Genomic DNA, 72,089 nt, shown 5'->3' on the forward strand with positions numbered 1-72,089 from the left:
GGAGATATTTTGTAATAATGAAATATTTCCACCCGCACCAGCCATTTGAACCCAAGAACAAATTGGCAACCTTTGCCAAGAAAGAAATGTAAAGCAATCTGGAAACAAACAGATGACTAATCAAAAAAAATAACACTTAACAAATAAATAGAGTCAAGGTAATCTATGCAGTAAACCACAATCACTGCACCATTAACTCTGGCTGTTAAGCTCCAAAGTAGCGAATACATCAGGTAATAACTGAACATCAGAAAGAATTTGTGCAGCCATTTTTCATAGCAATGTATGATTATGTGAACCAATCAACTCCTATTGGCGAATATTTTTTTAAAGCTGTCAAAAAGCAATCACCCGTAATAATTGTATTTGCCAAAAAAAGTCATGTTAAACCTTGTTGCTTTTTTTTTAAAGACAAATCTCAGCCAATATCGAACTGTATTCGACACATTCATTCTCTTTTTAGGAATCTGTGAAATGTAAAAAGAACTGTGAGTCATTCTGACATTAACTGTACAGATAAATGTGCCTCTTCATTGAACTCAAAGATGTAATCATATTTTTAATCTTCACACCGTAGGGATTGAATGGGGAAATACTGAATTTGCAGCTCATTTTATCTGATGGAAAAAGCCACCTTTGACAATGTGCTGTTCCTCAAGTACATTTAAGGACCTTATTAGGCTAATAGATTACTACACTGTAGTAAATTTCAACAAATAATATTCACAAGCCCTTGCCCAAACGCAACTCATAGCTTACCCCTGTCATTCTCATGGCCTCAGGCCAGCCCTCCATAGAGCTGTGACTCCAGTTGCCGAGCTCACTCTGCATTGCTTTCCAATTCTGCCTGACAGGTGTGACTTATGGGATCCCAATGTCAGGAGGAAGCAGCAATTAGTGCTTCTTTGATTTAATGTAGATGGGCCTCCTCTCAAAGTAGTAGCTTCTTCTTATAGCCTCCTGCACCCCCGCCCCGCCCACCCCCACACACACACACACACACACTACAGAGCAGGAATGCAACAATTATTTCCGTGCATGCTTGGAGCAGCATCGCTGACTCAGTTAGGAAGCTGCAATGAGACATAATTTGGTTTTCTAACAGCTGTGACAGCTCAGGGGACACATACCGAGGGATTCAATGGTGACATCATCTCACCTTGGAACAGAAAGAAATAACAAATTAAGTTCTTTGGGAAAAAGATCTCTTTCGTCCTTGCTTGCTAGCTTCCAATTTATTTATTTATTTATTCATTCATTCATTCATGGGATGTGGGCATCGCTGGCAAGGTCAGCATTTATTGCACATCCCTAACTGCCCTTGAGAAGGTGGTGGTGAGCCGCCTTCTTGAACCGCTGCAGTCCGTGTGGTGAAGGTTCTCTCACAGTGCTGTTAGGTAGGGAGTTCCAGGATTTTGACCCAGCGACGATGAAGGAACAGTTATATATTTCCAAGTCGGGATGGTGTGTGACTTGGAGGGAACGTGCTGGTGGTGGTGTTCTCATGAGCCTGTTGCTCTTGTCCTGCCTATTATTCATACAATAATGGATAGTAACGCATGAACTGCAGCCATGGGGGGTTCATGCGTATTCAGTCCTGAGTTGGTTTTGGTCAGTATTCATGCACATGCAGAGGGGATTTACCAGAATGGTACATGGGTTGAGGGACTTCAGTTCTGTGGAGAGACTAGAGAAGCTGGGTTTGTTTTCCTTAGAGCAGAGAAGGTTAAGGTAAGGTTTGATAGAGGTGTTCAAATTATGAGTGATTTTGATTGAGTAGATAGAGAGAAATTGTTTCCACTAAAAGGAATGCCGGTAACCAGAGGACACAGATTTAAGGTAATTTGCAAAAAATCCCGAGGGGAAATGAGGAGACATTTTTTTACGCAGCGAGTTGTTATGATTCGGAATGCACTGCCTGAAAGGATGATGGAAGCAGATTCATTAGTGACTTTCAAAAGGGAATTAGATATATACTTGAAAAAGAGAAATTTGCAGGTCTATGGGCAAAGAGCAGAGGTGTTGGACTAATTAGATAGCTCTTTCAAAGAGCCGGCAGAGACAAGATGGGCATGAGTGGCCTCCTTTTGTGCTGTATGATTCTGTGATTCTATGAATCTATGTTTAAAGCCCGAATGAGGGACCTGCATACACTTCTGTAATTCATCCTCTTGATTGTCCATGCAAATATCGCTTGTGTTGTTTTCCTCCTTGAAAAATGCATGACCGCATCTCATGGTGAGTTGAGAATGTTTTCTTTTTGCTTTTTTGGGGCAATTTGGTGAGATCTTCGACGTTCACCTGAACAGGCAAAAAGGCCCCTCAGTTTAGCATCTCATCGAAAAGGCGATGCCTCCCTCAATGGAATACCCCCTCAGCACTGGAGTGTCGACCTTACATTCTGGAGCAGAGCTTGAGCCAACTACCTTCTCATTCTTTGGTGCTCCCAACTGAAGCCAAAGAGGACTTCCTTTATTACTTTGACTTGACTTTTTTTATTTTATCGATATATTTTTACTGTAGCTTTGGTGGCAGCTGTTCCTTCATCTCTACTAGCATCACATCACACTGTTCTACAGTGGGCCACATTGTTTTCATTTGGAATAGCCATCACGTTGAATTCGGAGGTGCCTATCCCTTTAATGCACATTTGTTGGTGATGCAAACAACATTTCTTTCTCATTATGGCTAGTGAGGTCCCTTTACCGTGTTTTAAAATTTTTAAGTCTCATCCCAGATAGTATGCTGGAGAGATAGAGGCCTGGAAAGTCCTGGGGTGACGATCCACCACAGAGTGGAACGGGACATAGATCATTGAAGTGTCATGAACAGGTGCAGAAAATAATCAATAAGGCTAATGGAATGCTGGCCTTTATATCTAGAGGACTAGAGTACAAGGGGGCAGAAGTTATGCTGCAGCTATACAAAACCCTGGTTAGACCGCACCTGGAGTACTGTGAGCAGTTCTGGGCACCGCACCTTCGGAAGGACATATTGGCCTTGGAGGGAATGCAGCGTAGGTTTACTAGAATGATACCCGGACTTCAAGGATTAAGTTACGAGGAGAGATTACACAAATTGGGGTTGTATTCTCGAGAGTTTCGAAGATTAAGGGGTGATCTGATCGAAGTTTATAAGATATAAAAGGAAACGGATAGGGTGGATAGAGAGAAACTATTTCCGTTGGTTGGGGATTTTAGGAGTAGGGGGCACAGTCTAAAAATTAGAGCCAGACCTTTCAGGAGCGAGATTAGAAAACATTTCTACACACAAAGGGTGGTAGATGTTTGGAACTCTCTTCCGCAAACGGCAATTGATACTAGCTCAATTGCTAAATTTAAATCTGAGATAGATAGCTTTTAGGCAACCAAAGGTATTAAGGGATATGGGCCAAAGGCAGGTATATGGAGTTAGATCACAGATCAGCCATGATCTTATCAAATGGCGGAGTAGGTACAAGGGGCTGAACGGCCTACTCCTGTTTCTATGTTCCTATGTTCCTATGACTCTTGCTTACCCTTCCCAAATCCTGGAAGCAGGGTTATTTGTATAGCAAGAGTGTCAGCAATAACCACCTCTACCCAAGTTGATCTGCACTTCTAAGGTGGTCTGAAGTCATCAGCTCCCACTGGAGCAACTCCAACTTGAGAAGGTAACTGACCCTGGAGGGATTCATTACCTTCTTCTAAGAAAAGGTTTGGAGCATTCAAAAGGCCTCAAAGAGACTCACACCAGGCATCAACTGGCTGAGGCCTTTCAATGGAAGGAACTTTCCTAGAAAGCCTATAAACTCCTCCCAACACACCACTATGACATGGCGGGGGGAATGGGGGGTGGGGGCAGTCAGAACGTCTGCTCATGGGCTCCATTGCAAATTATTAAAGTCCTATACAGGCTGAATTTTCATAGTTTAGCCTGCAATTTCTTTGATTGTGTTTATTGTCCAAGGGTAATGTAACAGAGTTGATTTAACACCACAAAACACAATAGTTACTCCCTGGCAATCTTGTTGTTTCAGCTAGGTATTTAAATATTGCTCCATCACTCTGTCAAGCTCAATAACATCTTCCAGCTGGTTCCCCCTAATGGTGCCATCAGCGCTGATTGTTAAAGCAGAAATAAAAAAATATTAATTGTAATTGTTATGAAGTGTTTGATTTTTAAAAGGGTTATTGATAGCTTCCCTTCGGAGCTTGTGGGCAAAGACATGACCTCATGGAACACTATACCCCACTTGCGACAGGTTCAACTGAAATCCTTTGTTGGGTTAGTCGATTGAACTATTACTTTATTCTTTCCTCCCAGCCCCTTTTCCCTGGTTCTGCACTTACTTAAAAACAGTTAAATCTCTAACTTCTTCCCGTTCCGATGAAAGGTCATCGACCTGAAACGTGGGGGGTGATTTTAAACCCCAACAATGGGTGGGTTGTGGGCGGGTGGGAGTTGAAAATAGTTGGTTTTTTTGGGTCACAACAGCAAAATTTTCGGACTTCGCATTGCCAGTGGGAAGCCTGTACTTTTCCGCACTGACGTTAAACCCAGAAATGAAGCCGGGTTGCGGTCGCGACCCAAAAAACAATTATTTTCAACTCCCACCCGCCCCTAACCCACCCGTTCTTGGGGTTTAAAATCACCCCCGTTAACTCTGTTTCTTTCTCCACAGATGCTGCCTGACCTGCTGAGTTTTTCCAACATTTTCTGTTTTTATTTCAGATTTCCAGCATCCACAGTATTTTGCTTTTGTTGAACTATTATATATAAATTGTAGTAAAATCCTTGGGTGCCATAAAATATCATTACATTATGATTCACACTTTATCAGGAGTTAAGGGATCACAGTTCATGCGCAGGAGAAAAGGATGAATATTCAGGCCTTGAAGTAATTCCTTAGAAATGCTGGATTTAAAAAAAATGATTTCTGCTATGTTACTTTATTCAGTATTGGTTGGTTTGTGGCCCCTCATGTTTTTATGGATGGTAATAAGATTTCAGAGTATATTGTGTGAACAAAGGAGACAGGAAAGTTTGCACTCGTTAAGGATTGGGCATTTGGCCCTCGAAATGACAATCGGTGATCTTGGACTAATGTCCAAGATGTTCCTTTGTCCACTATTTTAGCATCTGTAATCTTACTCTTCCTCAAACAAAAATTAAATCTAAGCGTCAAAACAAAAATTAAATCTAAGCCTCGAACAAAAATTAAATCGAAGGCTGTTGCTAAAAGCAGTGGTTGAACACATAGCACATTCTTAGGACATTCTCTTGTCCACCATTTAACGCAGGCATTGATCAGTTCATCTTAAATGGGTCGATGCCTACGTTAAGATAATGGGTGTAGGAATGCCATATCAATGTGCTAAGTATTCATCCACAGGCTTTATTGTGCAATCAACAGCACAATTTTTTCTGTCTTCTTTCATTCTACACGACAAACGTATTGTTTAAAATCCACAGAAATATTGGGAGACTGCAGGCAACCTGTCATGAAAAATAACAACACGAGGCAAGTACACATTAAAATAAAAACTCTTTCATTTCTAGGCAGTTAATTTTGGTCCTGTCTGTTTGTCTTTTTCTGCCAGAGTTACAAGAAGCAGATTTTGCTGCCTCAGGGTGCAGTACTCCTTAGGTGACTGGTAGAATGCTGGGTTTGACATAGAAAGAGCCAAGTCAATCCCATGGAGAGTGTTGGCTGCCAGTTTCCCTCAGAGTCGCAAGCATGCCTCTATAAATTCAGCTCTAACTACTTCATTTCTGTGTATTAACTTGACTCAGTTCATAGCACTCACAGCTTTAAGCTCGAAGATGTGATGTTAAGCCTCACTCTGCACCTTGACCTACAATCATAGAATCATACAGCACAGAAGGAGGACATTTGGCCCATCGTGCCTGTACCAGCTCTTTGAAAGAGCTGTCCAATTAGTCCCCCGCCCCTGCTCTTTCCCCATAGCCCTGCAAATCCTTTTCAAGTATATATTCAATTCTCTTTTGAAAGTTACCATTGCATCTGCTCCCACCAGCCTTTCAGGCAGTGCGTTCCAGATCATAATAACTTGCTTCGTAAAAAAAAATTCCCCTCATCTCCCCTCTGGTTCTTTTGCCAATTATTTTAAACCTGTAATCCTTTGGTTACTGACCCTCCTTTTAGTGGAAAATGTTTCGCCTATCTACTCTATCAAAACCCTTCAAAATTTTGAACACTTCTATTATATCTCCCCTTAACTTTCTCTGCTCTGAGGAGAACAATCCCAGCTTCTCCAGTCTCTCCAACATAACTGAAGTCCCTCATGCCTGGTATCATTGCAGTAAATCTCCCCTGGGCCCTCTCCAAGGCCTTGACATCCTTCCTGAAGTGTGGTGCCCAAAATTGGATTAACTGAGGACTAACCAGGGATTTATAATGGCTTAGCACAACTGCCTTACTTTTGTATTCTAAGGGCTCAACTTTAAAAGTAAAAAATTGTGGGTTGGGGGCATTGAAAATTGCCACCATTTCAGAACCGCCCCAACCCGCCTCAAACCCACCCATTTCCGGTGTTCACGGGGGCGGAACGAGGGGCGGGCGGCCAACCCGCACCCATGAGGCAGGTCAGCCTTAAAACCTTTCAAGGAGGCTTCAGACCTCCATTATTAACTAATTCCCCATTTCAAACCCGGAGGGCCGAGCTTCCTGGGCCTTCTGTATTACGCATCGTGAAAGGAGGCGAGAAGGCCGGAGACTGCAGGTAGGTGCCTAGAAAGGCACGGCTTGTGGGCCCGGAGGAACAGGAGTGCTTCTCCCAGGCCCATCAAGCTTACCTGCACCAACCCTCCACTGATCGCAAACGCCCCCAATCGCGGACCACCGACCCCGACCCTGATCCTCCCCCTCCGATCCCGACCCCGACCCTGAACGATTGCGGACCCCCGCAATGACCCCCGATCCCGTCACCCCCTATGACTGACCCCCCGATCCCATCCCCCATGACTCAAGACCCCTGTGCCCATCCGTTCCCCTTGCCCACCCATGCTCCCGTGCCTGCCCATGCCGCCCCCCCCACCCCATCCATGCAAACAAAGAGTTACCTGCAGACTTACCTGCAGACGTCCTCTCCCTGGCTGGTCCCCTGTCCGACTGAGACCAGCCTGTCAATCAGCCGGTCAGTTGGACGGAAAACCAACAAAAAAAAATAAGACCTCCTTACATCAAAATCGTAAGGACGTCCGGGAAACCCATACTAATGGGTTTGAAAATTGAGCTCTATGCCGATATTTATAAAGCCAAGGATCATGTATGCTTTTTTTTAAAACAGCCTTATCAACTTATCCTGCCATCTTCAAAGATTTGTGTATGTGCACACCCAGGTCTCTCTGTTCCTGCACTCCCTTTAAAATGATACCAAGGTGAGGTAGCCAATTGGATACAAAATTGGATTGACGACAGAAGACAGAGGGTGGTTGTAGAGGGTTGTTTTTCAAACTGGAGGCCTGTGACCAGCGGTGTGCCTCAGGGATCGGTGCTGGGTCCGCTGTTATTTGTTATTTATATTAATGATTTGGATGAGAATTTAGGAGGCATGGTTAGTAAGTTTGCAGATGACACCAAGATTGGTGGCATTGTGGACAGTGAAGAAGGTTATCTAGGATTGCAACAGGATCTTGATAAATTGGGCCAGTGGGCCGATGAATGGCAGATGGAGTTTAATTTAGATAAATGTGAGGTGATGCATTTTGGTAGATCGAATCGGGCCAGGACCTACTCCGTTAATGGTAGGGCGTTGGGGAGAGTTATAGAACAAAGAGATCTAGGAGTACAGGTTCATAGCTCCTTGAAAGTGGAGTCACAGGTGGGGTAGGGTGGTGAAGAAGGCATTCAGCATGTTTGGTTTCATTGGTCAGAACATTGAATACAGGAGTTGGGATGTCTTATTGAAGTTGTACAAGACATTAGTAAGGCCACACTTGGAATACTGTGTACAGTTCTGGTCACCCTATTATAGAAAGGATATTATTAAACTAGAAAGAGTGCAGAAAAGATTTACTGGGATGCTACCGGGACTTGATGGTTTGACTTATAGGGAGAGGTTGGATAGACTGAGACTTTTTTCCCTGGAGAGTAGGAGGTTTAGGGGTGATCTTATAGAAGTCTATAAAATAATGAGGGGCATAGATAAGGTAGATAGTCAAAATCTTTTCCCAAAGGTAGGGGAGTCTATAACGAGGGGGCATAGATTTAAGGTGAGAGGGGAGAGATACAAAAGGGTCCAGAGGGGCAATTTTTTCACTCAAAGGGTGGTGAGTGTCTGGAACGAGCTGCCAGAGGCAGTAGTAGAGGCGGGTACAATTTTGTCTTTTAAAAAGCATTTGGACAGTTACATGGGTAAGATGGGTATAGAGGGATATGGGCCAAGTGCAGGCAATTGGGACTAGATTAGTGGTATAAACTGGGCGACATGGACATGTTGGGCCGAAGGACCTGTTTCCATGTTGTAACTTCTATGATTCTATGATTCTGTTATATTGCCTCTCCTCTTTCTTCCATCTAAAATGCGTAACTTCACGCTTCTCTGCATTAAATTTCATCTGCCATGTTTCTTGCCATCATTTCACCAGTCTGCCTATGTCCTCCTGAAGTGTGCTACTATCCTCCTCACTGTTTACTACATTTCCAAGTTATCCAAGACTTTTTCCTTGTTTACAATTTTCACCAAAGTCTTGCCCTCTGCAGCCTGGTCTAGCCACTATGTCCTGAAATGTGCCATCTGATGTAGTGACACTGGCCTCCTATGTAAACTCTACTCCACCATCACTGGCTGAGCCTTGTCTTGTCGCCTCTCTATCTACCCCACCCAAACAGCTTATCTATCCAACATGTCTTCAGTCACCTCTTTTCAGTCTTTTGCTTACTGTACCATTCTCCTTTGTGATGACAAAATGAAAATCTTGTGTTTGTATCTACAGGTTGTAAGATTTTTTTGGATTATTTTGCAAATAGTGAATTTGTGCTGTTGTCTCATCAGGACAGGCTGCTGAGAAATACCTAAAAGGAAATTGTTTTCAGATCAACGTAGAATTCTGGGCATAAGTTTTACTAACTATAAGTCAGATCCGCTTGTCTTCCCATGACGCATGGGATGAATAAAATTCCATAACCTTACGCTTACATAATTCGTACAAACTATACTGTTTCTGCTGAGGAACGACATAGCTTACTTTCTTTCCGAGAAGTAATATTTCATCCCAAGTTCTGTAAGAATTCAACTGGTTCATCTGCTTAACCACTTGTGAACTATTTTCAAATTTATAATTCTGTCTTGAGCTGTTCAGTATCTGGCCTATACTATTTAAGCAGCAGGGCTCTGGAGAAAGAGCTCGACTAATTGGATAGCTCTTTCAATGACCCAGCACAGGCATGATGGGCTGAATGGCCTCCTTCTGTTGCTGTAAGATTCTATGATACTGCTCCCCTGTGGGCTGATGGCTTCTGTAAATATTGCTCTTCATAAATAAACTTGTTTAATAGTTTAGCCTGTTGCAAAACCTTTCTGGTATGGCTCATTTTATCTGCTTTCCGAAAAGAGATGAGATATAGTGAAATCTGGGTACTAGGAAATAGATTTTCAACTTATGGTCTGGGTGTGAAACTGGGGTTGCGGATCGAATGCCCATTATAGAAATTGACAGATATTAATTTCCAAGGAAATCAATGGAAATGAAGATTGGACATTTCTGCTGATCTGCATCGCCAGTTTTATGATTGAGTGGTAAGTTGAAAATATACCCCACTAACTGCCAGCTTGTTTCAGTTTCTAGCACTCTTGTCTTGAAGTCAAAAGCTCAGGATTAAGGTGCCATTATGCCACTTGAACACATAATCCCGGCAGTACTGAGAAAGTACAGCTTTGTTGGAGATGCTGGTCTAGAAAGTCAATGCGCCACACCCATTTTTTGGGCGCTAAATGAGTGCCTAAACTTCCAATATGGCGGGCAGGGAGTGAATGCTCATTACGATCTGGAGGTGCGCTACCTGCTATGTTCGTATAGGCAAAAAAAGTAGGCTTGAAGGATGTTAAGTACTTTGCATACATAGCACAAAGGAAGATGGCAGTGGTTGTTAGAGGCCAATCATCTCAGCCCCAGGACATTGCTGCAGGAGTTCCTCAGGGCAGTGTCCTAGGCCCAACCATCTTCAGCTGCTTCATCAAAGACCTTCCCTCCATCATAAGGTCAGAAATGGGGATGTTCGCTGAAGATTGCAAAGTGTTCAGTTCTATTCGCAACCCCCAGATAATTGATCAGTCCGTGCCTGTATGCGGCAAGACCTGGACAACATCCAGGCTTGGGCTAAGTGGCAAGTAACATTCGCACCAGACAAGGACCACCTCCAACAAGAGAGAGTCTAACCACATCTCCTTGACATTCAACGGCATTACCATCTCCGAATCCCCCACCATCAACATCCTGGGGGTCACCATTGAACAGAAACTTAACTGGACCAGCTACATAAATACTGTGGCTGCAAGAGCAGGTCAGAGGCTGGGTATTCTGCGGTGAGTGACTCATCTCCTGACTCCCCAAAGCCTTTCCACCATCTACAAGGCACAAGTCAGGAGTGTGATGGAATACTTTCCACTTGCCTGGATAAGTGCAGCTCCAACACCACTCAAGAAGCACAACACCATCCAGGACAAAGCAGGCTGCTTGATTGGCACCCCATCCACCACCCTAAACATTCACTCCCTTCAACACCGGCACACAGTGGCTGCAGTGTGTACCATCTACAGGATGCACTCCAGCAACTCGCCAAGGCTTATTCCACAGCATCTCCCAAACCCGCGACCTCTACCACCTAGAAGGACAAGGGCAGCAGGCACGATGGAAGCCACCTGCACGTTCCCCTCCAAGTCACACACCATCCCAACTTGGAAATATATCGCTGTTCCTTCATCGTCGCTGGGTCAAAATCCTGGAACTCCGTACCCAACAGCACTGTGGGAGAACCTTCACCACACGGACTGCAGCGGTTCAAGAAGGCGGCTCACCACCACCTTCTCAAGGGCAATTCGAAATGGGCAATAAATGCTGGCCTTGCCAGCGACGCCCACATCCCATGAACAAATTTTAAAAACACACAAAAAAAGGGCCTTACACCTTATTGAGGCCCCCTTTTGCAAAATTGGTCTGTTCTGAATTCAGCCGCCGCCAGGCCGATTTGTTCAAGTAAATGTGGTCAACATGTGGCCTAACCACTGGATCCTAAAGGGACTGCCAAAAAAGTAAGTTTGTTAAAAATAATTACCTGAATGTGGAGCCAGGAGTTGCTGGAGTACACCTCCTGGCTGCTGCTGGCACCCATTCGCACCCCCACCCCCCCCCCCATCGTCCCCCATCCCTATTTCCCGATGGTCCCCCATCCCTCTATCCCAATCATGATTTTTCTGATCCACCCGTCTCCTGGTCACCTGATCAACCCCCAACTGGATCGATCCCCATCTCGGCCGCTTGATTTACCCTCTCTTAGTTCACGACCCCCGCCCGCGGAGGGCTGGTGAACCATCTCTCCGTTCACCCTCTCCTTCCCAGTCGGCCCATTCCCTCCTGATTGCTACCCCCCCCCCCCCCCCCCTTTAAGACCTATCTTAATTCCAGAGGTCTTTGCCGGAAAGCTGCCTGAGGTCGCCCAGCAAGTGCGTGCAGCTCGCCGGTGTGAAGTTAATCAGGGCCGAGGCCCAATATCGGGTGGGCTTTGGGCCTAGCCGTTCCAGTGCAGGGATCATTCCCCTCGAATGCATTTCTAGGCCGCTATCTTTTGGTTGAGATGCAAAACTAAAGCCTGTCTGCCTGCCCAGGTGAATGTTAAAGATTCTACGTCACCATTTGAAGAAGAGTAGGGGAACGTCCTTGTTGACATTTTTCCCTCAGCCACACACATTTTATCTAATTATTCATTTGCTGGTTGTAGGACCTTACTATATGCAAATTTTCTGCCGTGTTTGCCTAAAGAACAACAGTGACCACACTTCAAAAGTAATTCATTGGCTGTGAAGTGCTTTGGAACATCCTATGGAGGTGATAATGTACTGTACATGTGCCTTCTTCCACCCAATGATTCCTAATTTATTTTGCCTTCTTTTTTATTCTTTTCAACCTGGTGGTTTCGTGGACTATAGGCCTTGAACCTTCAGCCTTGGCTTCTCAATAAATGAAAAAAAGGTTTGTCCTTCCCTTGCTCTGCTCTGTTGATTGTAATGGGATTCGGCACTTTAGATATTCCCCCCCCTGCCTTTGCCTCCTCCTTGGAAGGCCTTCTACCAGCTAAGTACAGCTAATGCTCTGGACATCAATGGTCTGACCCATAACTTATGTTACCGCTATGTGAACTTCTCTGGAGGGAAGCAAAGGCATGAAATATTGGCCTCCACAAGGATACAACAGGCTAGGATATTTAGAACAAGATAATCTTTTATGCCTACTGAGGGAAGAGCTGGCCAGAGTGCTTTGAACTGAAAATACTCTCCACAGATTTTCTCTATCCCTTAAGTGGCTAGAACCTTTCTGCCTTTCTTTTCTCATTAATGTTGCCTCCCTAATGGCTTTCCCAAATGAACATCTGATGCAGCCATATCAGGCCAGGTGTTTCCTTTTGCTGCTGGCCCAGGTTTTTCTCTCAAAGGCATTCACACAACTAGATTTGTTGGGGCCGAGCTGAAATGCAGATGGGAGAGGAGTTAGGATCATCATCTGAGGATCAGGGTCGTCTGAGGGCTGTCATCTCTTTGATGAGACAGTGAGGGATCAATTTGTCTCCCCTGGCTCTTTGGGATCTGAGACGGCTCCTGGCTGTCAGAGTGCTGCAAGTTGGCATCTGCGGATGAGAATGTGAAAGGGTATGGAAACTTATCAACTATCATAAAAAATAATGAACTTTTATTGGAAAGAAAATTACTTATGTTGTCTGAAAAATGTATTCTCTTGCCTTTGTATCTGGAGGAAAAACAACATTAGTGGTGGTGATTTCAGCAATGCATTCCTCACAGTTACACACACTTAGGAGTGGCCTATTGGGAGTGAGGGATTGACCCATACAGAACAAAGGATCCAAGCTCTCATATCTGCTTTGTGCTGAATCTCAGCCATGCGATGCAGGTGCTTAATGACCACCCCCAATTGGTCTGCCAGCTTCATTAGCAATCACTGGCAAGCTGCGAGAACAGAAAGATGGCACCTCTGACAGTGCAGCACTCCTTCAGTACTGCACTGGAGTGTCAGCCTAAATTACATGGTCAAATCTCTGGCGTAGGACTTGAACCCACAACCTTCTAACTCAGAGGCAATGCAGGCTACCAATTGAACCACAGCTACTCCTATGCTGCACTCATTTCTTTTTGCGATTGTACGTTTGCAACAGGTTTCCTTTTAAGCGGAGACTAGTTTATTGTAACTATGGTCTGCTGTCCTTGATGGCTCTTAAAGCCTCTCAATGAAATGAGCTTGGGCGGTTTCGATCCAGCTTGCTGTATCAGCCAATAATACATAAGCACTTCAAATTTTGCACTAATTGGAAAAGGCTTAGCAATCTTATTCAGAGAACTCAGAAGGATTTGGAAGCAAATCAATATCACAACGGTGTGGTAAAAAAAATGACTTTGTGATGTCTGTGTTGAGGTATAATGTCAGGTAGCTGTGCAGAAACTCTGGGTTTTCATACTTGACATGAGAACGCTTGATGTTAGGTTTGATACCGGGGCTTCGAGGTTTATATTATGAGGACAAGTTGTATAAACTTGGCTTGTACTCCCTTCAGTATAGGAGATTGAGGGGTGATATGGTCGAGGTATTTAAAATGTTAGAAGTATTCGATAGGGTAGACATGGAGAAACTATTTCCTCTGGTGGGGGAATCAAGAACAAGAGGACATGACCTTAAAATTAGAGCTAGGTCATTCAGGAGCGAAATCAGGAAATGCTTTCTCACACAAAGAGTAGTAGAAATTTGGAACTATCTCCCAAAAGGCTGTGGATGCTGGGGGTCAATTGGAGCTTTCAAGACTGAGATCAATACATTTTTGTTAGGTAAGGCTAAGAAGAGATATGGAGCACAGACGGGTAAATGGAGATGAGGTACAGATCAGCCAAGATCTAATTGAACGGCAGAGCAGGTCCGAGGGGCTGAATGGCCTACTCCTGTTCCTATGTTCCTATGTTTAACTATAGAAATACTTATGTCCACACCACTGATATCCCTCACTTTTGTGGTCAGACCCAGTCAGTTCATCTTATAACGGCTTAAAATGGGCCACGTAAGCATTTTCTGAGGCGCATCAAAGATACAGTGTTTTTAAAGTAAATTCAACCCATCCACTATAGGTGGCTGCTGATACCTTGGTTTATCTCGTCGTCGTCCCCTCCCCAAAATCCAACACTTCTGCTTGGTGATCACCTTTCCCTCTCATCAAACGCTCTGAGATGTTCTTTCATGCGAGCAGTGCGATATAAATGTATATTGTTGCTGTTGTGGTAATGACATATGGACTGGATTTTATTGTTGCCCAGGTAACCCCAATGCAAAGTTGCTGCCAGCAGTTTTGTAACTTTGCAACTAGTTGCAGTGGTGAAATCAAATGATCGTGAATCCCCTAAACCGAACCTTAATTACCGGCCAAAATGAAGGAGGAACGCCGGCAGATAATGGACATTGGCAGATAAGCAATAGTCCCTCCTATAATTAATCTAAGACTGAGTTTCAAAAAAAAAATTCTGATTGGTTTATTTAGATTATCCAATGAATTTAGAGCCATTATACCATGCAGTTCGTGGCAACGTGAAGTGGTTTTGAATTTGCAGTGGTGTTAGCTGTGGAGTGAGACTGGGATGAAAAGTCACCTGAAGTGCATTTAAACACGAAATGCAGGGTCACCTCCGGGGTATTTTTAACCAGTTAAGTTTTGCACCCAACACAGTATAACTGTAGCTCAATGAGATGCTCAGTTTAAAAACAAAAGTCTCATTTAGGGATTCTTTAAACTTCATTTTACGTGGAATTACATAGAATGTACAGCGCAGAAACAAGCCATTCGGCCCGACTGGTCTATGCCGGTGTTTACGCTCCACATGAACCACCTCCCACCCTTCTTCATCTAACCCTATCAACTTAACCTTCTATTTCTTTCTCCCTGACGGGTGATTTTAAACACCAAGAACGGGTGGGTTGGGGGTGGGTGGGAGTTGAAAATAGTTGTTTTTAGGGTCGCGACCGTAACCCGGCTTTATTTCCGGATTTAACGTCGGCGCGGGAAATACAGGCTTCCCATTAGGAATGCCGAATCCAAAAATTTTGCGGTTGCGACCCAAAAAACCAACTATTTTCAACTCCCACCTGCCCTCAACCCAGCCGTTTTTGAGGTTTAAAATCACCCCCCTTGTGTTTATCTAGCTTCCCCTTAAATTCATCTACGCTAGTCGCCTCAACTACTCCCTGCGGTAATATTAGCTGGGTATCTCAGACTGATAGCCAGTTCAGGCTGATGGGATGAAAATCTCTTCTGTCTCTTAGTTGTTAGGGTCCTGTGGACAGTTTGAACTCAGCTCATAGAGGGCATGAACCTGCAGGACAAAACTGCTCGCAATTCTTTTTTTTAATTCATTCTCAGGATATGGGCATCGCTGACAAGGCTGGCTTTTATTACCCTTAAAAGGTGATGGTGGGCCTTCTTCTTGAACCGTTGCAATACAACTGAGTGGTTTGCTAGGCCACTTCAGAGGGCATTCAAGAGTCAGACACAATGGTGTGGGACTGGAGTCACGTATAGGCCAGACTAGATAAGGATGGCAGGTTTCCTTCCCTGGGTTCTGACAACATCAAGGTCATTTTTACTGATACTAGCTTTTTATTTCCAGATTCATTTTTTAAAAACTGAATTTAAATTGTCAAACTGGTGGGATTTGTACTCACATTCTCTGGATTATTAGTGTAGGCCTCTGGATTTCTAGTCCAGCAACATAACCACTACATTACCGCACCCGGTACTGATTGGTACTAAATTGGCAACCTTACTCAGGAAGGCTAGTATGGGAAACGGATTATTAATCGCACTGGTGCGTGAGAAGATGATCTTCTGAGGTTGGAGCTGAGGCACATTGTTGGGACAGCTTTACACTGCAACTAACCAGCGCACACCAGGACAGAGAGTGCCTGATGTTGACACTGACTGCCCAAATTGGGAGAGTTTTCTATTCTCCAGCATTGGTCTCCCTAACCTTGACAAGCACAGAGTTCACGTGAAAAAACATAGAAGTAAAGGTAGAAAGAAAAGGACCCAAAACCCAAAGCTGCTGTGGATTTTCTGTCCAGTTTGTTCCGGCAGTTGTCAATAACAAAATAATGGCTGCCACTAAGACACATTTGATGGATATTATCAGAAGGGGAAAATTAAATAATTGGGTGCGAGCTGAATTTCCTATTGTAATGACAGGCAGAAAACATATTCTCATCCGCTAAGTGGGAGGTCCAGTTCACTAAGTGCACCCTCCTATGATGTGCTATTGTTTCTGGGACTATTTGATTATAAAATACTTCCTGTGACATTTAAATAAAGCAGTGAAGCTCTCCATCCAGTTTGCTGCTATAGAGTGATGCAAAACAAATTAAGTCACAGCAATAGTCATAAATAAAAAAAAATAACAGTGGCAAAAAGTAGATGTCTTCTGTCAGAATAACATGTTTTGACAGTGCGTGCAAGAAAGATTCTGAATCTGTGTTTTTTCCTTAGGAGATACTTCCTGCAGCTTTCAGGAATCTTTAATTGATGTCAGCAGGTTGACATGTGTCTGTTCTTTTTTAAGAACGCACAACGAAAATGTACCCAAATCTAAAGATCTGAAGTGGATTTTTTTTTTCCCGTTCATTATAAGCTGATGGTAAAGGGCTGAGGTAAAAATTTGGTTAGAGTGGTCATGTGGGGAAAGGAAATGTTTGTTGACTTATCCAACTATGTCGCTGGAAAGTATGATGGAAGATCTCTAAAACAGATTATCTGGTCATTATCTCATTGCTGTTTGTGGACCTTGCTGTGCACAAATTGGCTACCACCAATTTCCTACATTGGCTACAAAGCGTTTGGGACGTCCTGAGGTCTTGAAAGATGCTATATAAATGAAAGTTCTTTCTTTCTTCTTTCTCTCTTTCGTTCATTTGTTCTTTCATAGTATCATAGCGTAATGGTATCACAGTAGGTACAGCACAGGAGGAGGGCATTCGGCCCATCGTGCCTGTGCCGGCTCTTTGAAAGAACTATCCCAGTTAGTTCTACTGCCCTGCTCTTTCCTCGTAGCCCTGTAAATTTTTTCGCTTCATGTATTTATCCAATGCCCTTTTGAAAGTTACTATTAAATCTGCTTCCACCACCCTTTCAGGCAGTGCATTCCAGATCATTACAACTCGCTGTGTAAAAAATGTTTCCTCGTGTCGCCCATAGCTCATTTGCCGATCACCTTAAATCTGTGTCCTCCGGTTACAGATCCTTCTGCCACTGGAAACAATTTCTCCTTATTTACTCTGTTGAACCCTTCATGATTTTGAACACCTCTATCAAATCACCTCTTAAACTTCTCTGTTCTAAGGAGAACAATCCCAGCTTTTCCAGTCTCTCCACATAACTGAAGTCCCTCATCCCTGGTACCAATCCAGTAAATCTCTTCTGCACCCTCTCTAAGGAATTGACATCCTTCCTAAAGCGTGGTGCAAAGAATTGAACACAATTCTCCAGCTGAGGTCAAGCCAATGTTTTATAAAGGTTTAGCATATCTTCCTTGCTTTTGTACTCTATGCCTCTATTAATAAAGCCCAAGATCCCATATGCTTTTTTAACAGCCTTCTCAACTTGCCCTGCCACCTTCAAAGATTTGTATGCGTACACCCCCAGGTCTCTCTATTCCTGCACCCCCTTTAAAATTGTACCATTTAGTTTATATTGCCTCTCCTCATTCTTCCTATCACAATGCATCACTTCACACTACTCTGCATTAAATTTCATCTGCCGTGTGACTGCCCATTTCACCAGTCTGTCTATGTCCTCCTGAAATCTGTTACTATCTTCCACATTGTTTACCACATTTCCGAGTTTCATGTCATCTGAAAACTTTGAAATTATACCCTCTAGACCCAAGTCCAGGTCATTAATACATATCAAAAAGAGCAGTGGTTCTAATACTGACCCACGGTGAACACCACTGTATACTTCCCTCCAGTCTGAATAACAACCGTTCGCCACTACTCTCTGCTTTTTGTCCCCTAGCCAATTTTGTATCCACACTGCCACTGTCCCTTTAATCCCATGGGCTTTAATTTTGCTAACAAGTCTATTATGTGATACTTTATCAAATACCCTTTGAAAGTCCATATACACAACATCAACCACACTACCCTCATTCATCCATTGGGGAGGCTGATGGTTTAATGTCTTATCGAAAGATGGCACCTCAGACAGTGCAGCTCTTCCTCAGTGCTGCACTGAAGCGTCAGCCTGGATTATATGATCAAGTCCCTGAAGTATTACTTGAACGTACAACCTTCTGACTCAGAGGCAAAATCTCTGCCCATTTCTCGATCGGTGCTGCCCGATTTATGCCCATTAAGCAGTTATAACTGATTGGAAAACCTACTGGGGTAGACTTTCCCTGAGGGTGGGGGGGGAGGGGTCATCCCGATTTCCTGCAGTAACTTCAGTGGAGGAACGGCAGAAAACTGACAGAAACAGGGCTCTCTCCGAGGTTTCCACTGTAGTTATACTGAGAGATCGGAAGATCCCCGATGCAGAAATTCTACCCCACTGTCTATTGTGAGAATTGTCCCTCTGTCTTTTCATTTGCTGGCAGGCCACCTTGCTTTCCCCACAGTCGTACCTTCTAGCATTACTGTTTTCAAATCAGATTTCCAGCATTCACAGTGGGCTTTTCATTTCTCTTTATCCCAAGAATTTCTGTCACGTTTTACTGCAAGTTAGAATTTAGTTAAGGCATGCACAGAATTAAATGAAAATGTTTGCAAATATATTTCATTAAACCAATCAATGTGCATAAGGTGTATTTAATGGGATCATTCACATTCTCTGCACACTCAACCAGTCAGCGCAGTACTATTGCTTTTAGAATGCATTAATGCCTCTGGATATGAGAGCACAAGCAAAGTGTTAGACTAGCTACGCTATTATTCAAGTAAATATTTGGATAGCTGAAGCTTCATATTAGGAAGCACGGTCATCTATAAATAAGTTAGGCCTTACAGTTCAAAGGAAATTGGAAGGAGCTGTGATAGAATATGGATACATAATTTTCATTGCCGCTGGTATAATTTTAGTATATTGTTCAATGTTTACGGGCATTAAGATGATTTTTGTCGCAAGTAGGCATGCATGTAAGATGTGTTATTAGGTAATCCCCCACAGGTTACAAAGTAAAACTATCATTAGTGTAGGATTATGGAATAGCCATGGGGATGCTTCGCAGCACTAGAGCATTCTGGAGTATTATCTCTGACAGCAAAATAGACACTGAGGGTACCGGTCCACTTTGAATCTTCTGCCGTTGTAACCTAGAGGTTCAAATTGCCTTAAAGCAATCCATCAACTTCAATTGATTTTTTTATATATTTGGGTTTTTTTTTCTCGCACTGAGTTATTTAAAGCAGAACACTCTGGCCTAGAAATTCGGCCTCGCAGCATCAGTTTCCCGGGCGCTGAACGACCTCCGAAGCTTCCAAGCGGACTGGAAGTGCACGCTTATTAAGAATCGGAATGTTTTCATGCAGCGAGTTGTTATGATCTGGAATGCACTGCCTGAAAGGGCAGTGGAAGCAGATTCAATAGAACTCTCAAAAAGGAATTGGATAAATACTTGAAAAGGAAAAAAAAAATGCAGGGCTATGGAGAAAGAGCAGGAGAGTGGGACTAATTGGATAGCTCTTTCATAGAGCCGGCACAAGCACGATGGGCTGAATGGCCCCCTTCTGTGCTGTATGATTCTATGATTCTAGGTCAGTTGAGTTTAGATTTAGAAAGGTGAATGAGAGAAACCAGGGAATTATAGATCAGTTAGCCTAACATCTGTTGTTGTGAAATTACTTGAGTCTATAATTAAGGATAGAGTGACTGAGCACCTTGAACATTTTCAGCTGATCAGAGAGAGCCAACATGGATTTGCAAAGGGTAGGTCATGCTTGATGAACCTGATTCAATTTTTTGATGAGGTGACTAAAGTAGTGGACAGGGGAATGTCTATGGATGTTGTTTATATGGACTTCTAGAAGGCATTCGATAAAGTCCCTCATAAGGGACTGTAAGCTAAAGTTGAAGCTCATAGAATTGAGGGCAAAATATTGATCTGGTTAGGAAATTGGCTGAGCGGCAGGAGACAGAGTGTAGGGATAATGAGCAGGTACTCAAATTGTCAGGATGTAGCTAGTGGTGTCCCACAGGGATCTGTGTTGGGGCCTCAACTATTCACTCTATTTATTAATGACTTAGATGACGGGTGTGAGTCTATTTTGACCTGACACCAATTGATTATAGTGATGATCTTTTATTTGAATAAAAGCAAAGATTAATCCATGCAAGTATTTAAGTAGTAATTATCAAAGAACAAGGAATTATATTACCCTGTTGTCCTATGGGTAGAGGTCGTCATTTTGTCACTGCCTTGAATCCTGTCTGCTTCCTTCTCGCTGCGCTGTCTTCTTTCTCCACTCACTCTTCTCTACAACTTGGTGTTGGATTGTCCTGGGTTCATATACAACCCCTTTTAGAAACCTGACTCCTAAGCAATCAAAACTGTTATAGGTTAGCACCCCCCTTATTTCATCTCCCTTCAACAGATACTGGCCATCCTGTTTGCCTAACTACTAATCAATTTAACCTGATGTTCCCGGTCAGGCATTTCAAAGGAACATGAGGGGGGTGATTTTAAACTCCAAGAATGGGTGGGTTGGGGGGGCGGGTGGGAGTTGAAAACAGTTGTTTTTTTTGGGTCGTTACCCCCAACCCGGCTTTATTTCCGGGTTTAACGTCGGTGCGGAAAAGTGCAGGCTTCCCACTGGGAATGCAAAGTCTGAAAATTTTGCGGTTGCGACCCAAAAGAAAACCATTTTCAATTCCCACCCGCCCCCAACCCACCCATTGTTGGGGTTTAAAATCACCCCCGAGATGTCTTAAATTCATCCCGGATGGTTAAATATGATCTTGAGGATCGTCTATCCACCAGTTTCTGTCCCTCCGTTATTCTGGCCAATCTCCAATATTAGCATATTGTAGAAGATATGGGATGCCTTCTACACTCTGTGTGGAATGGGGCCGCTCCGTCTGCTATTTGTGGAAAAATACTGAGTTTCTGTTAGAAAAACACTAAATGCTGGATAGATGACTGAATAAATGCAATAACTTAAACTAAACTTCTAATACATTTAAAAAATCCTAATCTAAAAGATATTCCGTTACATGAGTTACAGAGCCACATATCCAAGTTTGCCAAATACACAAAGATGGCAGCATTGTAAGCAGTGTAGATGGAAGCATAAAATTACAGAGAGATATTAATAGATTAAGTGAATGGGCAAAATTGTGGCAAATGGATTTTAATGTAGGCATGTATGAGGTCATCCACTTTGGACCTAAAAAGGATAGATCAGAGTATTTTCTAAATGGTGAAAAGTTCGAAACAATGGAGGTCCAAAGAGACTTAGGGGTCCATGTACATAGATCATTAAAATGTCATGTTTAGGTACAGAAAATAATCAATAAGGCTAATGGAATGCTGGCCTTTATACCTAGAGGACTAGAATACAAGGGGGTAGAAGTTATGCTACAGCTATACAAAGCCCTGGTTAGACCACACCTGGAGTACTGTGTTCAGTTCTTGGCACCACACCTTAGGACAGATATATTGGTCCTGGAGGGAGTGCAGCGAAGATTTACTTGGACAATACCAGGACTCCAAGGGTTAAATTACGAGGAGAGATTACACAAACCACGGTTGTATTCCTTGGAATTTAGAAGATTAAGGGGTGATTTGATCTAAGTTTTCAAGGTATTAAGGGGAACTGATAGGGTAGACCGAGATAAACTCTTTCCCCTGGTTGGGGAGTCTAGGACCAGGGGACATAACCTAAAAGTTAGAGCCAGGACTTTCAGGAGTGAAGTTAGGAAACACTTCTACACGCAAAGGGTGGTAGAAGTTTGGAATTCTCTTCAGCAAACGGCAGTTGATGATAGATTTTTGTTAACCAAAGATATTAAGGGATATGGGACTAAGCGGGTATATGGAGTTAGGTCACAGATCAGCCATGAGCTCATTGAATGGCGGAACAGGCTCGAGGGGCTAAATGGCCTAATCCTGTTCCTATGTTCCTATATTATACACTCAAGTTGCAGAGTGGGGCTTAACCTACAATCTTCAAGCTTAGAGCTGTGAGTGCTACAAACTGAGTCAAGTTAATATTCAGAAATTAAGTTGGAGCTGAATTTATTGAGGCATGCTTGTGACTCTGAGGGAGACTGGCAGCCAACGCTCTCCAAAGGATTGACTTGGCTCTCACTAAGTGAAACCCAGCATTCTACCAGTCACCTAAGGAGTACTGCACCCTGAGGCAACAAAATCTGCTTCTTGTAACTCTGGCAGAAAAAGGCGAACAGACAGGACCAAAATTAACTGCCTAGAAATAAAAGAGTGATTCTTTTCTCTGTCGTGAAATTGATTCATTTTAATTTGGAGACTTTGGGGCAAAGTTATACCTATCAGGAAAGATTGAACAAGTTGGGGCTCTTTTCCCTAGAAAAGAGAAGGCTGAGGGGTGACCTGATAGAGGTCTTTAAGATTATGAAGGGGTTTAATATGGTAGATGTAGAGAAGATGTTTCCACTTGTGGGCGAAACCAGAACTAGGGGCCATAAATATAAGAAAGTCACTAATAATTCCAATAGGGAATTCAGGAGAAACCTCTTCACCCAGAGAGTGGTAAGAATGCGGAACTCGCTACCACAAGGAGTAGTTGAGGTGACTAGCATAGATCCATTTAAGGGAAAGCTAGATAAACACATGAGAGAGAGGGGAATTGAAGGATATGTTGATAGGGTTGGATGAAGAAGGGAGGGAGAAGGTTCACGTGGAGCATAACCACCGGCATGGACCTGTCGGGCCGAATGGCCTGTTTCTGTGCTGTACATTCTTAGTAATTCTTTGTAATTTTTTGTGGCTTTCTTGCCTCTATTTTATTGATTCCACTTTGAACACTGTTTAATTCACTATCTCCTTATCTAGCTCTTTCTTTCCGAGAGCGTTGTACAATTTGTAGACTTTGCAAACCTACGATTGGCATCATCCGCATGTTGACCGGAAGTGCTTCTAATATCGGGCAGTACATCACCCAACATCAATTTGATTTAAAAAGTAAAAAGAAAAGAAAGACTTGCATTTATATAGCACCTTTCACAACCTCAGGGCGTCCCAAAGCCATCTTTCGGATCAGATGTTAAAATGAAACCCCCTCTGCTCTCTCAGGTGGGCGTATATGTCCCACGGCACGATTTTGAAGAAGAGCAGGGGTGTTCTGGACAATGTTTATCCCTCAACCAACATCACAAACAGATTATCTGGCCATTATCACATTGCTGTTTGTGGGATCTTGCTGTGAGCAAATTGGCTGCCACGTTTCCTACATTACAACAGTGACCGGACTTCAAAAGTACTTCATTGACCGTAAAGCGGATGGGACGTCCGAAGGTCGTGAAAGGCACTACATAAAGGCAAGTTCTTTCTTTCTTTACAGCCAATTATATACTTTTGATGATTAGTCACTATTGTAATGTAGAAAATGGTAAAATAAAAAGGTAAAATAAAAACAAATATCAGGAAAAATATTTGTTCCTGTCTGCCATTAATTTTTCACTTATATTAAAGAAAACATAAAATTTAATCCTATGGAAAATATCCCTGGCCTTGCCTTTCCTCTGGAAAGCTATTGCTCCTTGTATCAAATCAAATTGTGCGATCTCTCGGTTTGGTTCAGGTCTGTCTGTGCCGAAACTGCAGTCCACTTTGCCAGCGAGCTGCCTGGGGAGGCCCAGCAGATGTCCACAGCTTGCCAGCCTCACGCAAATCAGGCCCGAGGCCCAATATCGGATGGGCCTTGGGCCTACCCGTTCCGGTGTAGGGATCGTTCCCTATGCCCAGTTCGCGCCGGCGCAAACCGATTTGTAGGCCTCACTGTCTAGGCCCTCACGTGAAGAATGGCCCCTGGGTCAAAGTCGATGCCCTCACCAGAGAGCCATTCTTCACTGAGAGTCAATGCCTTCAGGAGAGGAGTGGAGTGTAGAGAAATAGCCGGGGGTTGGGCGGGTGAGGGGGAAGGGCGCTGGTGGTGGTGGAAGCAAAAGCAGGTTGCTAAGCACATTTCCCCGTGGATGTATTTTTTTAAAGAATGAGAAAATATTGCAATGTTGGTGCATTTATGTAATTATTCTTTCTGACCTTTATTACATTAAAATTTTATAATTTATTGTTTCAGGTAGCCTAGTCCATTTTATGAGCTTCACCAGAATTACTCGATGACAGAAACAATATTGGGTGCCCACAAGAACAACTAGTGGCCTTTACAAATTAGCTGTTGGAATGGTTAAATATTTATGGCTCATAATACTTTGTGTTGCTAATATGTCGAAGAGATTGCCAGCTTCCCCGGATGACTCATTTGGTAGTGGGTGACCCAAATTCAATCCATAGAAACATGATATCATAGTATCATAGTAGATACAGAGTAGGAGGAGGCTATTCAGCCCATCGTGCCTGTGCCGGCTCTTTGGAAGAGCTATCCAAATTGTTCCACTACACTGCTCTTTCCCCCACGGCCCTATAATTTTTTTCCCTTCAAGTATTTATCCAATTCCCTTTTGAAAGTTACTATTGAATCTGCTTCCACCACCCTTCAGGCAGTGCATTCCAGATCATTACAACTCGCTGCGTAAAAAAAATGTTTCCTCATGTCGCTTCTGGCTCTTTTGCCGATCACCTTAATCATCTGGTTACCAATCGTTCTGCCACGGGAAACAGTTTCTCCTTATTTATTCTATCAAAACCACTCATGAATTTGAACACCTCTATCAAATCTCCTCTCAACCTTCTCTGCTCTAAGGAGAATTCCAGCTTCTCCAGTCTCTCCACATAGCTGAAGTCCCTCATCCCTGGCACCATTCTAGTAAATCTCTTCTGCACCCTTTCTAAGGCCTTGACGTCCTTCCTAAAGTGTGGTGCCCAGAATTGAACACAATACTCCAGCTGAGGCCTAACCAGTGTTTTATAAAGGTTTACCATAGTCTGTGCCCAGTTAGATGATCTTAGCTGAGGTGTCAGAGGAGGCACAACAATGATGCTGGACCAGGGTGGAGAAAGATTAGTGGCGAGATATGCCCCAAAATTTTCAGGGCGCTACCATCTTGTTTCTGCTGAGTGGAAGGCCTCAAAATCTCCTGCACTGTCTTTGCCCTGAGTACTATTCTGTTACTGGCTTCATGTTAGCAAAATCGTCTTGTTCATTTATTTTTTTAAAAATTGAGCTTGTACTCATCGTCATTGCATTACAGGTCACATAAAAGAAAAGAAAGACTTGCATTTATATAGCGTCTTTCACAACCTCAGGATGCCCCAAAGCACTTCACGACCAATGAAGTAGTTTTCACGTGTTGTAATGTAGGAAACACGACAGCCATTTTGCTCACAGCAAGGTCCCACAAACAGCAATGTGATAATGACCACATAATCGGTTTTATTGATGTTGGTTGAGGGATAAATGTTGGCCAGGAGACTGGGGAGAAGTCCCCTGCTCTCCATCGAAATAGTGCCATGGGATCTTTAGTCCCCACCTGAGATGGCAGACGGGGCCTCGGTTTAATGTCTCATCTGAGAGACGGTACCTCTGACAGTGCAGCACTCCCTCAGTTCTGCACTGGATTATCAGCCTAGATTTTATTCTCAAGTCTCTGGAGTGGGACTTGAACGCACAACCTTCAGACTCAGAGACGATAGTGCCACCCACTGAGTTACGGTTGACACGTAAGGATAGATTAGACAAATCTGGACTCCTGGTGCAGAGCTTGGGCATTTCTAAATGAAGGTCTGCAGGGATTTACATCCATTAAAATTAGTGGGCGTAAAATCACGCAGGCCACACTGACCTCCATGGACGGATATCTAATATCCACTCCTGAGGATGTGAAATGCTGTTAGGATCCTACACAGAGCGAATTTGGGCTGTCAGGACCTATTGGTCACAGGTTCACAGCATAAACATTCACAGCCTTGGTTCAGTGGGTAGAACTATGGCCTCTGAGTCACAAGGTTGGGAGTTCACTCCAGAGACTTGAGTACATAATCTAGGCTGACACTTCAGTGCAGTATTAAGGGAGTGCTGCACTGCCGTCTTAAGAACATAAGAAATAAATGTTTCGGATGAGATATTAAGCGAAGGCCCTCTCAAGGGCAATTAGGGATGGGCAATAAATGCTGGCCTCGCCAGGGACGCCCACATCCCATGAACAAATAAAAAAAAACATAAAAGAATATGGGGAAAGAGCAGGTATGCGGAACAATTTGGATGGCTCTTTCAAAGAGCTGGCACAGGCAAGATGGGCTGAATGGCCTCCTTCTGTGCTGTATGATTCTATGAGGCGCAGAAGCTTCGCTGCCCTGCATGTACAGCTATTATAACCTTGCCACCTATAATAATCAAGAGAGATGTAAAATAGGCAGAAGACTCACTGTTACCCGTTTTACACTATCGCTCAAAGTCAAGATCTACCTCAAGACTTTGATGTACATTTTATCACAAAATTTTCTAATTACCTTGTGAGAAAGAAAGAATTTCCCAGTGTGGGAAATGTAAAATAGAAACAAAGAACTTGCATTTATATAGCACTTTTCATGTCCTCAGGATGACCCAAAGCACTTCACAGTCAATGAAGTACTTTTGTAGTGTAGTCACTGTTGTAATGTGGGGAAACACAGCTGGCTATTTGCCCACAGCAAGGTCCCACAAACAGCAATGAGATAAATGACCAGATAATCTGTTTTATGATATTGGTTGTGGGATCAATATTGACCAGGACATTTCCCATGCACTATTCATCCATCTGAGAGAGCAGATATTGGCTTTGGTTTAACATCTCATCTCAAAGATGGCACCTCCAACAGTCCTATACTGGGACCTCAGTCTGGACCATCTGCCTGGACTGGTGTTTGAACCCACAACCTCCTGAGTCAGAGGCAAGAATGCATTCACCGAGCCTCCGCTGGCACCTTAATTAAGAATAGAAAATTCTGGAAATACAAGTCTGATGGAAGCTCTACACCCGAGACAATGACCTGTCTATTTTCTTTTCAGAAGCTGTGTACTTCCTGCCTTTTCTGTAGTTTATTTCTAATTGCCTTTGATGGCTGCGTGAATAATATGTGCCTGGAATTCTTAGCATGTCAGTGAAGGTGTCCTTTTAGCTACTTGAAAAAATGATTGATAATTGCTTCACTGTAACGACTTTCAAGTCACAGATGTGATCCTGTTCTTCCTAAATGAGGGAGATTACTTTTTTCTACATGTATAAGAAAGAAATGTTTATTATTTTCCAAGTCTCCCACAGCGCTGGCCCATTAATAAAATTGTCAGGTACTTGTCTGTACGCTCATGTGTTTTTGTAGTATTAGTAAGAGAGAATAGATTTGCTTTTTAAACATTTTTTTACATGAAAACATGCATAACGCCTTTTTGCTATTCTATTTTTTATGTTGCCCGTAACTCTGCTGCCCGTATCCTAACTCGCACCAACTCCCGTTCACCCACCAGCCCACGTGCTCGCTGACCTACATTGGCTCACTGTCTGGCAACTCCTCGATTTTAAAATTCTCAACCTTGTTTTCAAATCCCTCCATGGCCTTGCCCTTCCCTATCTCTGTAACCTCCTCCAGCCCTACAACCCTCCGAGATCTCTGCGCTCCTCCAATTCTGTCCTCTTGCGCATCCTCGATTTCCTTCACTCCCCATTGGCGCCCATGCCTTCTGCTGCCGAGGCCATAAGCTTTGGAATTCCCTCCCGAAACCTCTCCGCCTTTCTACCTCTCTCCATTCCTTAAAGACACCCTTAAAACCTATCTCTTTGACCAAGCTTTTGGTCACCTTAGATATCTCCTTAGATGGCTCAGTGTCAAATTTTGTTTGATAATTGCTCTTGTGAAGCGCCTTGGGATGTTTTACTATGTTAAAGGCGCTATATAAATGCAAGTTCTTGTTATTAATGGCCACACATGTGCTTTTCATCAAGAGTCACTGGATAGTAATCAGGAGCAGGAACCCGGGCTGATTTCTTTTTCTCTTCTCCTACAAAGGTTGGCAGAATGTGACTAGTGGGGTACCGCAGGGATCGATGCTTGGGCCCCAGCTATTCACAATCTATATCAATGATTTGGATGAGGGGACCAAATGTAATATTTCCAAGTTTGCTGATGACACATAACCAGGTGGGAATGTGAGTTGTGAGGAGGATGCAAAGAGGCTTCAAGGGGATATAGACAGGCTAAGTGAGTGGGCAAGAACATGGCAGATGGAATATACTGTGGAAAAATGTGAAATTATCCACTTTGGTAGGAAAAACAGAAATGCAGAGTATTATTTAAATGGTGAGAGATTGAGAAATGTTGATGTTCAAAGGGACCTGGGTGTCCTTGTACATGAGTCACTGAAAGCTAACATGCAGATGCAGCAGCAATTAGGAAGGCAAATGGAATGTTGGCCTTTATTACAAGAAGATTTGAGTACAGGAGTAAAGATGCCTTGCTGCAATTATATAGGGCCTTGGTGAGACCACACCGGGAGAACTGTGTACAATTTTGGTCTCCTTACCTAAAAAAGGATACACTTGCCATAGAGGGAGTGCAACGAAGGTTCACCAGACTGATTCCTGGGATGGCGGGATTGTCGTATGAGGAGAGATTGAGTAGACTAGGCCTGTATTCTCTAGAGTTTAGAAGAATGAGAGGTGATCTTATTGAAACATACAAAATTCCTACAGGGCTCGACAGGGTAGATGCAGGGAGGATGTTTCCCCTGGCTGGGGAGTCTAGAACCAGGGGTCACAGTCTCAGAATAAGGGGTAGGCCATTTAGGACTGAGATGAGGAGAAATTTCTTCACTCAGAGGGTGGTGAATCTTTGGAATTCTCTATCCCAGAGACTCAGTCATTGAGTACATTCAAAACAGAGATCAATAGATTTCTATTTATTAAAGACATCAAGGGATATGGGGATGGTGCAGGAAAATGGCATTGAGGTAGAAGATCAGCCATGATCTTGTTGAATGGCAGAGCAGGCTCGAGGGGCCGGATGGCCTACTCTTGCTCCTATTTCTTATGTTTTTAAGTTCTTACAAAGAACACTAAAGATAATTGCGGTGCCCCTACCTCTGCTTTGATTGAGATCAGCTCACTCAATACTGATGAGGGATCAAACCTTTTAGCATCCTGGTTTGTGTGTCTCAATGGCAAAGCAGGAACACTGAGACTGATGGACAGAAAACTGTGGGCAGCTCAGGTCTGAATTTCCAACAGATGCTTCCATTGGGCGAAGCTCTTACATTTGGATGCTGAAGATGAAGCTCTAGACTATGACTTTAAGTGAGTATATATTACATTTTGGTTTGTATACTTTTATTATTGTACTCCCTTTATCCTCCTTGATCTATTTTCACAATATCTGCCTTCCTCAGCTCACTAAATCGAATGGGGACCAACTTCCAGTCCTCCAGCAATATGATGGTGCTACCTGATATCAAGAACGGCTCTAAAGTAGCTTGACTAACTGGCAATCTGCTTGCCTCCCTATGTGGAAACATAATTGCATAGAATGTACAGCACAGAAACAGGCCAAATAGCCTATGCCATTGTTTATGCTCCACAAGAGACTCCTTCCACTCCTCTTCATCTAACCCTAACAGCATACCCTTCTATTCCTTTCTCCCTCATGTGTTTATCCAGCTTCCGCTTAAATGCATCTATGCTATTTGCCTCAGCTACTCCTTGTGGTAGCGAGTTCCACATTCTCACCACTCTCTGGGTAAAGAAGTTTCTCCTGAATTCACTCTTGGATTTATTAGTGACTATCTTATATTTATGACACCTGGGGCTCGAATTTAGCAGGCCTGCGGGTTCCCAGCGGGTGGTCCTGCGGGAGCGTCGAAAACGCGAACGGCGAAATTAGTGGGTTGCCCACGCGATCGTAGCAGGCAACCCACTAATAGGATCCAATTACCTGCTCCTCCGGGGTCCACGGCGCTGGCCTGCGCGTCGGGCGGGCTGCGCATGCGCAGTACGATCTGTCAGCTGGAGGCTCTCTAGTTAAAGGGGCAGTCCTCCACTGACAGATGCTGCAACCAATGGGACAAATTGCAGCATGGAGCAGCCCAGGGGGAAGGCTGCTCCCAGTTTAATGATGCCTCACCCCAGGTATCATCAGATGGGGTGAGGAGGAGGGGGAGGACACAGATCTTCCCCCCGGCGGGCGGAAGGAAGCGGCCTGCCTCTGCCACCAAGAAGGCCTGGCTCGAGGTGGCAGAGGGGGTCACCTGCGCCACCAACATATCGCCCACCTGCATACAGTGCAGGAGGCGCTGCAATGACCGCAGTAGGTCAGCCACAGTGAGAACACGAAGTCTTTCCCCTACACTCCGTCTGCCACAACACTGCCCCCACCCCAAATCTCCTTCGGCACCGCCAACACTATTCTGTCACATCACCCTTCATGCCCACTCACACCCCATCCTCATCTTACCTCCACCTACTCACCTCGCCAGTACTCATCCTGCCACTAACACGCGACCCAATCCTCATACAATCTCATGGCTCCATCCCATACTCACCCTTTCGTGCATCTCCCTCACGGCCAGCCTCACTCAACCTGCCACCACCTGTGCTGCAGCCACAGGGCATGCATCACATCTGTGCAGTAGGCAGGGTAAGGCAAACGTCTCGTCAGCATGAAGGGGGTGCACAAGGGTGTCTGAGGGTTTGTCATGGGTGTTACCCATATTGAATTTCAGAGCCACAAACAGCACACATTATATTGACACCACCACTGCCATGTCTCCGCGAATCCTGTCCATTGTGTCCAATAATGCCCGCTCCTGGGTATCACTATGAGGACCCACCACTGATGCCACCCATCGTGTTACTGCAGAGTAGGTGCAGGTGTATTTGCAGGGCTCGTCCGCGCAGACGACTGAGAGACATCGGCGGTGTTGCCGGCTGCACCCTGGAAGGATGCGGAGGAGAAGGTGTGGAGGACAGTGGTGACTTTGCCAGCGACAGGTAAGCAGTTGGTGCTGGGGCCAGCCAGGAGCAGCTCGGCATGAAAGAGGCTGCAGATCTCCACGACTACATGTCGAGCAAATCTGCGCCTCCCTGTGCACTGCTGCTTGGAGAGGTCCGGGGAGCTGCGCCTCGGTCTGTGGACCCTGTGGTGAGGGTAGTGCCCTCTGCGACGCGTCTCTCTCTGCGGTAGCCCTCCCTCCTGCTGTGCAGGTGGGCGTGCAACCACACCGTGTTGGGGGGATCCACGTCTCTGCGGCGGACGGCGTGGACTGCGAGGCTGCTGGTGGTGGTCATGCTCTTCGTCCTCCGAGGGTGTCCACACACCACCCAACTGGCAGGTGTTGGTCTGAGGGGTTGTGCAGGGTAGGTGTGTGGGTCCTCGGACTGGGGCTGCGGTTTCGTGTCGGTCTGTCCTCTGGCTTGGCCGGAGGGTGGTGGGGGGCAGGGGTTGCCCTATGTGACGCGGTGGCCTCCTGCGTGGGTGAGGGCGCTCCCCCGTGGAGCGCACCTTGGCACCTGCCACAGGCTGCTGGCTGCAACACGCCTGGTTTGAAGGGTCCTGTTTCCCCCAGTGTGGGAAACTGACTGCTTTGAACGTAAAATCCCACACTTCCTCTTTTGACAGCTGCTTCAGCTCATTAACTGACCACAACGAGCAAGTTAAGTGCTCTCAAGTGGAACCCCGCTGGCTTTACTTGCCTGCGGGATTCCCACCAGCGGGGCTTGCGCGCGCAGCCCCGCACGTCAGCGCGGTACCCGGAAGTGGCCGGGATTTCGTCCGAATCCGGTCACGTGATCGGAGATCGGGATTTTCGGGGCCCCCCCGCTGGAAACCCGCAGGTAACCCGACCCTAAAATCGAGCCCCTGGTTTTGGTCTCCCCCCATAAGTGGAAACACCTTCTCTACGTCTACCCTGTCAAACCTTTTCATAATTGGGGTTTACTTAGCATTACCCAGGGTGATATAGTTGATTTCTGTTGGGAATTAAGGACATAAACATGCATTCCCCTATTCCATGGCAGAACAGGGCAAAAATCCAATGTGCTGCTTAGCCACGCCACCCATTTAACTATTTATTGATAAAAACATTTACAGTTGTTACTTTTCATAGACCTTAATGCTCTTCATTTTGCATATTGTCACATAATTGTGTGACCTTACAGATTGCACATTAGTACATAAGTGCATATTATGATTTGCATATTCCCACTTAGCGATGTAACCTTACAATTTGAGTACTATCACAAAGGACTGGAACCTTCCAATTTGCATACTATCACACAATCAGATGAGCTTACATTTTACACACTGCCACTTAGTGACATGACCCTTGCAGATTGCATGTCGCCACATAGTTACACTTCTTTTTAATTTATATTCCTAAGGACCACAAGGACAATCCTTTTTCATATGCATTGTTATTTTAAAGACAAGAGTCAACATTTCTTAAAAAAAGTAAAAGCACCAATGGTCATGTGCTGCAAAATCAGTAAAAGGAACATCTAAACACATCCAGGGAGCTCTCAGAACATCAGACCGTAAGAAATAGGAGCAGGAGTAGGCCAGACGGCCCCTCGAGCCTGCTCCACCATTTAATAAGGTACTGCGTACAGTTCTGGTCACCACATTGCAGGAAAGGTGTGATTGCTTTAGAGAGGGTACAGAGGAGATTGATGAGGATGTTGCCAGGGCTGGGGAATCTTAGCTATGAGGAAAGATTGGATAGGCTGGGGTTGTTTTCTTCGGAACAAAGGGGGCTGAGGGAAGATTTAATTGAGGTATATAAAATTATGATGGGACGAGATAGAGTGAATAGGGAGGACCTGTTTCCCTTAGCAGAGGGGTCAGTGACCGGGGGCATAGATTTCAAGTAATTGGTAGAAGGATTAGAGGGGAGCTGAGGCGAAATTTTTTCACCCAGAGGGTGGTGGGGGTCTGGAACTCACTGCCTGAAAGGGTGGTAGAGGCAGAAACCCTCAACTCATTTAAAAAGTACTTGGATAAGCACATGAAGTGCCGTAACCTACATGGCTACGGACCAAGTGCTGGAAAGTGGGATTAGCTGGGTAGGTCTTTTTAGGTCGGCACGGACATGATGTGCTGAATGGCCTCCTTCTGTGCCATAACTTTTTATGTTTCTATGATTCTAACCTTCTCATCCCAGAAATCAATTGAGTGAACCTTTCTTGCACCGCCTCTATGGCAAACGTATCCTTCTTTAGATAAGGAGAACAATACTGTACACAGTACGTCAGATGTGGTCTCACCAAAGCCCTGTACAATTGTAACAAGACTTCCTTACTCTTATACTCCAATGCCCTTGAAGTAAAGGCCAACATGCCATTTGCCTTCCTAATTTCTTGATGTACCTGCATGCTAACTTTTTGGGCTCGATTTTAGGGTCGGGTTTCCGGCGGGTTCCCAGCGGGGTGGCCCCGAAAATCCCGATCTCCGGTCACGTGACCGGATCGCGACGAAATCCCGGCCACTTCCGGGTACCGCGCTGACGTGCGGGGCTGCGCGCGCAAGCCCCGCTGGTGGGAATCCCGCAGGCAATTAAAGCCAGCGGGGTTCCACTTGAGAGTACTTACCTTGCTCGTTGTGGTCAGTTAATGAGCTGAAGCAGCTGTCAAAAGAGGAAGTGTGGGATTTTAGGTTCAAGGCAGTCAGTTTCCCACACTGGGGGAAACAGTACCTTTCAAATCAGGCGTGTTGCAGCCAGCAGCCTGTGGCAGGTGCCAAGGTGCGCTCCACGGGGGAGAGCCCTCACCCACGCAGGAGGCCACCGCGTCACATAGGGCAACCCCTGCCCCCCACCACCCCCCGCCAAGCCAGAGGACAGACCGACACGAAACCGCAGCCCCAGTCCGAGGACCCACACACCTACCCTGCACAACCCCTCAGACCAACACCTGCCAGTTGGGTGGTGTGTGGACACCCTCGGAGGACGAAGAGCATGACCAGCACCAGCAGCCTCGCAGTCCACGCCGTCCGCCGCAGAGACGTGGATCCCCCCAACACGGTGTTGTTGCACGCCCACCTGCACAGCAGGAGGGAGGGCTACCGCAGAGAGAGACACGTCGCAGAGGGCACTACCCTCGCCACAGGGTCCACAGACCGAGGCGCAGCTCCCCGGACCTCTCCGAGCAGCAGTGCACAGGGAGGCGCAGATTCGCTCGACATGTAGTCGTGGAGATCTGCAGCCTCTTTCATGCCGAGCTGCTCCTGGCTGGCCCCAGCACCAACTGCTTACCTGTCGCTGCCAAAGTCACCACTGCCCTCCACACCTTCTCATCCGCATCCTTCCAGGGTGCAGCCGGCTACACCGCCGATGTCTCTCAGTCGTCTGCGCGGACGAGCCCTGCAAATACACCTGCACCTACTCTGCAGTAACACGATGGGTGGCATCAGTGGTGGGTCCTCATAGTGATACCCAGGAGCGGGCATTATTGGACGCAACGGACAGGATTCGCGGAGACATGGCAGTGGTGGTGTCAATATAATGTGTGCTGTTTGTTGCTCTGAAATTCAATATGGGTAACACCCATGACAAACCCTCAGACACCCTTGTGCACCCCCTTCATGCTGACGAGACATTTGCCTTACCCTGCCTACTGCACATATGTGATGCATGCCCTGTGGCTGCAGCACAGGTGGTGGCAGGTTGAGTGAGGCTGGCCGTGAGGGAGATGCACGAGAGGGTGAGTATGGGATGGAGCCATGAGATTGTATGAGGGTTGGGTCGCGTGTTAGTGGCAGGATGAGTACTGGCGAGGTGAGTAGGTGGAGGTAAGATGAGGATGGGGTGTGAGTGGGCATGAAGGGTGATGTGACAGAATAGTGTTGGCGGTGCCGAAGGAGATTTGGGGTGGGGGCAGTGTTGTGGCAGACGGAGTGTAGGGGAAAGACTTTGTGTTCTCACTGTGGCGGACCTACTGCGGTCATTGCAGCGCCTCCTGCACTGTATGCAGGTGGGCCATATGTTGGTGGCGCAGGTGACCCCCTCTGCCACCTCGAGCCAGGCCTTCTTGGTGGCAGAGGCAGGCCACTTCCTCCCGCCCGCCGGGTGGAAGATCTGTGTCCTCCCCCTCCTCCTCACCCCATCTGATGATAGCTGGGGTGAGGCATCATTAAACTGGGAGCAGCCTTCCCCCTGGGCTGCTCCATGCTGCAATTTGTTCTATTGGTTGCAGCATCTGTCAGTGGAGGACTGCCCCTTTAACTAGAGAGCCTTCAGCTGACAGATCGTACTGCGCATGCGCAGCCCGACCGACGCGCAGGCCAGCGCCGTGGACCCCGGAGGAGCAGGTAATTGGATCCTATTAGTGGGTTGCCTGCTACGATCGCGTGGGCAACCCACTAATTTCGCCGTTCGCGTTTTCGACGCTCCCGGAGGACCACCCGCTGGGAACCCGCAGGCCTGCTAAATTCGAGCCCTTTGTGTTTCTTGTACGAGGACACCCAAATCTCTCTGAACACCAATATTTAATAGTTGCTCACCATTTAAAAAATATTCTGTTTTTCTATTCTTCCTATCAAAGTGAATAACTTCACATCTCCCCACATTATACTCTATCTGCCACCTTCTTGCCCACTCACTTAACCTGTCTATATCCCTTTGCAGACTCTTTTTGCTCAATTTTCGCACCCGCAATCAGGTGTGTTCCTGGCGGGGGGGGGGGGGCTGAGAAAATTGGGGATTCCCGGGGCGGGTCGGGAGCCCGGCTCCAACCCGCCCCATTTCCGGGTTCCCCACTGAAGCGCTGACATGCGCGTGCAGCCCCTGCATGTGGGACTCCTACCGGCAATTAAAGCCAGCGGGGTGCCACTTAAAGTAATTGAACAGGTACTTCAGGTTGTTTACAGACCTGATTGACCTGTTATTTTAGCAGGGATGGGATTTTGCAACTGACTGGGACTGTTTCCCGTACTGGGGGAATCACTCCCAGTTCAAATGGACGTGTTGCAGCCATCAGCTTGTGGCAGCTGCAAAGGTCCATTTGACAGGTCGGGGCGGGGAGACCCTCACTCATTGCAGGAGGCCACTCTGTCACTTGGGACAAAGTTTGGCCTCTGCCACCCTCCTCCTGACAGTCAAAGTCACCAACTTGCACACTTACCCCGGTGTCCAGACACATTTATCTACCTTGCGGACCCCCTCAGATGTACATCTTCCGGATGGGGGCCGCCGTAGCTGCAGTCATGACATCCTCGGAGGGCGAACAGCATCACCAGCCTCGCCGTCTACCTCTGACACGTGGAGCTCCACAACACAGTGCTGTGACACATCCACCTGCACAGCAGGAGGGAGGGCTACCGCAGAGAGAGATGCGTCGCAGAGGGCACTACCCTCGCCACAGGGTCCACAGACCGAGGCTCAGCTTCCTGGACCTCTCTGAACAGCAGTGCACACGGAGGCTCAGAGTCACTCGACATGTAGTCGTGGACATTTGCAGCCTCCTTCATGCCAAGCTGCTCCCGGCTGGCCCGAGCACCATCTTCTTACCTGTCGCTGTCAAAGTCACCACTGCCCTCAACAACTTCTCCTCCGCATCCTTCCAGGGTGCCACCGGGGACATCGCCGACGTCTCTCAGTCATCTGCACAAAAGAGCCCTGTAAATACACCTACACCCACTCTGCAGTGACACAATGGGTGGCATCAGTTGTGGGTCTTCATTGTGATCCTCAGGAAAGGGCATTATTGCACAAACCAGACAAGATTCGCAAAGACGTGGCAGTAGTGGTGCCAAAATAATATGTAATGTGAGTTGATCAGAAATTAAATAGAAGTAAAAACCATGACAAACCCTCAAACACCCTTGTGCATCCCCTTCATGCTCACAACACATTTGCCTTACGCTTCCGACTGCACATATGTGATTCATGCCTTGTGGCTGCAGCACAGGTAGTGGCAGGTTGAGTGAGGCTGACCGTGAAAGAGATGCATGAGAGGGTGAGTATGAGACAGATCCATGAGATTGTATGAGGATTGGGTTGAGTGGTAGTGGTGGGATGAGTACTGGCGAGGTGAGTAAGTGCAGGTAAGATGAGGATGAGGTTTGAGTGGGTGTGAGGGGTGGTGTGACAGAGTAGTGTTGGCAGTGCAGAAGGAGATGTGGGGTGGGGGCGGTGATATGGCAGACGGAGTGTAGGGGAATGAGTAAGTGTACTCACTTTGGCTGACCTACTTAGGTCATTGGAGCGCCTCCTGCACTGTATGCAGGTGGGCGATATGTTGGTGGTGCAGGTGACCTCCTCTGCCACCTCGAGCCAGGCCTTCCTGGTGGCAGAGGCAGGCCGCTTCCTCCCGCCCGCCGGGGGGAAGATCTCTGTCCTCCCCCTCCTCCTCCCCCCATCCAATGATACCTGGAGTGAGGCATCATTAAACCTGGGAGCAGCCTTCCCCCTGGTCTGCTCCATGCTGTAATTTTTCCTATTTCTTGCAGCATCAGTCAGTGGAGAACTGCCCCTTTAAATAGAGCTCCTCCAGCTGACAGACCTTACTGCGCAAGCGCAGTCCGCCCGCCGCGCAGCTCAGCAGCGGGGAACCCGGAACAAGAGGTAAGTGGATCCAATCAGCCTGCGATTGCGCGCGGAGCAGACTGATTTCACCGGGCGCGTTACCCACGCGCCCAATCGACCCCCCTCCACGAACCCGCCGCCATGGCAATATCGGGGCCCTTGTGTCCTCCTCACAGTTTACTTTCCTACCTAGCTTTATATCGTCAGCAAACTTGGATACATTACACTCGGTCCCTTCATCTAACTCATTAATATAGATTGTAAATAGCTGAGGACCAAGCACGGATCCTTGTGGCACCCCACTAGTTGTAGACTGCCAACCTGAAAATAATCCGTGTATCCCTACTCTCTGTTTTCTGTCCGTTAACCAACCCTCTATCCATGCTAATATATTATCCCCAACCCCACGAGCCCTTATCTTGAGTAACAACCTTTCATGAGGCACCTTATTGAATGCCTTTTGAAAATCCAAATTTTCTACATCCATTGGTTCCCCCTTATCTACGCTACTAGTTACATCCTCAAAAAACGCTAATAAATTTGTCAAACACGATTTCTCTTTCATAAAACCATGTTGACTCTGCTTAATCATATTGTCTTGCAGACAAATGTCTTACAGACATAGAATCATAAAATGGTTACAAAACAGAAGGAGGCCATTCGGCCCGTCAAGCCCATGCCGGCTCTCTGCCCCGCCTTTCCCCGTAGCCCTGCAATTTTTTCCTTCAAGTATTTATCCTATTCCCTTTTGAAAGCCACGATTGATTTCACAGTGAATTCCAGATCATAACCACTCGCTGCATAAAAAAGTTTTTCCTCATGTTGCCTTTGGTTCTTTTGCCAATTACCTTGAATCTGTGTCCTTTGGTTCTCGACCTTTCTGGCAGTGGGAACAGCTTCTCTCTCTGTACTCTGTCTAGATATCTCATGTTTTTGAGCACCTCTATCAAATCTCCTCTCAACCTATTCTTAAATACTTCTGCAGCACTTCCCAAACCTGTGACCTCTACCACCTGGAATGGAAAGGGCAGCAGGTGCATGGGAACACAATCACCTCCAGGGGGCATAGATTTAAAGTGATTGGTAGAAGGATTAGAGGGGAGCTGAGGATTTTTTTTTTCACCCAGAGGGTGGTGGGGGTCTGGAACTCACTGCCTGATAGGATAGTGGAGGCAGAAACCCTCAACTCATTTAAAAAGTATCTGGATGTGAACCAAGGGTGCCGTGACCTACAAGGCTATGGACCAAGCGCTGGAAAGTGGGATTAGGCTGGGTGGCTCATTTTTGGCCGGCACAGACAAGATGGCCTGAATGGCCTCATTCTGTGCCTTAAATTTTCTATGATTCTATGATTCTATGATTCCCCTGCAATTCACACACCATCCTGACTTGGACATATATCGCCGTTCCTTCATCATCGCTGCGTCAAAATCTAGGAACTCCTATCTAAAAGCATTGTGGGAGTACCTTCACCGCACGGGTCTGCAGTGGTTCAAGAAGAAGGCTCACCACCATCTTCTCAAGGGCAACTAGGGATGGGCAATAAATGCCAGCCTTGCCAGCGATGCCCATATCCCGAGGATGAATGACAAAAAAATATTTTGTGAGTTTGTTGAACTGTTGTCATGCTATACATTTTGGTAGTACTTCTGCGCAAATGACCATCATTAAAAGCCTCACTCAAGTCATTTCAACTTTAACCACTGTATTTCTAGCATGCCCAGGAAAATTACAGTCTCCCTGGGCCAATTGGTTTTGTAAATTCCCAACATATTCTCTGTGGCACAGAGACAAACAATAACAGCAAAGTAGTAAAGCTACTGAAATCACAGAAGTAGTTCTATTACTGCAATAGTCACTTCCTACAAATGAAATAAAGACTTAAAATTCAATTTTAATTTAAAAAAATCTGAATGGCTTTCAGCCACAGCTTAGTAGCACTCTTGCTTATGAGCCAGAAGGTGTTAGGTCAAGCCCCAGTCATGGTTTCAGCTGATAATATGAGAATTTTGATCGATGGAAGCACAAATTGCAAAATCGGGCACAGAGATCAGAGGTCCACATTTATGGAGCTCTCAAATTTTCTGGACCCGGGAAACTGGAGGTGCCATCAATCAGGCTGCTCAGCTCTGCACCCGATTCTCTGATCCATGCTCCTGTGAAATACGACTCCATCCCGTGAGCGGAGTCTCCGATAATTTAACTGGCCATCCTTTAGATGAGGCGTTGAACCAAAATATCATCTGCTTGTTCAGGGGTGTGTGAAAGATCCCGTGACACTACTTAAAGAGGAACAGGGAGTTCTCCCAGTGTCCTGGCTAACATTCCTCCTTCAACCAACATCACCAAATCCAGATTCATTGGTCAGGCAAAAAGGAAAAGGAGGTGGGGTGGTGTTGTTAGTAAAGGATGAAATCAGAGCAATAGTGAGAAAGGATATTGGCTCAGAAAAATCAAGATGTAGAATCAGTCTGGGTGGAGTTAAGAAGCACCAAGGGGCAGAAAACATTGGTGGGAGTTGTCTATAGACCCCAAACAGTAATGTAGGGGATGGCATCAAACAGGAAATTAGAGATGCATATAACAAAGGTTCTACAGTAATCATGAGTGACTTTAATCTACATATAGACTGGCCAAACCAAATTATCAATAATACTGTGGAGGATGAATTCCTGGAGTGTATATGAGATTTTTTTTTAGACCAGTACATTGAGGAGCCAACCAGGGAATAGGCTATCCTAGATTGGGTATTGTGCAATGAGAAGGGGTTAATTAATAATCTTGTTGTGCGGGGTCCTTTAGGGAAGAGTGACCTTAACATGATAGAATTCTTCACTAAGATGGAAAGTGAAGTAGTCCAATCCGAAACTAGGGTCCTAAATCTAAACAAAGGAAACTACGAAGGTATGAGGAGTGAGTTGGCTATGATAGATTGGGAAGCTTCATTAAAAGGCATGACGATGGATAGGCAATGGCTAACATTTAAGGAACGAATGCATGAATTGCAACAATTATACATTCCTTTCTGGCGCAAAAACACAAAAGGAAAAGCGGCCCAACCATGGCTAACAAAAGAAATTAAGGATAGTAATAGATCCAAAGAGGAGTCCTATAAAGTTGCCAGAAAAAGTAACAAGCCTGAGGATTGGGAGCAGTTTAGAATTCAGCAAAAAAAGGACCAAGAGATTGATTAAGAGGGGAAAAATAGAGTATGAGAGTAAACTTGAAAGGAACATAAAAGTGGATTGTAATAGCTTCTACAAGTATGTACAAAGAAAAAGATTAGTGAAGACAAATGTAGGTCTCTTACAGTCAGAAATGGAGAATTTATAATGGGGAACAGGGAAATGGCAGAGCAATTAAACAAATACTTTGGTTCTGTCTTCATAGAAGAGGACACAAATAACTTCCCAGAAACGCTAGGGACCCAAGGGACTAGTGAGAAGGAAGAATTAAAGGAAATTAGTATTAGTAAAAAAATAGTGCTGGAGAAATTAATGGGACTGAAAGCCGATAAATCCCCAGGGCCTGATAATCTGCATCCCAGAGTACTAAAAGAGGTAGCCATGGAAATAATGGATGCATTAGTTGTCATCTTCCAAAATTCTATAGATTATGGAACAGTTCCTGCAGATTAGAGGGTGGCAAATGTAACCCCACTATTTAAAAAAAGGAGGGAGAGAGAAAACAGGCAACTACAAACCAGTTAGTCTAACAACAGTAGTAGGGAAAATGCTAGAATCTATTATAAAGGATGTGATAACAGGACACTTAGAAAATATCAACGGGAATAGACAAAGTCAACATGGATTTATGACAAACCTACTGGAGTTTTTTGAAGATGTAACTGGTAGAATTGATAAGGGAGAACCAGTGGATGTGGTTTATTTGGATTTTCAGAAGGCCTTTGATAAAATCCCACATAAGAGGTTAGTGCGCAAAATTAAAGCACATGGGATTGGTGGTAATATATTGGCATGGATGGAAAATTGGTTAACAGACAGGAAACAGAGAGTAGGAATAAATAGGTCTTTTTATGGGGTGGCAGGCAGTGATTAGTGTGGTACTGCAGGGATCAGTGCTTGGGCCCCAGCTATTCACAATATATATCATTGATTTGGATGAGGGAACCAAATGTAATATTTCCAAGTTTGCTGATGACACAAAACTAGGTGGGATTGTGAGTTGTGAGAAGGATGGAAAGAGGCTTCAAGGCGATTTAGACAAGTTGAGTGAATGGGCAAATACATGGCAGTATATTGTGGATAAATGTGAAGTTATTCACTTCGGAAGGAAAAACAGAAAGGCAGAGTATTATTTAAATGGTGATAGACTGGGGAATGTTGATGTACAAAGGGACCTGGGTGTCCTTGTACACCAATCATTGAAAGTAAACATGCAGGTGCAGCAAGCAGTTAGGAAGGCAAATGGTATGTTGGCCTTCATTGTCGGAGGATTTGAGTACAGGAGCAAGGATGTCTTACTGCAGTTATATAGGGCCTTGGTGAGACCACACCTGGAGTATTGTGTTTAGTTTTGGTCACCTTACCTAAGAAAGGATATACTTGCCATAGAGGGAGTGCAGCGAAGGTTTACCAGACTGATTCCTGGGATGGCAGGACTGTCATATGAGAAGAGATTGGGTCGACTCGGCCTGTATTCACTCGAGTTTAGAAGAATGAGAGGGGATCTCTTTGAAACATATAAAATTCTGACAGGGCTAGACAGACTGGATGCAGGGAGGATGTTTCCCCTGGCTGGGGGGTCCAGAACGAGGGGTCACAGTCTCAGGATATGGGGTAGGACTGAGATGAGGAGAAATTTCTTCACTCAGAGGCTGGTGAACCTGTGGAATTCTCTGTCGCAGAAGGCTGTGGAGGCCAAGTCACTGAATATATTTAAGAAGGAGATAGATAGATTTCTAGACACAAAAGGCATCAAGGGGTATGGGGAGAGAGCGGGAATATAGTATTGAGATAGAGGATCAGCCATGATCATATTGAATGGCGGAGCAGGCTCGAAGTGCCGAACGATCTACTTCTGCTCCTATTTTCTATGTTCCTTTGTCATTCATCTAATTGCTTTCATGGGATTTTATTGCGTGCAAATTAGCTGCTGCATTTTGACTGCACAACAGCAATGATTGCACTTCAGAAATAATTTGTACGAAGTGCTTTGAAATGTTTCTGAGACACAGTAAGAACTATTTAAATGCATGTTTTTCTTTTTGCCCTGTCTTCCCTTTTCCCCTATTCTCTATAGAAATACAGATCCATAGAATTTTACATGAGGCCATTTGGCCCATCATGTCTGTGCCAGCTCTTTGCCAGAGCAATTCAATACCAATCTCTCTGTCGCAATCCTCTTCCCATATCCCCGTACCTTACTTTGCTTCAAACATCTATCCAATTTTTCCTTAAAAGGTGCAATGGTTTTGGCCTTGGCTATTCCCTTTGGTAAAGCATTTCCTGCTCCAATGGCACTCTGCGTAAAGACATTTCTCCTAAACCTCTTTTCTCATTCTCTTGGTGACAATTTTAAAATGATAACCTCTCTCCCGCATCACTGAATCTCGAACCAAATGAAATAGTATTTTCCTCCTTGAACTCTTCATAATTTAAAAAATCTCAATTAAATCTCCTCTTAATCTTCTCTGCTTCAATCTGTCACGTCTTTCCACTTAATAATATTTTCCCATCCCTGGCATAATTCCAGTAAATTTATGCTTTAATGGCTTTAATGTCCTTTCCATAATGGCACACCCAAAACTACACACAGTGCTCAAACTGTGATCCAGCCAATGCTTTTTACTAATTTAATATTACTTTTTTATCTTGTTCTCTATGCCTCTAATTGTAAAATCCAATGTGATTTATTTATTTTTCATTGCTTTAGTGATTGAGCTCCCTATACCCAAGTCCCATTAAAGAAAGAAAAAGCTTGCATTTATATAAAAAGCAAAACACTGCGGATGCTGGAAAACTGAAATAAAAACAGCAAATGCTGGAAACATTCAGCAAGTCAGGCAACATCTGCGGAGAGAGAAACAGGGTCAACATTTCAGGTTGATGACCTTTCGTCTGAACTGGAAGAAGTAAAGATTTAACAGTTTTTAAACAAGTATGGAGTCAGGGAAAGGCAGTGGATGGGGGAAAAAGGGGAGGGAAGGAAAGAACAAAAGTGAAGGTCTGTGATAGAGTGGAAGGCAGGAGTGATTAAATGACAAAGGGGATGATGGTGCAAGGCAAAGGAGGTGCTAATGGGACAAGTAAAGGAACAAAAGATGGGTCTAGAGGAGCTGTAAATGGCAACAGCAGAACCATTACCAACACCTGCTGTCCCATTTTTTCAGACACCCCTTACCTCTAATTCACACAATCTTTTAAATTAGACCTGTTGGCCAGGCTTTGTGCATCTTTCATTAAGTTAACTCCATGTTCAAGGCTAAAAGTACACAGGCAGCCATGAATACTTACTCAAATGAGCCGAAGACAGAAAATTGCTGACAGTCAGCTAGCTCACTGTGCTGTCAGCTAGTTTTGAATAAGCAGATAGGCAGATCTCCCACGATGCTGGCCAACATTTATCCCTCAGCCAATGCCACCAAAAACAGGTTAACTGGTCTTTTACCTTATTGCTGCTTGTGGGATCTTGCTATGTACATATTGGCTGCCTCATTTCCCTACAACCCAATAGTGACCATGCTTCAGAAGTAATTCATTGATTGTGAAGCACTTTGGGACATCCTAAGGATGCAAATGGTATTCCATCAATGCAAGTTCTTTCTTAATCTAGAAAATTGCTTCCAAAGCGCATGTGAATTCATAAATATAAAATTCAAAGAGTTCCCCTTAGCTTGCTATTTTTGGGGAAATCTCAGAACCATTCTTTTAGAATGCTTGTGCGACATGGCTAAAAATAAAAAAACATAAGAAATGTTCCCACTGTATTGATGATGTCACTCACATGGCGACCAGAGAACGCATTCTTCCCCTCCCTCTCGTTTCCTCTTCCTTTTGGCTTCTATCATTTTGAAGGTAAGAGCAGCCTCCAAAAAGCAAAAATCTGGGCTTTCACCGTCTGAAAACTGGCTCTAAGATCTTCAATCTTTGAGCTGTTGATTGGCTGAAGATTGCCATAGGCACGTTATGGACATGACCAGGTCAATGTCAGATGCATAAACATGTGTCAAAACAAAAGAAGACAATTGGTAGGTAAGCAAACTTATCAGTAGGCCCCAAAAACCACAATTATGCCCAGACAAGCAAACTCATCTGCAGCACAGTAAAGGTTAAGTTTTCAATGGTCTGAGGTTATGGAACAAACAGTTTGTTTCAAAAAATTCAGTTGTCAGGTCATCATGTTAGCCATGAAGGGTAGGTTTACAATGAGGGATTTGTTTCAGATCTTTATTAAATCTAGGATGAAAATAATAAATTTTAACTTCAGATGCAATCAATCATCCAATGATGTAATCACATTGCTGATCCTCTTTATAAACTTCATGAAATGATTTGAAAGTCACTTTATCATGATGACATTGTCCCCTTAACAACCAGAATGATGAATTACAAACAGAAAATGGATTACTGATACATTTCAGAACCTCAGGGCTGTCTCTTAGGCATTCGTCTAGCAAGTGGACTTTAGTAGCACCTTAGAGGGTATTTACTCTCAAAGAATTTATTTGTTATTTTTTCACCTTTTTCTTTCCCACCCATTCTTATTCTAGCAATAGGTCAAACTTAGGATTCATATCAGGAACTTTTTCACACAAGTAGTGATCAATATATGGCAGACTTCAAAGTAAGTAAGCAAACCCACAAAATTAAGGAACGGTTGAATGCTATTATTGGACGATATGTTCTTTCCGTATGAATGAGGTAGGTTGGGCTGAATGGCTTTCCCCATCTGTATCTACCTTCTGATTTCCACAATGTTATCAAATATAACTGGCCAACCCAAAAGGAGGTGTCCTTGAGCAGAATCTAAGCTCTTTCTCTTCCTGCCAAATGTCTTGACCGAGAATGATAAGCTTACCTCTGAGTACCCAAATATAAACATCAATCAAGCTTCGAATTTGATATTGGTGTTCTCCCAGTTGAGAGACCAATGCTTGCCCATAGTAGTCATGCCAATACTGGGACATGCTTTGAGTTTGGATTCATTAAGTAATAAGATCCGTACAAAGATAAATTTTTAAGAAAAGATGGGACTTTCTTTATTATGATTGCAGGGCCCTCCATTGACTTACATGATAATCATTGTAATGCACTCTGTCTATTTTATTTCCTTGTTGCTCTTACAGTTCATAGGGTAAATTTATCAGCTGCACACGGACATATGAAAATGACAGGCAGGAAAAGACCAGCTGGACCATCAAACCTGCCCCACACTCATGATGCCTGGAGCATCATGACGAAAGGTGTTTGCTTCGAACGGCATGTTGCGTTCAAAGGGAGTGTGAGTTGGAGATAGCGCTACTACATGTAATGCTGATTTTCTGAGCCTCGTTTGCTGCGAGCATGGCTCCCTGCTGTGTAGTGAATTCACCCTCATATGACTATCTGGGAGAAAAATGCTCTGAATCCTGTCAAAGATCAAACATTAAAAAAAAATCCAACTTTTAAAATGCCTAATCTACAGTTTGGAAATGTAATGAGGTTATTATAAGCTTTTAACTATTAAGAATAGAAAAAAAATCTAGAAATAAATTGCATAGAATTTACAGCACAGAAACAGGCCATTCTGCCCAACTAGTCCATGCCGGTATTTATGCTCCACAAGAGCATCCTCTCACCCTACTTGATCTAATCCTATCTGCATTTGCTTCTATTCCTTTCTCCCTCATGTCTGAAAGGCATCTATGCTATTCATCTCAATAACTCGTTGTGGTAGCGAGTTCCACATTCTCACCACTCTTTGGGTAAAGAGGTTTCTCCTGAATTCTTTATAATGTAATGCTTTAAAAGAAAATCACACAAACATTGCAACAGTAGGAATTGGTGGACAGCTGCTGGATGTAATATTAAAACTGGACCCCTTAATTAACTACCTGCCTGTTGAGTAATCAGCTGCCTGTATCTCTTGCAGAGCCATGAAGATCTCAGTATAATACTGCTACATTTGTACTTCAATTATTGGTGCAACATCTCTTTTCCAAAACTATTTATTTAGTTTGACATTAATGTGGTAAATTTAACAACTGGCCAGATCAGTAGCATATCACAGAATTGAGCACTTACTTCAGAATTCTTTAATTGTTGCTTTTTGACCATCATGTTGGTGCTGTGTTGTGTTACAGTTGCCAATGATATTGCCCGGTCGCATCACTCTTCAATTAGAGGTAATGCCGACTTTGATTTGGATCTGAGTGACTCCCTTGATTAGCTGAAAGCAGTCAAGAAAGAACCAGTTGGGCTCATCTGAGAATCACTCGGTCTGAATCTAAACAGTCTTTCATTGCTATCTTGAAATGAATCCCAAGAGCAGGGTTTATCTGTTAACAGCTGGGCCAAATGGAATGGTTTCAAGCAAGAAGTATTTACCTCAGATTGGTATCCCACTGACAAGTTATAAGATCCAGCCTTCATCTAGGTTTAAACCAGGCAGATCATATTTAGTGTTGCAGAGCCTCAGACCCCATTTAAGCAGCTAAACGTTGGCATCAGCTTATAGCCTTCATTTTATAAAAGATGTGGTGCGACTAAAGCCAAGAAATGGGAACTGTTCAGTAGAGGAAGATCAGCCAAAAAAAAAAAATCAGAGAAGGCTATCTCATTTCAAATCCCAATTTGAAAAGGTTCTATCATCAGCTGGCTAGAGATACAAGCCCAGGATCAGTATCTAATTATATGATTCTGAAGCAGGCTCCAAGGACTGGGGGCAAACAACGTATCTATTTCCGGGGCAGTCAGGACCCTGCTTAAACTACTGTTAAGCAGGATGGAGTTGCACACCAAACCAATACGGAGAAAGTAAAGTTGTTGAACCATACTTCGTGAAAAATCACCTGAAATACTTCATTTACCGGAAGTCCCATTGAAGTATGGCAAACCAATCAGTCATGCAAAATTAGCCACTCGAAGTTCAAATATTCCCTTCCATATTGTGAACTTGGAAAATGCCAATAGCCTTGATGGCATAGATGGTTAGGCTTCCAAAACCTTCGTCAAGCAATCAGCTGCCACTTGACTTCAATAATTGTGTCCAGCTGTGGACTTATCAGTGTGAAAATTTCTGTTTCACTTTGGACAAACTAATTTTCCTCTCATCCCTGTGAAATGGTTCCTCACCTTCATTGGGGTGCCTTTTCCTCTTCTTAAATTTTTCCTGATAACTTGTTCAAAACTGGAAACTGACTGCCTGAGCCTGAGGTCTTGTATGAGCTATTGTCCTAACACTCTACGGTGCAACATATTAGTTATTTAATACATAGAATTTAACAGCACAGAATCAGGCCATTGGACCCAACAGGTCTATGCTGGTGTTTATGCTGCACAAGAGCCACTTCCCACCTTACTTCATCTAACCCCATCAGCCTATCCTTCTATTCCTTTCTCCCTCATGTACTTATCCAGCTTCCCCTTAAATGCATTTATCCTATTCGTATCAGCCACTCCAGGAGCCTTATTTTAGCTCGGAGCCAGGAACCCAGCGCTTCCTTAGATATTCGCGTGGGGAACGCGGAAGCCAAATGTACGCATCATAATCTGCGATCACAACTCAACTGAAGGTAAGTGATTGTGTTTCCGGGTTTCCCACACACCAGGCGGCCAGGTTGACAGGCTGACTGCTTGAAGGGAGGGAAAGCAGCCTCGAATCGGAAAGGGGGGCAGGAGGGAGAGAGAGATCGTGGGTCATGGAAGAAATCGGGGGGGGGGGGCTGCTGTGGGGAGACATGGACGACATTGGGTGAGTCTTAGAGAAGATCTGGAGGTCCACCATCGCGGGGGGTCGGCCGTTCGCGGATTTCTGTCGGCCAGGTGAGTTTGTTGGGCTTGGATGAAGCACTACTGCTCCTCTTGGCCCACAAGCAGTGCAATAAAGGCACTCACCTCACAGATCCGTCCCTTCCCATCTGTTTTCACCAGATGAGCGATGGGAAACCCCAACAGATAAGGTTAAATTTGTTTGACATTTCTAATACACAAAAAATTAAGTGCCTCAACTATCGCAATGAGGTACATTGCCCCTTTAAGTATTGGCCGGCCGGCTTTAAGTGGAGTCAGGACTTCTGGGTTTCTGTTGCGCGCATCCAAAGGCGCCTGGGTTAAACCCGGAAGTGGGCTCATTAGAGCCAGGATGCAGTCCTGCTCCAAAAATCAACTATCTTTACTGCCCACCTGCCCCAACCCACCCGTTCTTGGGGGTTAAAATTATCCCCCATGTGTTAGAAATTCTCTGAGTAAAGAAGTTTCTCCTGAATTCCTTATTGGATTTATTAGTGGATATCTTATGTTTATGGCCCCTAGTTTTGGACTCCCCCACAAGTGGAAACATGTTCTGCACTGTGATCAGGCTTTAAACCCACATGACCTAAATGTGGAGTTATAATTTTAAATAAATATTTTTCGATCAGAATCTTTTCAAAGAATCTCTCATACAACCCGGTTAATTAGGCAAAATGTTCATTTTCAAATGAAAAACAGGAGAACTGGCTGTTTTGCTGATTAGTTTTCCTCGCCACCGATTCCATCCCCTTCCCCGGCCATTGTCTCAGGCTGAACCAGACTGTTCGCAACCTCTGCTTCCCATTTGACCCTGAGCTGAGCTTCCGACCCCATAATCCTCTGCATCGCTAAGACCGCCTACTTCCACCTACGTAACATCGCCCCTGCCTCAGCTTATCTGCTGCTGAAACCCTCATCCAGGTTTTGAAACAAGTGGTTTGCGAAAATGCAATTTCATTAACAGCGAAGGAATTGATGATCCTTCACATTCCTCAAACAGCCAAAGATTCACTTAACTGGTATAAATGTTGGAATGTTTTTTAATGCAAATACCGAACGCTTAGTTTTTCAGGAAATTGACCGAGCACCAAATTTGAAAAAGCAGATTTACTGACCATGCCCTGAACATGATGCCAACCTTTGCTGTGAAAAAACACGAGCAGATTTTTGGCAGTGGCCCCCAAATATGCAAAAGAAGAGTCGAAACATTAGTTGTCTTGACATTTCCCAACAAGAAAAGTCGGTGTAAAAATGTTATGGTATGTTAGTGGTTATAAACGGGTACGGTAGCATAGTGGTTATGTTACTGGGCTAGTAATCCAGAGGCCCGGACTAAAATCCAGAGTCATGAGTTCAAATCCCGCCACGGCAGCTGGCGAATTTAAATTCAATTAATTAATTAAATTCAATTAATTAAATAAAAATCTGGAATTAAAATACTATCATCAGTAATGATGGCCATGAAACTACCGGATTGTCGTAAAAACCCATCTGGTTCACTAATGTCCTTTAGGGAAGGAAGCCTGCCGCCCTTACCCGGTCTGGCCTATATGTGACTCCAGACCCACAGCAATGTGGTTGATTCTTAATTGCCCTCTGAAATGGCCTAGCAAGCCACTCAGTTGTAAAATCTCGCTATGAAAAGTCATAATAAGAATCAACCCGGCATCGGACCACGAGGCACCGGACACGACAACGGCAAAACACCAAGCCCAGTCGACCCTGCAAGGTCCTCCTTACGAACATCTGGGGACTTGTGCAAAAATTGGGAGAGCTGTCCCACAGACGAGTCAAGCAACAGCCTGACATAGCCATACTCACAGAATCATATCTTTCAGCCAACGTCCCAGATTCTTCCATCACCATCCCTGGGTATGTCCTGTCCCACCGGCAGGACAGACCAACCAGAGGTGGCGGTACAGTGATATACAGTCAGGAGGGAGTGGCCCTGGGAGTCCTCAACATTGACTCTGGACCCCATGAAATCTCATGGCATCAGGTCAAACATGGGCAAGGAAACCTCCTGCTGATTACCACCTACCGTCCTCCCTCAGCTGATGAATCAGTCCTCCACCATGTTGAACACCACTTGGAGGAAGCACTGAGGGTAGCAAGGGCACAAAATGTACTCTGGGTGGGGGACTTCAATGTCCATCACCAAGAGTGGCTCGGTAGCACCACTACTGACCGAGCTGGCCGAGTCCTGAAGGATATAGCTGCTAGACTGGGCCTGCGGCAGGTGGTGAGCGAACCAACACGAGGGAAAAACTTACTTGACCTCGTCCTCACCAATCTACCTGTCGCAAATGCATCTGTCCATGACAGTATTGGTAGGAGTGACCACCGCACAGTCCTCATGGAGATGAAATCCAGTCTTCGCACTGAGGACACCATCCAACGTGTTGTGTGGCACTATCACCGTGCTAAATGGGATAGATTCAGAACAGATCTAGCAGCTCAAAACTGGGCATCCATGAGGCGCTGTGGGCCATCAGCAGCAGCAGAATTGTATTCCAGCACAATCTGTAACCTCATGGCCTGGCATATTCCTCACTCTACCATTACCAACAAGCCAGGGGATCAACCCTGGTTCAATGAGGAGTGTAGAAGAGCATGCCAGGAGCAGCACCAGGCGTACCTAAAAATGAGGTGCCAACCTGGTGAAGCTACAACTCAGGACTACATGCATGCTAAACAGCGGAAGCAACATGCTATAGACAGAGCTAAGCGATTCCACAACCAACGGATCAGATCAAAGCTCTGCAGTCCTGCCACATCCAGTCGTGAATGGTGGTGGACAATTAAACAACTAACGGGAGGAGGAGGCTCTGCAAACATCCCCATTCTCAATGATGGCGGAGTCCAGCACGTGAGTGCAAAAGACAAGGCTGAAGCGTTTGCAACCATCTTCAGCCAGAAGTGCCGAGTGGATGATCCATCTCAGCCTCCTCCCGATATCCCCACCATCACGGAAGCCAGTCTTCGGCCAATTCGATTCACTCCACGTGATATCAAGAAACGGCTGAGTGCACTGGATACAGCAAAGGCTATGGGCCCCGACAACATCCCAGCTGTAGTGCTGAAGACTTGTGCTCCAGAACTAGCTGCGCCTCTAGCCAAGCTGTTCCAGCACAGCTACAACACTGGCATCCACCCGACAATGTGGAAAATTGCCCAGGTATGTCCTGTCCACTGAAAGCAGGACAAATCCAATCCGGCCAATTACCACCCCATCAGTCTACTCTCAATCATCAGCAAAGTGATGGAAGGTGTCGTCGACAGTGCTATCAAGCGGCACTTACTCACCAATAACCTGCTCACCGATGCTCAGTTTGGGTTCCGCCAGGACCACTCGGCTCCAGACCTCATTACAGCCTTGGTCCAAACATGGACAAAAGAGCTGAATTCCAGAGGTGAGGTGAGAGTGACTGCCCTTGACATCAAGGCAGCATTTGACCGAGTGTGGCACCAAGGAGCCCTAGTAAAATTGAAATCAATGGGAATCAGGGGGAAAACTCTCCAGTGGCTGGAGTCATACCTAGCACAAAGGAAGATGGTAGTGGTTGTTGGAGGCCAAGCATCTCAGCCCCAGGGCATTGCTGCAGGAGTTCCTCAGGGCAGTGTCCTAGGCCCAACCATCTTCAGCTGCTTCATCAATGACCTTCCCTCCATCATAAGGTCAGAAATGGGGATGTTCGCTGATGACTGCACAGCGATCAGTTCCATTCGCAACCCCTCAGATAATGAAGCAGTCCGAGCCCGCATGCAGCAAGACCTGGACAACATCCAGGCTTGGGCTGATAAGTGGCAAGTAACATTCGCGCCAGATAAGTGCCAGGCAATGACCATCTACAACAAGAGAGAGTCTAACCACCTCCCCTTGACATTCAACGGCATTACCATCGCCGAATCCCCCATCATCAACTTCCTGGGGGTCACCATTGACCAGAAACTTAACTGGACCAGCCATATAAATACTGTGGCTACGAGAGCAGGTCAGAGGCTGGGTATTCTGCGGCGAGTAACTCACCTCCTGACTCCCCAAAGCCTTTCCACCATCTACAAGGCACAAGTCAGGAGTGTGATGGAATACTCTCCACTTGCCTGGATGAGTGCAGCTCCAACAACACTCAAGAAGCTCGACACCATCCAAGATAAAGCAGCCCGCTTGATTGGCACCCCATCCACCACTTAAACATTCACTCCCTTCACCACCGGCGCACTGTGGCTGCAGTGTGCACCATCCACAGGATGCACTGCAGCAACTCGCCAAGGCTTCTTCGACAGCACCTCCCAAACCCGCGACCTCTACCACCTAGAAGGACAAGGGCAGCAGGCGCATGGGAACACCACCACCTGCACATTCCCCTCCCCATCCCGACTTGGAAATATATCGCCGTTCCTTCATTGTCGCTGGGTCAAAATCCTGGAACTCCCTTCCTAACAGCACTGTGGGAGAACCGTCACCACACGGACTGCAGCGGTTCAAGAAGGCGGCTCACCACCACCTTCTCAAGGGCAATTAGGGATGGCCAATAAATGCCGGCCTTGCCAGCGACGCCCACATCCCGTGAACGAATAAAAAAAAAATTTAGAAAAATAAAAAGTATCTAAACATGTAAATGATGAGGTCAATGGGGTAGATTTTGAACTTGTCGCCCGGGAGTTTTGTAGCCAGTTGTTGTAGAAACCGCTGGATTTTAATTTCCATTGAATGCTGATGGGAAGCGTGAGGAAGAGATTCAGAACCCATTTTACTCTTTTGAACTGAAGAACTACTGGACGATTCAAAGTAAGGGGTTAACTAGACCCTTTAAGAATTTGGACATTCACTTGGACAGTACATGTGAAAGCAAGGGTTAACTCGCCCCTTGACATTATCTTTGGACAGTTGGACAGTATAAATTCAAAACTACAAAGACAGCAAAGTACAGTCAGTTTAAACTGGACATTTGGGCATCAGTTTAAAACTGCAAAAGCAGCAAAGTACAGAAACGTCAACAAGCTGCGGTTTTCAATAACAACTGATAATCATGAAAGACAAAAGCTTTTGTCACCTTCCACAAGCTTCAAGAAGCTTTGAGAGAGTTTGAACCGGTCTTCGGTTCTCACAATTAATGCAAAGGACAAACAACTGCTAAGACGACAGCCGTAGAGAAGCTTCGAGAAGGTTTGTTCTCAGGACATCTTGGATGCTCAAAAACAACCTGGTTCTCAAAACAAAAGAGCTCGTAAATGCATCTGGATTCACACAGGTTCACACGGTTCTTGAGTGGTCCAACCAACCATCCATCATTAATGCTATGATGGGTGAGTGGCCAAACAGGGCCTTCTCGTGACTTGGATCACACCTTATCAGCGAAAAATCATATAATGTTATCGTAGCGGCTTCAACAGTTAACAGTTGCAGGAGCAACAGTTGAACAATTACTGCGGTATGAGCTCGTCCAACAATGAGCACCTCGATAGTTTACTTCTGAACTTTGACAAAGGACCTCGACACATCCCTCAATGACGCACCTGTTACTGCAACAATCGACAACTACTGTTAGACCTAGACAGCTGCCTTGATTGTTTTATAAAGGGATTAGCAGCTCAGCGTAAAATCTCCTGGCCCACCCATTGCGATTTATTGAACCATTAGCTTGATGCGAATTTCCAAGACCAATTCCAATCTTGGAGGGGCGAGCCCCATCACTAGAGCAAGGTGATGGTATAAACAGCAGACAGCCTCACATGTAAATCACTATCTCCTTGAACCATAAGTATGAAAGTGCTTTCAGACCCAATTGAAGATAACACACTCACAACTTTATCGCATAAGTGTTATACAGCCAGTTTCAATTTTTTTTTGAATGGAGTATCACACCAAAACCCAAAGTGTAGTAACAGTCCAAAAAATAAACCACAAATAACCACAGAGACGTACCTGGTAAACAGCTTCATCTCCTACGTGTGTCTGGGAAATTAATTGCAGGATGTGGCACTGCAGCTTTAAGAGGTTTGAAAGGTCAAAGTTAATGTATTCATCATGTGGGTAATTACACTAATGACCACTATTACTATAATTGAGTTGAGGTGGGGAGGGGGTACTCAGTTCTCTATTTATAGGATAATGCATATTCATTCGTCTAGTTTGGAAAATATTGAAATATGTTTGAGCACATCTAACGAATCTTATCAGGAAAATGTCAGTGGGTTACAATAATTTTTATCTCTTTCAAGGCTTGGTATGTCTTGTCAATGCTGGGAAATGAAACATTTTTCCATTTTGTGCGTCCAATGTTAGCATGAACCATTAACTCTCTCCACTCTCCAAGATGAACTATATCACAGTTACATGTAAAGATTCCTCTAATCAGCTACATCAATGCGCTTTAGTTACCACTCCCACATCAGAATGCCCCTCCCGTGTCAACTGGTAGGACATATCCCAATTCTCGCACAAGCCACCCTTGTGGGCTTTCTGAATAAGGTTGCCAACTTTGTCCCAAAAAGTAGCAGCAGTTTTGTTTTTGGTTTCCCATTGAACCTACTAGAAATTGGATTGCGTCCAAATCTCATTTCACTTGGGAACTTTACAGCCAGTAGACAGAGAAGGGACTTTCTTCCCTTCAATCTGCTCTGGATTTAAACGTAGGTCTCTGGGATGAAAGGACAATACGTTGACCCATCGTACCATTCCATCACCCATAAATACTTTTTATTTCAAATTCTCCTTTCTTCTCACGAAAGTGTAGTCTCCTGACAGGGTATAGTTCCTTAAATACTAATAGGCTGCCGATAACTTTGCCCATGTAGCCCTGGATGATATGTAAACAATCATGAACCACTTTGCAACAGCTTGCCTGTGATTTGACATGATTATCAGCCTTAAATAGAAGGTGGTACTCTTCCAACCAGCCCCAGGCAAGGATTACACTTCACCTCTCATCAATATCGGTGATCACACGCTTCAGCCTGTGGACAGATTCACTGACCTGGGTAGCACCCTGTCTAGAGAAGCCCATACCGATAGAGAAGCATCCTGCAAAATCGTCAAAGCCAGCTTAGCTCTTGGCAAACTCCGTACCGTGAGCGCCTCTGGGACAACAGAGGCATCGCCCTGCAGAACAAGCTCAGAGTACACAGGGCTGGTGTTCTGACCACCCTGCTTTATGCCTGTGAAACTTGGATAACATATTCACGCCACATTAAGAAACTGAATCACATTCACCTAGGCCACCTGAGATGCCTAATGAAAAATGATGGCAAGACAAGATCCCTGACACTGAAGTTCTTAAAAAAGCTGGCGTACCAAGCATAGATTCTCTGCTCATGAAGGCACGGCTACGACGGTCAGGTCATGTGGTGCGAATGTCTGATGAACAAATCCCGAAGAAAATCTTTCATGGCACGTTGACAACTGGGAAGCAATCTGACGGTGGATAGCAAAAGAGATATAGAAAGACTGCTTAAAAGCAATTCTGAAACAGTGCAAAATAGACGTCCATAATTGGGAACAACTTACTCAAGATAAAAAAGCATGATGAGAAACCATCTATGAAGGCACCTCCTACTATGACGTTCGTCGTATTGCTGATGCTGAATGTAAATGTCAACTGAGGAAGTCTCACTTGAAGAATCAAGATTCCCTACCTGGTGTATTGAGGATCCATTAATCAATCTGTGGACGCTTATTCCGAGCAAAATTCGGTCTCATCAGTCACTGAAGAACTCACTGTAAAAAATGAGATGATATTCTGGCTATCTTCTTTGACATTAAAGGACAAACGAAGACTCCGCCCAGGGCCATTTGCACATACGTGAGCCTAATTATTGAATGTCAGGTCTCTTACACTGTTCCAATGAAGCTCAATGGAAGCTTGAGGAACAGCACCTCATCTTTCGATTAGGCACTTTACAACCTTCCGGACTCAAAATTGATTTCAATAACTTCAGATCATAACCATTGCTCCCATTTTTTCGGACATGGTAATGGTTCTCATGTTGCCATTTACAGCTCCTCTGGACCCATCTTTTGTTTCTTTACTTGTCCCATTACCACCCTCCTTGCCTTGCACCATCATCCTTTTGTCATTTAATCAATCCTGCCCTCCACCCTATCACAGACCTTCCCTTTTGTTCTTTCCTCCCCGCCTCTTCCTCCACTGCCCCCCACTTTTCCTTGGCTCTGTACCTGCTTAAAAACTGTTCAATCTTCAACTTCTTCCAGTTCTGACGAAAGGCCATCGACCTGAAACGTTGACTCTTTTTCTTTCTCCACAGATGTTGCCTGACTTGCTGAGTATTTCCAGCATTTTCTGTATTTATGTCAGATTCCCAGCATCTGCAGTATTTTGCTTTTGATTTGAATGTCAGGATTCACTGGATAGCAATCTGGAGCAGGAACCCCCCGAACTGAATTTCTCTCCCCAGTCCAGGAGTACTGGGGTTAACTAAAGCGCCCCACTGGTACCCTGGCTGAGATCAGCTGCCACTGGGGGAGAACATAGGAAAGTACAAGACTGGATAAAACTCTGCAGTCCAAAAGATTGATCACTAAAACTAACTCCTCTCAATCACTCACTCTCTCAAGTATCTATTTAACTGCCCAATTAGATGTTACCACATCTGCCTCCCTGGGCAGTACATTAACCACCCTCTGCATAAAGTGGTTAAATATAAATTATCTGTGCGTTTCCTCTCTTCTAAGCTTGAAGCTATGGCCCCTCGTTCTAGATTTTACGGCATACTGGGGTTCAATTTATCTCTTTGGTTAAAAATCCTGAACACTTGCATAAAATCACCCCTGAACTTTCTTGCCCTTCTGAGTTCAAAGTTCCAAGCTGTTTAATTGTTTCTATTATCTTCGACTCTCTAAGTTATGTGTTAGTTTGGTTGGACAGCAACTATAATTGCACACAGTACTCCAGGCGCGGCTGTGCCAGTACTTTGTGCAGATTCATTATCATCTCCTGAGATTTGTGCTCTCTGCCTCTGACTGTACATCCCAAGATCTAATTAGCTTTTCTTGCTGCTGTTGCACACTGCTCTGTGGGTTTCATGGTACCAGCCTTCGCTCAGTGGTAGCACTAACAACCTTCACAGAAAGTTGTGGCTTCAAGTCTCACACCGGGGACTTGAGCATAATATCTAGGCTGACACACCAGTGCAATACTAAGGCGGTGCTGCACTGTCGGAGGTGCCGTCTTTCAGATGAGGTGTTAAACCAAGTCTCCGTCTGCCCTATCAGGTGGATGTAAAAGATCCCATGACACCATTTAGAAGAAGAGATGGGGATTTCTCCCCAATGTCCTGGCCAATATTTATCCCTCAACCAACACCTAAAAATAGATTATCTAGTCATTATCACATTGCTGTTTTATGGCACCATGCTATGTGCTAATTGGTTGTTGCGTATCTTATATTACAACAGTGACTACACTTCAAAAAAGTACTTCATTGGCTGTAAAGCATTTTGGGGCGTCCTGTGGTCGTGAAAGGTGCTATATAAATGCAAGTCTTTCTTTCAATGAGCTATCCACCAATACCAGTGTGTTGTGCCCTGAAGCTTAGATTCATTTAAGTTTCTATTCCCACTCTTTATTTCCCTTGCCTAGTTTCATTGCCTTGCATCTGTCCGCATTGAATGCAATTTGTCACTCAACAGCTCCCTTCCCAGTCCGGATCCCTTAGTATTTGGCTTTCCTCTTTCCTATCATTTTAAATGCCCAATATGGTGATATCTGCAAACTCAGACAGTTCTAAATCAATTCTATGAACTGATGGCCCCAGCATTCATTTGTATGGCACCCACTAGTGATCCCTCACCATGTTGATGCAGCTCCATTCACATCCACCCTTTGCTCTCTCACATTCAACCAATTTTTAATCCATCTCAAAAGCTTGCCTCCTCTTCCATGCCTTCTTGCCCTGTGCACTAATTGCTTATGCGGCACGGTATCATAAACCTTGCTGGTATTTAAATATATCTCATCTGCAGAATTTCCATTGCCAACAAAGTCTATTATTTCTTCTAAGAACTCCAGAAAATTTATTAAGCAAGACCTCCGTCCCACATGCCCATGCCAACCCCACTTACCTGTTCAGTTGTTACATTCTTCCATCTTGCAGGTGACTTCCAATACTTTACCCACAACAGTTGTTAGACTCACTGGCCAATTTTTCCCTTGGTCATCCCTATGTCCCTTTTTAAAAAAAAGTAGGAGAATGCTGCATGAAATATAAGCATAGTAACAAATCCAAAATCGACACCTATCAGCTTTTGAAACTCCAACTTGGCATCACCTTAATCCCTACTTCTGAATTTCACTTTGTCTTTTCTCCTACTCTTTTCAACCTTGGTGAAGACATGCATTCTGTGTGTTCGCACCTGTACTAGCTTCTGCAAGGATAATCAATAAGACATGGCTAACACTTGTATAGATCAAACAAGGAATATATCAGACAAACAAGAATATCCGTTTCTGCAGCATAAGGAAAAAAAGTAACTGGTGACAATCCAGGAAGTCTTAAACATTTTATTTACATTAAAGGGTTTTTAATAAAAAAAATATGTGGATCAAAGAGAGGGATAGAAGTGCTGAAGATAGGAACATATTTCACTTTATACTCAACAACAACCACAACAACTTGCATTTATATAGCGCCTTTAACGTAGTAAAACGTCCCAAGGCGCTTCACAAGGTGCAAAACTAAATTTGACACCGAGCCACATAAGGAGATATTAGGACGTGTAAACAAAAGTTTGGTCAAAGAAGTAGGTTTTAAGAAGAATCTTAAAGGAGGAGATAGAGGTGGAGAGGCGAAGAGGTTTAGAGAGGGAATTCCAGAACTTAAGGCTTAGCAGCTGAAAGCACGGCTGCCAATGGTGGAGCGATTAAAATCAGAGATGCGCAAGAGAACATAAGAACATAAGAAATAGGAGCAGGAGTAGCCATACGGCCCCTCAAGCCTGCTTCGCCATTTAATAAGATCATGGCTGATCTTCTACCTCAATTCCATTTTCTACCCTATCCCCATGTTCCTTGATTCCCTTAGTGTCCAAAAATCTATCAGTCTCGATCTTGAATATACTCAACGACTGAGCAGCCGCAGCCCTCTGGGGTAGAGAATTCCACAGATTCACAGCCTCCTGAGTGAAGAAATGTTTCCTCATCTCGGTCCTAAATGGCCGACCACTTATCTTGAAACTATGAGCCCTAGTTCTAGACTCTCCAGCCAGGGGAAACAGCCTCTCAGCATCGACCCTGTCAAGCCCCCTAAGAATTTTACACATTTCAATGAGATCACCTGTCATTCTTCTAAACCTGTAAGCCTATTTTACTCAATCTCTCATCATAGGACAACCCTCACATCCCAGGAATTAATTTAGTGAACCTTCGTTGAACCCCTCTAAGGTAAGTATGTCCTTCCTTCAGTAAGGAGACCAAAACTGTACACAGTACTCCAGGTGTGGTCTCACCAGAGCTCTGTACAATTGCAGCAAGACATCATTACTCTTTACTCCAACCCCCTTGCAATGAAGGCTAACATACCATTTGCCTTCCTAATTGCTTGCTGTACCTGCATGTTAACTTTCTGTGATTCATGTACAAGGACACCCAAATCCCTCTGACTACCAACATTTCTTAGTCTCTCACCTTTTAAAAAATATTCTGCTTTCCTATTCTTCCTACCAAAGTGGATAATTTCACATTTCCCCACATTATACTCCATCTGTCACCTTCTCACCCACTCACTTAACCTGTCTATATCCCTTCGCAGCCTCTTTGCATCCTCCTCACAGCTTCGTTACCCACCTAGCTTTGTATCGTCAGAAAACTTGGAGGCCAGAATTGGAAAAGCGCAGAGATCTCGGAGAGTTGTAGGGCTGGAGGAGGATACAGGGGTAGGGAGGGGCGAGGCCACGGAGGGATTTGGAAACTAGGATGAGAATTTTAAACTGACTCCATACGGTTTTGACAGAGTAAATATGGAGAAACTGCTTCCAGTGGCAGAAAATTAAGTAACCAGAGGACAAAGATTTAAGGTAATTGGCAAAAGAACCAGAGGGGAGATGAGGACCATTTTTTTTTATGCAGCGAGTTGTTATGATCTGGAAATCACTGCCTGAAAAGGGTGGTGGAAGCAGATACAATAATAACTTTCAAAAAGGAATTGGATAAATACTCGAAGCGGTGAAAATTGCAGGGCTTATGGGAAAAGAGCAGGGGGAGTGGTACTAATTGGATAGCTCTTACAAAGAGCTGACACAGGCACTATGGGCCGAATGGCCTCCTTCCGTACTTTATGATTCTACAATAAATGACAGTATCAAGCACACTCAAATCAGGCGCGGTCAGGTGCAATGACAAGTGTTAAGTGGCACAGGTGGTGGATCGTTGTGGGGAGGGAAAGAAACATTTCAAGGGGATTTGGTTTGGTTGTTTAACCATAAGATTGATTCGCCATGTGGATAAATTAAAGCCACTAATTGGAGGAGTGGGGGACTCCAGCGTGAGTTGTTAATTAGGTGCTTGCTGCAGGTTTCAGCTGATCCCTTGACTGGAGTGAAGCTCACTGGCTTAATTTGATACAGGTGATCATATTTCAGAGCAAGGGAATAGTGCAAGGCAGTAAGTGAGCCTGTTAAAAGGAAGAAGAAAGTAAGCTTGAACAGCATGTGTATGCAGTTTTCCGTGGTTTGGGAAAATAACAACATTTGGCATCCTGAATTGTTTGCTTCACATTGATTCTTGCTTAACCCTAATGAGCTCTGTGACAGTGATAATTGCATGTGGTACGTTAAGATCCTTCCACTTCACGACCAGGGTGTATTCACAAAAGGGATTTGACTTCACAAAAGAGCCAGTAAATCGATCAGGTTTACTCTCATATTAAATGAGCGGCATACTTTTTTTTGGCTCCTCCTGCATGCTATTGCCATTCCCTGTATTCTCATTATGCTAACGAAAGACAGATTTGCACTTATATAATGCTTTCACTTATCTCAGAAAAGTTCTTGACGTTTAGTGAATTACTTTGAAGTGCAATGGCTGTTATTATGTAGGCAATAGCAGCAGCCATTTTGTGTAGAGCAAGATATTCCGAATAGCAATGAGATGAATAAACAATTCATCCATTTGTGGCGAGGTTGGTTGATGGAGGAATGTTGGCTGGTATAATGTTTTTGCCTGTCTGCACAATTAATCAACGAGGCCACTACTCACCTCCACTGGATCCCTGGATCAACCTATACTGCCTCAGGGTCAACTCTCGACCTCACCTCCGCTCTCCATTTTCCACGGGACATTTTAAAGCAATCTGCTCACTGACATTCTGCCCCTCAAACAGTTCCTGGGCTCACTAAACCTTCACAACTATCTCCGAACGTGGACTCGTATCGTCTCCTCCCTATGCTCTGTTTACAACCAGGGCATAGCTATTCTAATCTTTGCCATGCCTATGTAATGTGAATTCCCTCTGTGACCAATCACATCCGGACCAGAACCCATTGAATCTATCTCCTTTTTCTTCCTGCTCTTGGCCCTTCTCTCCTGACTTCCCCCTTCCTGTCACCGAGTCGTGCCACCATTCACTTCTTCCCTCTCGGGTACTTTGTCCCCCCAAACCCTACCCTAATCTTTCACTATTCCTCTGTGTTCCTATTGTTCCGCCACCATCTCAGGCTTCAATCCCCATTAGATAAGCCCACGGCTGCCCTCTGTGCCTCTCTCTGCAGTCTCCGAAGGGCCCACTGAGGCACCCGCTGCTGCCTCCTTATGAGCAGCAACCCCACCTGCAATATGCTCCGCTCTCGCCTGTGTTGAGATGGGCATTTAAGATCTCGTGGTACAATTCAAAGAAGAGCCAGTGTTCTGGCCAACAATCCTTCCTCAACCAGCGCAATAAAAAACAGATTAATTGGTCATTCCTCTTTATTCCTGTTTATGGCACCTTGCTGAGTGCAAATTGGCAGTGGTATTTGCTACATCAATAAGTGACTGCACTTCAAAATATAAATAATTGGTTGTGAAGCACTTTGGCATGTCCATCGGACGAGATAAGGTGCTCCATAAATACAAGATCTATCTTATCTTAAAAGCATTAATGCTTTCTTAAAACACCAGACCGAGGGCTTTCATGCAAACACATCAATATATACATTAATATTTCACCGTGCGATTTCAATCAGTAATTCTTTCACATCTCCACCATTACCAAATTAAAGCTCTCAATAGCTTTCATGATGTTGACTCATTAGATTTGCTTGCTCACTGTACTGAAGATGGCACGTGATTCCATATCATTCGCAAAGACAAGCTTTTAGTCTTGGTGGTGAAGTTCTTTGTTCCACGCAATATTTTTCAAGGCAAGACCTAGTCGTCTACTATTCTCAGCCTTTGGGGTAAACTGTTTCCCTGCAATTTTGGAAAGTCTCCCCCTAAAAATTTCAACAATGTTGTCAAGTGTTCAACCCGTTATGTTACAGTTCTGTGAAGCAGCCTTGGTGGCACATGAAGGCAGAAGTGGCCGTGTAACTGGGGACCTGACTCCGAAGTACCTAACTTGAGGATATAGGGAGTGAAATTCAACTTTGGCGTAGCTGCAAAGTGGCGGGAATGGATCAGCCGCCTGTTATAAACTCCGCCTGCTTTTCCTTCCCATTGATTTTAATGGAAGTCACGAGGTGTATAACGGCCGGCTGATCCACTATCACCCATTTTTCACCCCCACTGAAGATGAATTTCACCCCCCGTAACCTTGGCTGACACTTCAATGCAGTACCGGGGTGGGTGTCGCACTGTCGGAGGTGAGATGCTGAACCGTCTGCCCTGCCTCAGGTGGAAGTAAAAGATCCCGTGGCTTTATTCAAAGAAGAGCAGGGGAGTTCTCCTCGGTGACCTGGCCAATATTTATCCCTCTGGTCATTTATCTCATTACCGTGGGACCTTCCTGTGTACAAATAGGTTGCCGCGTTTCCTTACATTATAACAGTGACTACACGTCAAAAGTATTTTGTTGGCTATGAAGCACTTTAGGACATCCTGAGATTGTGAAAGGTGCTATATGAGTGAGACTAGCTTTGATAAGTAAAAAATATTTGCATTGTCATTCTGTTAAAATGTTTCAATGTACTTCCCACAATGAATTACTTTTTTGTTGCAGTGACTGTTATAAAGGCCAAGATGGTAGCCAATCTGTATCAGTAAAGTCCTACAAACTGCAATGAGATACTTTTTTTGGTGGAATGTAGGCCATCAGGAGATCTCCCTGGGACCTATAATGTCAGTTTTAATAATCGATTTAATGTCCCATCCCATAGATGGAACCTCCAACAATATAACACTCCCTCACTACTGCACTGGGAGTGCCTATCTAGTTTTCACATTCAAATCCGGCTGCGGAATTCAAAGGTATAACTGTCCGACAAAGAGGCGAGAGTGTTACCACACTACTGTACATTTTAAAAGTGGGCTTCTCTGAAACTTTGGAGGATAGACCTTTCTCTTTGTTGTAAATGGGGAGCAATCAGGCGGGGCAAGCAGAAAATGGTGGCAAAGGCCCAATTACATCATCTCTAAATCCGCTGCACTGTCCTGTATATATAGGCCCAGCATTAGGATGTTAATGAAGTTGGAGAGGGGGGACGTTCCATAAGAACATAAGGAATAGGAGCAGGAGTAGGCCATAGAGCCCCTCGAGCCTGATCCGCCATTCAATCAGATCACAGCTGATCTTCAACCTCAACTCCATCTTCCTGCCTGATCCCCATATCCCTTGATTCCCCTAGAGTCCAAAAATTTATCCATCTCAGCCTTAAATGTACTCAATGACTCAGCATCCAAAGCCCTCTGGGGTAGAGAATTCTAAAGATTCACAGCCCTCTGAGTGAAGAAATTCGTCCTCATCTCAGTCTTAAATGGCCGACCCCTTATCCTGCGACTATGTCCTCGAGTTCTAGACTCTCCGGCCAAGGGAAACAACTTCTCAGCATCTACCCTGTCAAGCCCCCTCAGAATCTTATATGTTTCAATGAGATCACCTGTCATTCTTCTAAACTCTGGAGAGTATAGGCCCATTCTATTCCACATTCCTAGCCCTCCAGCCTCACTTCCCTCTCAATGTGTCCATGAGGAGTCCAAGTGGACAGATGCCCCCAAAAAAGCTGGTGGTGGGGCTTGCGCTAAGACCTTCTGAAAAGCAGAGGGTCTGCGGGCGGCCCAGGAACACCCCAATGATCAAAGGAGGCAGCAAGTACGTTAATGCTTTTCCTCCCAGCACAATCCTTAGGCCTCTGGGCTGCGGCCATTAGGTCCCGACGTCAGCAGCAAGGAGCCCAGCTGAAGGCCTCAGCCCTACAGCTATATTCCTTTTTCCATCCCACCCCACCGCCACCCCCGCCCCCCTGGATCCCAGTCATGGCCTTGACAGGACATTGGGCCTGCACTCGAAGAGAACTGAGGTCATGCAAATGGCCCAGGCCAGGAAAACTGAGCGGACTGAACTGAGCAGTTCACAGGAGCGGTGCACCTCTGTTTCATTGCAGTTCTCTGGCATTCATTGGAAGGCCCCTGAGATTGAAAATTGGACCTCATCAATTGACTTTTGAGTTTTAATGTTGTGAGGAAAAAGCTGCTGCTGCCCATTCTTCCGCAACATTACAAAGTAACTGCTGGCCAGTTAATGCAGCTCTGTGTGTGCTTCCAACATATATGCTGATTTGTTTCTGAGCTCCGTGAGGCAACAGTGATGCATAGCCAACAGTATAACTTGTGTCTGCTGGCTGCTAATACATTATACCAATAGGGGTTTGAGACCGGTATTTGTGGTGTAACAGGAAACAATCCTTCATCAGAACAATTACAATTTGAGCTTACTAGAAACCCTGTGGGAAACCAGGAAAGTATATTAAACATTTCAAGGCACGCGGATACGTTTCGAAAATATAAATGAACTTTGCACCCATTAAACCTACACCAAGCACTAAGCAATACACAGGGAAGGCCAACCTCTAAGGATTGTATTGAAGTTGGGTTGTGGAATATAAGATCAGATTATTTGTCACCTGAATTCAATGGAGACCTTCTGTACTTTGAGAAACCACTTTACTTTGGTGTCAAAGGTGGCTGCTTGGCATCAACTCTTGCACTTAGATGTGTGACGTTGAAACATCTTTCAGTGGAATAAGCAAGATTTTTTTTTTAATCACTGTTATTTTGTGTCCATCAAGGTGAGGGATGTAATTGTTGGGGAATGGAACATTTTCCATTTTCGTTACCCAGTCCCAGGTCAAGCACAATGGGGTTAGATGCTGGGTAAAGCTCTCTATATTCTGTCTCAACATATGCGTTTCATCTACAACCTCAAGAAGATGACTGTTTTTTATTTCAGAAGATCACAGGTTAGTCTACTCTCCACTGTATCACTATTACATCTTTACGTTTCCAACTCAGCTGCCCTGAATCCTCTGTGAGGGAGGATGCCCTTAACATCAAATTGTGGGCAGTTTGGGATACGAACCCATGCCCATTTAGAACTTGGTTAAGCCTGCCAAAACTCAATTCACTCAGGTAATTTCTTTTTTAAAGATCAGAATATAAAAATAACTGAAGTGCGAAGCAGGAGAGCATTACACAGAGTACAGTTACTACCTGATTTCTCCGTAACAATCCTGTATTTCCCCCACAATGATTTTGTCTTGCAAACACATTTGTAAATAGGACCATCAAAGCCTACAGTTTGTATAGGGAGCTTAAGCTTAATATTAGAACGAGGCCATTCAGGGGTGAAGTCAGAAAGCACTTCTTCGCACAAAGGGTAATGGAAAACTGGAACTCTCTCCCTCGAAAAGCTGTTGAGGCCGGGGGTCAATTGAAAATGTCAAAACTGAGATTGATAGATTTTTTGTTAGGCAAGGGTATTCAGGGATATGGAACCATGGCAGGTAGATGGAGTTAAGATACAGGTTAGCCATGATCTAATTGAATGGCAGAACAGGCTCGAGGGGCTGAAAGGCCTACTCCTGTTCCTATGGTTCCTATCTGCTTATTTGCCTTATTTTAGCTGTTGTGCTTCCCTGTTTCTCAAAATTTACATCTCTAGGCCTCGTTCTCATGTTAAAAACCCATATCAGATGAAAAGCTCCCAGAAATGTTCTGGATGCTTTATTTTTTTTAGCAGATAATTCAAAGAACTGTGATAAGGAACTGGTTAATTTTAGGTTGAAAATCCTAAGCCACTCTACTCATATTTGAAGATGACTGGAGAGTTTTTTGAGTAGACCTGCTACATTGCTATTCTCAATTAAAACCAAGAAAAAGCTCTGAACTCCTCAAGCCTGCAGCATCCAATCAATAATAACTGGTTTGTGTTGTTGTCAGCACCGGTTTGTGGACACCTACCATCACTCACCATGTAATCAGCGCTGTACATTCTGACAACAGCTGGGGGATAGCATGTAAGGCATTCACACGTGAATTGGAGTTTACCTCAAAGCTTGCAGAATGCATTGATACACCAGAGAGAAAAGGCAGGGAATGAGGTTGTAAAGTAATCTGCATTACTCATCACTTTGACCCAACCACATGGTCCATTGTCACAATGGGTGTAATTTTGACTTTGTGCATTAATGTAAAACGGGCGATAGCGAGTCGGCAGCCCGTTTTACACCTCTCCCGATTTTTATTTCCATTGACTTCAGTCTCAATGTGTTTAGTCAGAGGTGGGAAATGTGCATAGGAACATAGGAACAGGAGTAGGCCATTCAGCCCCTCGTGCCTGCTCCGCCATTTGATAAGATCATGGCTGATCTGATTTCTAGCTCCATATACCTGCCTTTGGCCCATATCCCTTAATACCTTTGGTTGCCAAAAAGCTATCTATCTCACATTTAAATTTAGCAATTGAGCTAGTATCAATTGCTAAATTGCATGTGCAATACACAGCAGCTAATATACCTAATACAATTATAAATATATCAACACAATGCACAAGTTTAATATAAACAAATGGGATGCCAGTCTAATGTAATACAGAGCAGCAGCATAACTTCAGTCATCTGATATTTATCCTGCAGTCATCTTCATGTATAAAAGCAAGGATTATGATGTTGAATTGGTTCGGCCAAAGATAGGGTGTCGCATGCAGTTCTGGGCACCCCTTTATGGGAAGAATATTAGAACCATGGAAAGGGTACAGCTAAGATTTAGTAGAATGGTGCCAGGAATGAGTCATAGAGTCATAGGTTCATAGAGTTATACAGCACGGATAGAGGCCCTTCGGCCCATCGTGTCCGCGCCGGCCATCAAGCCCTGTCTAATCTAATCCCATATTCCAGCATTTGGTCCGTAGCCTTGTATGCTATGGCATTTCAAGTGCTCATCCAAATGCTTCTTGAATGTTGTGAGGGTTCCTGCCTCCACAACCCTTTCAGGCAGTGAGTTCCAGACTCCAACCACCCTCTGGGTGAAAAAATTCTTTCTCAAATCCCCTCTAAACCTCCCGCCTTTTACCTTGAATCTATGTCCCCTTGTTAAAGAACCCTCAACTAAGGGAAAAAGCTCCTTAGTATCTATCCTATCTGTGCCCCTCATAATTTTGTACACCTCAATCATGTCCCCCCTCAGCCTCCTCTGCTCCAAGGAAAACAAACCCAATCTTCCCAGTCTCTCTTCATAGCTGAAGCGCTCCAGCCCTGGTAACATCCTGGTGAATCTCCTCTGCACCCTCTCCAAAACGATCACATCCTTCTTGTAGTGTGGCGACCAGAACTGCACACAGTACTCCAGCTGTGGCCTAACCAGTGTTTTATACAGCTCCATCATAACCTCCTTGCCCTTATATTCTATGCCTCGGCTAATAAAGGCAAGTATCCCATATGCCTTCTTTACCACCTTATCTACCTGTTCCGCCGCCTTCAGGGATCTGTGAACTTACACACCAAGATCCTTCTGACCCTCTGTCTTGCCTAGGGTCCTCCCATTCATTGTGTATTCCCTTGCCTTGTTAGTCCCTCCAAAGTGCATCACCTCGCACTTTTCCGGGTTAAATTCCATTTGCCACTGTTCCGCCCATCTGACCAACCCATCTATATCGTCCTGCAGACTGAGGCTATCCTCCTCGCTATTTACCACCCTACCAATTTTTGTATCATCAGCGAACTTACTGATCATACCTTTTACATTCATATCCAAGTCATTAATGTAGACATTAATGTAGAGAGGTTATAGTTAGCAAGAAAGGTTCTGAAAATATGGCTTTTTTCTGAAACAGAAAAGGTTTTAATGGGGTCTTTCAACATTCTGAAAGGGTTAATGATTGGAAAGAATCTTTCACTACTTACTCTCTTAAAAATCAGGATTATTGCTCGAAGTACAATAGTTTCATCTTTTGAATTTAGCTTCTTAATTGAACAAAGGAAGAATGGTCACTCGGGCCAGATAGGAGGACGGCCTCCAGAGCATGTAGAACGGTGCCATAGGGAGCTCCTTCAGGATAAAGCAGAAGAACATTGGAAAAACAAAAAAATGGTTGTGGATTCCTTTATGAGCCATTCCCATGTCAAAATAATTTAAAAATATAAAGATTGCAGTTTAAAACCGCCATTTCCCAAGAAGTACCATTATGAATGATTAAGTGGGTGGAGGGAGAAACTAGGGAAAAAAGAAAAACTTTATAATAAACATAAACGAGTTACCAAAGGTGTTAATTTTAATCCTGTATTCTGCCCATGTCACCAACATAAGGAGAATAAAGCAATTATTCTTCTGTGTATTTATAATGAAAGAACATGCAGCAAAAGAGGAAGTAAGTAGTTCCAAAGCTTTTACTTTTCGAACTTCCCTGGGGAATGGGAGTGATAATACTGTTGCAAGAATGGTAAATTAAATTTCATAAAATTTGCTGGCATAATTGGAAACTTGGTGGTGCAGAGAGTGTAGAATTTTCCGCCCAAGCAGAATATCATGAATTTGAATTCCACTGTCACCTGCCACTCAAATTCACTTATCTCCATTGGCTTCAGTTTTTTCTTTCATCCTTAGTTAGCCTGGTCAGTGGAGTGTTGTACAAAACACATCATAAAGGGCAATATATACACAAAAAAAACCTTGAAATCTTCCAGCACTCACCTCTTGTAACCAGTTCTCTTCTGGTAAGTCATGGAATGACATAAATTGAAGCCACAATGCCAACAGCAGGAAGCAGAATTTTAAAAAAAATATGAGGATAAAAATAAGTATCTTTTTCAATAATTTCTCTTTCTCTTTCCTTTACAATTCCCATTAGATTCCTGGATCCAGAAAATGATCACTGTTCAGGAAAGTGGAACATTCCACCTTGGTTGACGTGACAGACAATGTGCTTGATCAAAATTTCCCTCCCTCTCCCGGACAAATCTAATTAATATCAGCATATTTTTTTTTCTTGAAGGAATATCCAGACAGAGAATGTGTGTCAGGACTGGGATCCCGAGGTTAATCTCTGGGTGATCTCCTGAAGTGAAAGGGCGATTTTCCCAATTTCCTACTCCTCGTAGTGAGCTACATTCAAACTGCGAAGATTGGAGAATTGGGCTATTGTGTTGTATCCCTAACTCCCTTAGAGCATGACTTCCCTTCCCAGGATCACAGAATTAACCCAAAAGTTTTGAAATAATTAACTTAGTGATATTTCTTAAGATGTATGTTAACTCAAGTGATAGGAGCATTTGTTCCTAACCCTACAGGTTGTGTATTGGATTTCCAGGACTGCATGTCATTCCTATTTACTCACATCTTATATCCCTCCCTCCACATCACAACTTTCTTGTCTTCACTGTTATATTAATATTGCTGGTCTGTTAGATCTGACTGGACCTCCTCAAGGAATATGGCAACTCCCTCTCTGTTGGTTAAATGCTCCAATTTATCCCAGAGGGTAACGGCAATCCTGGACACCTCTTCTCAATGTCCAATTGACTCCTCCAACCTCATTCCCTCACCTCTTCCATTCTCACTTCTAATGCCAGCTGTGAGGTATCCATGGATTTCTTCATCTGCTTCAACCTCTTTCTTCTCCTCCTCCAAACTCCTTACATCAACCCGACGCCTAGTCAGACAGATTCTATACTTTAGCTAAATGCTCACTGATATTACTAACAGTTCCCTCTGTACTATTCTCCTCCCTTTTGAAACTGTTATCATCACACTCCTTTTCAAGAAGTCTGCCCCAAACCTTGTCATGATTCTCATCTACTGCCCCATCTCTAACTTCCCTTGCCTCTGTAAGGTCCTTGAACACATTGTGCTAACCAGCTCTGTGTTCACCTGTCCCATCATTCACTGTTCAAATCTCTTTGGTTTAGTTTCCATCTGACAAAGTGGATGCAAATTACTTTGGCAACCCGCCCCTCCCCCTTCCCCCCTCCCCCCCCCCACTCAAAGTCACTAATAGCATCATTTGTGACTGCGACCATGGCACATCGTCCCACCTTATCCTCCTTGGCCTCTTTGCTGTGTTCAACACAGTCAACCATTTCACCCTCCTTCATCGCCTTTCCTCTGCGGCATCACCTGGTTCAATTTCAATTCATGCCAACGTACCAGCACATTTCCTGCAATGAAATTTACTCCTACCCTTGCATGGTCACCTCAGGAGTAGCCCAAAGTTCCATTCTTAGCCCATCCTATTCCTTCTCATCCCCCAGTAGCTTTGTACATAAGCATGGAGTAAGCCTCCGTATATATATTGAAGACATTCAGCTCTATCTCTCTGCCACCACCCTTGACTATACAACCACCACCATGCTGTCAAATTGCTTGACCAATATCAAATCGTGGAAGAATCAGAACTTTCCTCAACTTAGCATTGGCAAGACTGAAGCCTTCCTGTTTGGCTATTGCCAAAATCTCAGTACCTTTGTCAAAAGCCATCTCCCTATCTGGCTGCTTGCTTAGATTAAATGTGATAGTATGCAACCTCACTGCCCTATTTAAACCTGAGCTGAGCTACAAGCCCCATGTCCTATTCATTACCAAAACTGCTTACTACCACCTCCATAACATCGCCAATCTCCACCCATACCTCACATGCAGTGCCACTGAAACCCTTACACACACCTCATTATCTCCAGACTCAAGTTCTCCAATTGCCTCCTTGCCCACCTTACTATCTCCAACCTAATAAATCCCAACTCATCCACCACCCGCATCCTCTCCTATACTAAGGCCCATTTGCCGATTACACCTGTACTCATTGATCTCCACTGGCTCTTTAACCCTG

This window comes from Heptranchias perlo, chromosome 14 (genome assembly GCF_035084215.1).
Source record: "Heptranchias perlo isolate sHepPer1 chromosome 14, sHepPer1.hap1, whole genome shotgun sequence".
Classification (NCBI taxonomy): Eukaryota; Metazoa; Chordata; class Chondrichthyes; order Hexanchiformes; family Hexanchidae; genus Heptranchias; species Heptranchias perlo.